The sequence below is a fragment of the Malania oleifera genome, chromosome 5 (assembly GCF_029873635.1).
Source record: "Malania oleifera isolate guangnan ecotype guangnan chromosome 5, ASM2987363v1, whole genome shotgun sequence".
Taxonomy (NCBI): Eukaryota; Viridiplantae; Streptophyta; class Magnoliopsida; order Santalales; family Ximeniaceae; genus Malania; species Malania oleifera.
Genome location: NC_080421.1, coordinates 88,206,964 through 88,279,052, shown reverse-complemented (window position 1 = coordinate 88,279,052; position 72,089 = coordinate 88,206,964). Strand labels below are relative to the sequence as shown.

The following is a 72,089-nucleotide window of genomic DNA, read 5'->3' as shown; positions in this document are numbered from 1 at the left end:
GTTAGCAAGTCCATTGACATGACTCACGAGGAAGAACATGAGGTATAATTGGACTGATGAGTGCGAGTAGAGTTTTCAGGAGCTGAAATGGCAACTGGTTACTGCTCCAGTTCTAACCATTCCATCTAAGGATGGCGGATTTGTTATCTACAGTGACGCCTCTAAGAAGGGTCTTAACTGTGTTCTAATGTAGTAGGGCATAGTGGTTGCTTACACTTCTCGTCAACTCAAAGAGTACGAGAAGAATTACCCGACACATGATATAGAATTGGCAGTTGTAGTGTTTGCATTGAAAATTTAGAGGCACTACCTGTATAGTGAAAGATGCGAGATTTTTATTGATCATAAAAGTCTTAAGTACATTTTCACCCAGAAAGAGCTGAACATAAGACAGCGTAGGTGGCTTGAATTAATAAAAGATTATGACTCTACTATTAGCTATCACCCAGGAAAGGCGAATGTTGTAGCTAATGCTCTGAGTCAGAAGTTAGTTGATGCATCTATCTCTATAGTGGGAGTTCAACATCAAATTTGTATAGACTTAGAAAGGATAGACTTGGAGGTAGTGGAAGGAAACCATCAGGTTGTTCTTACCAGGGTGGTGGTACAGTCAACCTTACAGGAGAGGATTAGAGCAATGCAGAAAGAGGATCCAGAGCTATTTGAGGTTATGGAAGGAGTCTAGAGTGGGTTAAAGCTGGATTTCAGTATCTCTGGCGAAGGGATATTGAGATTTCACAGCAAGGTTTGAGTACCGAATGATGCCAAGATTAAACAAGTCATTCTGGAGAAGGCACACTGTTCACTTTACACCGTACATCCTGACAATACGAAGATGTACTAGAATCTAAGGGAATCTTTCTGGTGGTCAAACATGAAAAAAGAGATTGCTCGTTTTGTAGAGCAGTGCCTGACATGTCAGTGGGTCAAGGTAGAGCACCAGAGGCCACCGGGACTACTTTAGCCACTTGACATCCCCAAGTGAAAGTGGGAGCATATCTTGATGGATTTTTTGACAGGATTACCTGCGGCGATGCATGGGCAAAATGCTATATGGGTTGTAATTGATCGGCTGACAGAGACTGCACATTTCATTCCAATTAGAGTCAGCTATTCTCTAAATAGGCTAACAGAGTTATATGTGCAGAAGATTGTATGACTCCATGGTGTTCCTATTTCTATCGTTTCAGATTGAGATCCATATTTTACGTCTCGTTTCTAAAAGAGTCTGCAGGATACCTTAGGATCGCAACTCACATTTAGTATGTCTTTCCACCCATAGACAGATGGGTACTCTGAGAGGACTATACAGACACTAGAGGATATGTTGCAGGTTTGTGTACTGGATTTGGGTGACAGCTGGATACGGTATCTACCGCTTCTCAAGTTCCTGTATAACAATAGTTACCAGGACAGCATAGAGATGGCACGTTATGAAGCATTATATGCTCACTGGTGTCGATCTCTATTGTACTAGGATCAGGTAGGTGAATGGCAGATATTGGGCCCGAAACTGATTCAGCAGGCCTCTACAAAGGTCGAGTTGATCAGGGAGAGAAACAAGGCAGCTTAGAGTCGGTAGAAGAGTTATACTGATACTCGTTGATGGGAGCTGAAATTTAAGGTAAAAGATATGGTGTTTCTGAGGATCACTTCGATGAAAGGGGTGATGAGGTTCGGAAAGAAGGGGAAGCTAAGTCTTTGGTATATTGGGTCTTTCGAGATCCTAGAAATGATAGGTTCGGTTACTTATTGAGTGGCTTTACCCCCAGCACTAGCCAGAGTCTATAACGTGTTCCACGTGTCAGTGCTGAGTTACAAACCTCTAGAGATTGGTGATGCTTTATCATATGAGGAGGTACTCGTACGGGTATTAGATTGAAAAGTTCAACAGTTACAGACTAAGGAAATACCGCTAGTGAAGGTATTATGGCATAACCATGCAGTGGAGGAAGTTTCATGGGAACTAGAGTCAGAAATATGATAGAAGTACCCGCAGTTATTTTATGGTACGTAAGTAGGTATAGTAGTATAGGTGGTTTAGATTAAATAGTATGGTCTTCGGGAGAGTTTTGTATGTGTATGTAATCTTCCGAAATATCATATTGTAACCACGGTATTCCTCTGCCATATGTGAGGGTACGTAATAAACTTGGGTCGAATTCGCTATGTGGGTGGTTTCCAAATCTTTAGTAGAACGAAGTTATAGGATAAGATTATGCTTAGAAACGGTTAATAAATTTCGAGGACAAAATTTTTTTAAGGATGGGAGATTGTAGAGACTTGAACCCGTAAAATAAATAAGAAAACGGTAAAAAGAAAATTTCAGCAGGGTTCATCGACGAAGGCAGTATGTTCGTTGACGAAGTCCCTTCAGTTCTTCGTCACAGAGATTCGAAGCGTCGTCAATGAAGAAATACTGAGCAAACCAAAGAAAATATCCAGATGGGGTTCATCGACGAAGGTATAGCTTCGTCCACGAACTAAATGGCTGGTTCGATGACGAAGAAGCCGCTTCATCGACGAATTTGACCCAGTAAAAGGCTTTATAAATATCAATTTTGGTTGCTTAAGGGTTAAGAAAACCCAAAAGCTCTCTCTCTTTAGAACCAGTGAGTTCTCTCTCTCTCTCTCTCTCTCCCTCTAAGATCATTTGTCGTTCGTCGTCTTTTTCTACGATCGAAAGTTTCTGCATGGATCAGGGGAGGAAAATCTACAGTTATAGCGAATTAGATCATGATTTTGAAGATTTTAAGGATTTTCCTTAAAATCGAGGTAAGGATCTAATTTTGTTTCTAATTTGGCAGTTATATAGTAGTCGAGATTATAGTAAAGTATCGTTCTTCGGTTTTTAGGTTTCAAGGATCCCATGTCGTTGTTTTGGACAGATCCATTCATGTTTCTATTTTCGGGAATTAGGTAAGGGGATTTATTTACATTAGTCATTTTTTTAGAAAACTAAACCGCTAAAAAGTTAGCTTATGTTTATATGTATGATATGACTACTTATTTGCGCAGTTTCACCACATAAAAATGTCGATTTTATGGTTTTGGTAAAAATAAGGGTTTTGGCGTATGATCTTCAAACTTTTCAAAACTTCTTTATTTGGATTAATCCTAACGTAGGAGATGCTTGAGTCCCTTGTTTTTCATTTAAATTCTATTTATCGAGTTATATACTATATAGCGGATTTTGATCAAATGGGTGTGACATATGATATGAAATGGAATATGTAAATTTATTTAAATACACATACGAACTATGGGAACTGGAGTTCCATTTTATTATTTGAAAAATATGGAAAATAGGTGTCGGTTATATGTCGAGCTATATACGTAAAAAGGGTTAAACCGAGAGGGTGTGTGCCGGTTTATACCACAGTATGATTAAATGAGTTTGTGAAAATATTGGAACTATACAGGTGATTAGTGAATGCAAAACAAGTGAATTCGTTTTACTATAAATTGTATATATGATATTTGAAAATTGCAACTTGTTACTATTAGAGCCTTAAAAAGCTCACCGTTATATTAGAGCCTTAAAAAGCTCAACGTTATGCGCAGTTCCATTGCTTTATATATATATTGGATATAGTGCAACCACACACATGATTTTTAGTGTGGGTATCAAGATAGTTGGGTGGATATTAGAGTGGCCACTAGTGGATTAATGAACCAGGTGGTACCAATCGGACTATAGTAAATTGCATAACCTGTAGGCCATGGGGTAATGTGTTGGTAGTTGTTATTATTGTATCTAAGCCGGACAGTGTTTTAAATATGCATATTTATGATTTGAAAACTAAAATGGGCAAAGTCACAGGTTTGAGTACCAGGCGGAGAGATCGTACAGTGTATAGGCCTATATCCTACTTTAACCTCGGGAACTCTCACTTGTTATAATGCTAAAACATCTATCATAGGATTTATGTCTATATATCTCCCATATTACAGTATTGAGAATATTCCTTATATGTATTTGGTTTCAATTGAAATAAATGCATGTGGTCACACACTGATGTAATATCTTCCACCTTACTGAGAAGTGTCTCACCCCAATATACAACCTTTGTTTCAAGTCCTACAGGATGTCGGTCCTAGTTGCTAAAGGAACCTAAAAGGGTTGTTTTGTCTTTAGCTTACGTAAGTTATTTTGTATATGCTACAGACTAGTTCGGAACATTTTTGGGATTGTAAGAACTAATTATGTTTTAAGTATGGATGTATGTATTTGAGGATACAGTTAGAAAACTTAGGTATGTCTTTTAGATTTCTATATGGATATTTATGTTTTCCACTATGCATGAAATTGCAGATCAGTATGAAATACCCGTATGTCCCTATTCAAGGTGGGTCGTATATGTATGTTATCAGGGACAGGTGTATTAAACAGGTGTAGTAGCACTCTGGGGCTGTATAACAGGTTGGGTCATTACATACCAGTTTTCCAAAGCCTTGTATGGATTGAAGCAAACTCTTAGAGTTTGGTATGTGAGGCTTAGTGGGTTTTTACTAGAAAATGGGTTTACCCGTGGCAAGATTGACACTACACTTTTCATCAAATCCAAAAATGATGATATGCTTATCGTTCAAATTTATGTTGATACTATCATTTTGGAGCCACTAATGATGAGTTGTGTAATGAGTTTTCCAAATGCATGCAATGTGAATTTGAAATGAGCATGATGGGTGAACTTAGTTTCTTTTTAGGGCTACAAATTAAACAAGCTAAATATGAAACTTTCATATGTCAATCTAAATATGTGACGGACTTGCTAAAGAAACTTAATATGGAAGATAGTAAAATTCTTGGTACTCCTATGAGTTCTTCCATCAAACTTGATAAAGATGAGTAAGGAATCCCTGTTGATGTGAAACTGTATCGTGGCATGATTGGGAGTCTTCTATATCTTACAACTAGTAGACCTGATATTATGTTTAGTGTGTGCATGTGTGCTAGGTTTCAGGTCGCTCCTAAGGAATCTCATCTATTAGCAGTTGAACAAATCCTTAGGTATCTAGTTGGAACCATAGAGTTAGGCTTATGGTATCCTGAGCATACTACTTTTGAGATTGTGAGTTATACTGATGCTGACTTTGTCGGTTGTAAGGTTGATAGGAAGAATACTAGTGGCACTTGTCACTATTTAGGACAATCTCTTGTTTCTTGGTTCTCCAAGAAATAAAACTCAGTTGCCCTATCTATAACCGAAGCAGAATATATCGCGGTTGGAAGTTGTTGTGCTCAAACTCTTTATATAAAACGACAACTGATGGATTTTGGGTTGCACTACGATACAGTACCAATTAAATGTGATAATACTAGTGCAATCAATATTTCAAAAAATCCTATCTCACATTCACAAACTAAACACATTGAGATTAGACATCAGTTCTTTTGTGATCATGTGCAGAAAGCGTGTGGCACTTGAGTTTGTATGCACAAATGAACAATGGGCTGACATTTTCATTAAACCACTTCCAGAAGATAGGTTCATACAAATTAGACGTGAACTAGGTTTCATGCATAGTAAAGATGCTTCCTAGATATTTCTTAGTTTGCATAAACTTAGGGGGAGCTTTCTAATAATTTCAAAGTCTAACAATTAATCTAATAATTGGTATTTTTCATTAGCTTGGACTTTATGAAATTGGTTATGTTTTGCAATGCACAATTCTCATATCTACTGCATGATGATGATTGTATTTATGTTTTATGTATTGATCATACTGAAACTGTTTGAGTTGAGTAGTTGTGGATAAACTGTTAGATTTTAATAACTCAAAACAGGTCATTTTATATAGGATTTTTTTGGGAAATGTCCTATTTTCAAACGGCATGCTGCCGAAATTTTTAGAATTCACAAACTTATCTTGTATACTAATGATTTATATCCATTGCCTAAGGCTATTAATTTCATAGCCCTTTTTGCTGTTGCCAAAAGGGGGAGATGCATAAGAGAGGGCAAAAATTGGGTTGAATTGAAATTGAACTTAATTGGGTTGAATTGAACTTAAGTGAAAAACTATTTGCATTGATAAATTTTTTACATTATGCACATTGTTAGGGGGAGCCTTCTAAGGCTATACCCATTTTTTGCACAATGTGTTTGTCATAATCAAAACGGGGAAGAATGTTGACCTTATAAGTCACACCCGGTTTTGATAACGACATATACTCAGTGTTAGCTTTACCGTGATCCCAAGAGGGGGGGTGAATTGGTATTTTTAAATTTCTATCCCCTCGATGTTCCTCCTAATAGCAGTATGTTCACAACCCTATAGTCAATCTAGTGCAAGTAACATCAGAAGTTAATTAAAATAGTTTAATCAATTACACATGCACCAAAAAGCAATAGTGAATAGGGTAACACACAGATATGTTATCGAGATTCGGCCAACTGCCTATGTCCCCGCCTTGGATAACCAGCACAAGGATTATCACAATAACTTGCTCACTTAAACAGGTGGAGCGGCACCTATACAAACCAGGTCAAATTAACACGGGGCTAACCTTAACCTTAACCTTAACCAGGTCAATTAGCACAGGGCTGACCTCAACCTTTACACCAATCCTTATTGGGCTGGATTACCGCCCCCTTAGGCTACACCTGAAATCTCTCAGATATACAATCAAAAGGTACAGTATAAGGGTGTTTTCACATAAAGCAAATTTGTACAAAAAATGCGCACAATCACAAACACCACAGATGATTTAAAATATAAGCTCAGTGTGGTCTAAATGGTTCAACTCTTAAAAATATTTTCTATCAGTGTAATGAGTACGTGAGAGTATCAACAACAATCTATGTATTTCAAAATGTTTCAATCAAATGTGTTCACACAGAATATCAAGCAAGCCTCAAGAATATCAATCAATAGAATATCTCAATTACATGAATATGTATATGCTTGGATTGCAAAATAGATAATCTTTGTATTCAGAAAATGATATATATACTTGAATAAATATTGCCACAAAGATTGATGTAACAAACACAAATATCTTTTCACAAATAGTTCAATAAAGATTCCATAAGATATTTGAGTAAGTTTGAAAATGTTTTTGCAAACAAAAAACAAATACAAACTTCCAAAGATATTGCAATGAGAATGCAATACTCGGAAGTTCACCACAAGCCTTCTTAGGGTAGGCTTATAAGAAAAGCCTCCTAAGAATGCTTAGGTTATGCTCTCGTCAGAAAAAATCGATTCAAAACACTTCAAACAATGAGAGCAAAACCCTTTCTGAATATACACTCAAAAGCACTTACAAATGATTTTGAACTTGAGAAGGAAAGTTAGAGTGTTTGTAGGGAAAGTATGAGCAGTAGGAATCAAAAAAGAGTATTTTTGCTTGAGAGTGAAATTTTTAATCCTTTTGCTAATCGATCCTTAATTCTCCCAAATGAAGGAGTATATATAGACATACTGAAAATTTTGACCGTTGAGGACCTATTAGAGATTATAAGAAAAGTTTAATGATATTTAAGACATTTTAACCCTGTTTAAAAATATTAATTGCGTTAAAAAATTCAGGGCAACCCGAGAGGTCTGGTCGACCAGAACAAGTTCGGTCGACCAAGTCTCATATGGTTCGATCGACCAGGGGAATTTTGAACTAAGGGTTCAGTCGACCAGCAGAGGGTGATTTTTCAATTTTTCGAGGTTCGATCGACCAGGCCATTTTGAACTGGCTGGTTCGATCGACCAGACCGCTAGGAATTTTCCCAAGGACCCTCGGTCAACTAGGTAGTTGGAGTACAAAAAGGGTCGGTCGACCATATGGTCAAACTTTTGACCTAGGGAGGTTTCGGTCGACCAGGGCATTTTAAACTACCTGGTACGGTCAACTAGGTGGTCAAAATGTTGACCATTGAGGGTTTCGGTCGACCGAGGCTTTTTGAACTATTTTGGTTTGGTCGACCAAGGCCTTGGTCAATCAGTTGACCCAGGGAGGTTTTGGTCAACCAAGCCAAAATGAACTGACTATGCTGGTCGACCGAAAGTGCACCATGTGTGCATTTTGGTCCAATCTTGAAGCATACAAACCCTAATGAAGTGCCTATCAAACATATGTGTAAATGTGTGTATCCTAGGGTCACTTGAGGTCCAATTTGAAGACACCAAAAAAGTCTGGTGTCGGTCAACCAAAACCCTAAGGTTACTCTAAGGTCATTTTGCATTATGATTGGTTTGAGCTCACAAATAAACCATACATGTGATGTGTGTGCTTATTACAAACCAAATACCCTAATTACTATTACAGACAAATTTCACTACAAAAATATTACAATCAAGAGTATGAATTTGTCTTCAAACTTTGAGTTTTCACGTGCCATTAATGATATGCTAATATGGACCTGCACATGAACTAGATATTTATTAAATACAAGAGTATTTGTCATTATCAAAATCAGGCGCGACCTATAAGGTCAACACTCAGGTATTTGATGGCTTTCAAGTGTATGTGTAGGTTCATTTCAGAAGATCAAGTAATGGCACATGAAAGCAAAGCATGAAGACCTTGAAGATTAGTTTTATGTTGTAATTCATTTTATGTAATATGAGTTTGTAATAGTAATTAGGATATAAGGTCTATAATAATTACCTGTATGTCATGCATATAGGATATACTATAAGCTCAATAAGACCCTAATGAGACTTTAGGTCCCAACACAAATGCACAATCACTCCCCATAATAACTTGCTCAATCAGGGGATCAAATTGAAATGGATTGAACATAATAGGCATAAAATAAGAGAGGTCGGGCGACCGAACCCCGGGTCTTCATATCACCTCGGGTGCCCGAATCATTAGGATGTCAACGGTTTGACCAAGCTTTGGGCGACCAAACCTAAAATGACCCTATCTTCCCCCCTTAGAAAGTGACTTTTTCACCAACTCAGGCTACCAAACTTTTCAGTTCAAAACAGGCCTCAGGCGACTAAATCCCTCAGTTTGATTAACCGAACGTATTGTCGAGCACCTGAAGTTTAATTTCGGGCACCTGAAACATTTAAAAAGCCTTTTTCAGTTAAGTCTATTTGGGTGACCGAACTTTAGTTCAGCTACCCGAATCTTCTCGGGTCATTTAATTATATACAGAGGTTAAAAGAGTTAAACTGGATTAAAAGTTCTAAAGTGTTTTAAACCTTTCCTAATAATACCCTACATGTCCTAAACAGTCATAATTTGACCTTGGTATATATATATATGGGTTCATTTGTTTAGATTAGCAATTAATTAAGAAAATCATTACCAAAAAATTCTCTTTATTTTCAAAATCCTACCTTACCCAAATACTCTCAAATCCTCATTCCTTTTATACATCTTAGTAGTGTGAGAGCTTATTGATTGTGCTTGTGATTACTAGATATTTCTAATACTCCCATAGTATTGATTGATTATTTGATATTGATTTTGGGGAGTTTGTCTAAGGTTTATCTTACAGATTTGAATTTTATAAGTCTTGTGTTGGGATAAACTAGCAAACTTAAGGATCTTTGCATTGTCATTGCAAGATTCCTTTAGCTTTGTTTTTTTTGTGCAAAAATATTTTCTACAAGCTATAATATTTTTCAAACTACTATTGTTCTCATTGTACTGAAGGAAAATCTTTTGAACTAGTTTGATTATCTGATTAGCATCTTTGAAACCCTAATTTATTATTGATATTTGATATAACTTGTTTCAAAGATATAACTTGATTTGAACACTCTTAAACATTTTGGTGATCATATCTTGTTGAGTGTTATTTGCACAAATATTCACATCACTGAACTTACATATTTTATATTGTTGATGTGCTTGTGATTGATTACATTTGGTATATATCTGCTTTACTGAGAAGTATAATCACTGTACCTTGTCATATTGTGAAAATACTATTGTATTTCGGGCGTGGTCTGAGAGGGCGGTAATCCAGTCTAAAAGGATTATTTTGGTTGAGGTCAGCCCCGCTAATTGACCTAGTTTATTAGTTACCGCTCCACCCGTTTAAGTAAGTCTTATAGTAGTAATCATTGTACTTGTTAGCCAAGGTAAGGACATAGGCAGTTTGCCGAACCTCGGTAACATTTCTAGGCGTCATCTCTTATTTACCACTTTCTGGTACATGCCTGGTTAATTTCATTGTACAATTTAATTTCCCCTGCATATTTAAATTGATTTAATTTATCCACATTAGATTGACCATAAGGTTGTGTAATACTGCTGTTAGGAGATTTACCTAGGACATTAATTTTTGAAAATACCAATTCACCCCCCCCCCCCACCTCTTGGTTTCATGGTAAAGCTAACAACTTGGTTTCGGGCGACCGAACCATTACTCTAGCTTTTTTCCACCAATTTGGCAGCCTAAACTTATACGTTCAAAAAAGTCTCAAGTGACCGAACACATGCATTCGACAAACCAAACTCAGGACTAGACACCCGAACCGCGATCTTTTGAAATCGCCTAACCAAGCCTATATTCAGGCACCCAAACTTCAAAAAGAACTTTTTTAAGTGTGTCTGTTCGGGCGACCGAACTATGGATCGGGCACCCAAAACTCTCGGGTTGGTCCAATTTTTAACCAAGGTAAATAGGGTTAAACAAGGTTAATTTTTCTAATCACTTTTAAAACAAATTTAATAATTACTCTTTTGTCCCTAATGGTCATAATTTTCCCCTTTCCTATATATATCTCTTCACTTGTTCAATTAAGGGGTGATTAACAAAAAGGATTAAACCAAAACTCTCTCAAATTTCCAAATCCTATTTTGCTCATACTACTTCCATACACTCTAAAACTTCGATTTTATTGATTAACCAAGTGTAGTGAGAGTGCTTAGAGTGCTTGTGCATCATTCCATATTCTTATAACTCTCATAGTGATTGTTTATTGATTTTGTTATTGACAGTTAAGCATAAAGTTCTCCACCGATTTAACTTAATAAATCTGGTGTGTGGAGAACTTTGAGGCTTGTGGGTCTTTGCATTGATATTGCAAGATTCCTTAGCCAATATTTTTGGTGTGCAAAATATTTTTATAAGCTTGCATTCAAACATCTCTTGTGCTAAGTACATGGAGAAAATATTTTTGAGCTTATTTGAATCATCTTGCTAGCATCTTTGAAACCCTAAATTAATATTGAGATTATTTCATACATTGTTTCAAAGAAAAGGTTATTGATAAACTCTTGTGCTTGACTAAGTATATTCTTTAGATTTAGTATTTTGCACACATATTGCATTGAGCGTATAGTTCCTATCTGTTTGAGGTGCATTAATTAGTGCTTGTGCTGAATCAGTACATAGTCTTCTTAGTTAAGAAACATTTATTTGTACGCCAAATTTTTATATATGTTGTATTCCAGGTGTGGGCCTAAAGAGGGAGACTAGCCCTGTTGAATAGTCTCAGATTGGCTTAAACCCGATTAGGGAAGTTAGGTGCACAATCCTGGTAAAGTGAGGTTGTAGGTTAAGGTCAGTCCCGTTAATTGACCTAGTTGTAAATGGTGTCGCTCCACCCGTTAAGTGAGCATTAGTGGAATCCTTGTGCTGGTGAGCCAAGGCGGGGGCGTAGGCAGTATTGGTCGAACCCTAATAACATATCGTGTGTGCATTTTATTTTTTCATAATTTATTTACCGCACGTGTATATTATATTGTGAATGTTGCGCATGATTTAATTTCCCCACATTTTATTTATTTGCGCATTTGGAACTGTATAGACAAACTCTATGTTGTGGATATACTGCTGCTAGTTAGTTTAACTTAGTAAGAAAGTTTAAAATTCAAATTCACCCCCCCTCTTGGGAATACACCATTTCCAACACTCCTTTTCTCTCATCCTTTCTATATGCCTACTCTCTTCAAGCATTTTTTTTGTGTATCCAAATGTGTGTGTGTGTGTGTGTGAGAGAGAGAGAGAGAGAGAGAGCGAGAGAGAGAGGATACTACATTATTTATGATGGTGGAAGATGAAGGGGTGACAGTCATTTATATTTTTCATAACATAAATAAAATAAAAGTCAAATAGATTTTTTCTTAACTAGGAGGATAGATTGTTTATTATATAAGGATTGTAAAGTTATCCCAGATAAAAGCTTAACTAAACAACATAAGGTTTTGTGTTAGATATATGTATTAAAAAATGGAAGAGAATGGATAATGTAAATCAGTGTAAGATAAGTAAGTGGTGGAACCTAAAGCAAAAAATATAATAATATTTAAATATAAAATCATGAAGGATAATAATTAGACAATAGAGGATGGTGTAGACCCAAGTAGGGGTGAGCATTCATTAATTAACTAAATTAATTGAAAATTTTTGGTTAAAAAATCTCATTAACTGAACCGAATCAAAATCCCATATTAACCGAACTCAAAATCAACCAAACCAAATTTTGGTTAAATCAGTTAACCAATTTAATATTTTAATATATATAAAATATAAATAATATAATATATATATAAAATTTTAATATATATAATATATTAAATTTTAGTATATATTTAATACATAAAATATTTGAATATATAATACATATAATTATTTATCATTAATTTATACTATTTGGTTAATTCAATTAATCAAATTAACCGAACTCAAAAACTGAAAATCAAAATTCAATGAAAATAAAAATCGAACTGAACCAAATAAATTTTTAACTTAACTGAACCGATTGAATTTACTGGGTTAATTCGATTTTAACCGAATTATGTTCACCCCTGGACACAAGCACTATTTGGAGTAGGATAACTAGATCTAAAAAAACCTAAAAGAGATTTTAGGTGAATTAAGAATAAAATTTTCAAATAGTAAAGAAAGTTGGTTGTTCAAAAAAATTATAAAGATAAAAAGAATATAAAAATGACAAAAATATAGAAATATAAAAACTTTGAAAAACATTAAAAGGCAAGAAAAGATGCTAAAAAAAAGGTCGTTAGCACATAATGATTTTTATGTTAGATTATACACAAAACAAGCGAAAAGAAACATATTTGAAACTTTTGTTAGAATTTGAGAAAGAAAAAGTAAAGATTTAGTTAATGTGAAATGAATAAAAACTAAGAATGATATTATCTTGATTAAGGAAGAAGACACAAAAGAAAGGCGACAATATTAGTATGCTAGTTAATAAAAATTAAGTAGAAGGCCTAAGCTTAAAATTGATAAATGGTAAAAGTCTAAAAATATGAGATTTATTTGTGAAATTAGAGTTAATAAAATTAAGTTTACATTAAAAAAGATGAAAAATAAAAATGTTTAAGGATTGTATACCATCCCAATTGAAGTCTGAAATTGCCTAGATGACAATGGAATTATATGATTGACTAATTATTTAATACAATTATAAAAAAAAAATACCAGATAAATAGAGGAAAAGAACTTCATAATACTTACATTAAAAAAATGAAGAGGATATTAAAAATTGTAATAACCATCGTGAAATCAAACTTGTGAAACATTCAATAAAACTACAAAAAAAAAAAAAAAAAATAGTTGAACAAAGATTAAGGTTATAAACAAAAGTCTCACAAAATCAATTTTGTTTTATACCTAAGAGATTTACTACATAAGTTATATATCTTTAAAAAAAATTAATGAAAATTTGAGGAAAAAGAATATGAGCTTGCATATGTTTTTTTATTGATTTCAACAAAAGTTTTATGGTGGGTTTAGAGTTGAAAAAAAAAAAAGGATGTATGTAATACTTGCTAGCATTAGAACTACAAGTGGAGAGGTTAAAAAATTTCCAGCAATAGGTTTTGTCAAGGATCTGCTTTGAGCTCTCTAGTGATGGATGCACTTGTTACAATTGATCAAAATGAGGTTTCATAGTGTATAATGTTGTAGATGATAATGTCTTGATTGATGAAAGTATGGGTGGAATAGAATCAAAATTAGAGCAAATGGATGTGGCGAGAACTCATCGAGTAGATTTGGATAGGCGACGACAGATGTGGCAACTAGTAACGACAGCTGTGGTTAATGTAGGACAACAAGGTGCAAATATATGTAGAGAGGAAGCTTCAGTGGGCGAGGGGGAGAGCGAGCTTCGAGGCAATGGTCTGGCGTTGGAGGAGAACAAAAGGTGGGGATTGGCGAGTCGATGACTACGCCGATCAGCGCAATGGCCGAGGAGACCAAGCTTCGGAGGGTGGTGTTGTGGCAGCTGGTAGGCGACGAAGTCTGTGGCTAGAGGCTGGAGCAGCTTGCTGGCTTGCTGTCTTGCTGCGGCGCTGGGTGCTTGACTGCTCAAGTCAAGTGCTCGCTGCTCATCGCTCGCTGGAGGCATCACGGTTGAGATCTACCCAAAGCTAAGAGGAATTGTGGATTGTGTTGCGTGGTTGTGCCCTAGTTTTAGGGTTTGTTCATTTTATTTTATGATTTATTTTCCTTTTGTTTTGAGTTCTTATTTGGAGTAGATAGCCACGAGCATTTTGTTCAGCGAGGTACTAAATTAATGTTTAATTTTAAAACATTATATAATTATATAAATATAGTTAACTATTTATATAATAATCTTATAAATATATATAATACGCATTTGGTTCAGGATCAACGCAAACCAAAATCGAATTGATATCCAAAAATTGAAAAATATATGAATGAAAATCAAACTGAACAAATCGTTTAACCAAATTTTTGGTTTGGTTCGATTTTGTTTTTTGGATTGGTTTGATTTTTAAATACTTTTAAACAGCCCCAGATAAAATGCGTAAATGCTTCGAGCGTGTTTTGTAATCATAAAATATACTAAGACCAATTATTCTATGGGGATCAAAATATTGGGCAACTAAGATAGATGAGTAATATAACATTAAAAGATAAATTAAGGACTTGACATATTTGTGGTCAGCCAGCCTGTTAACTCCTCAAATGATAAGATAAGGGAAGAATGACTCAAATGGTTTGAGTATTTAAGGCCGCTTAGTGTGCCACTAAGGAGGAAACTAGTTTTGCAAAGAGCAATAGAAAGGGTAGGGACCTAAAATAAATTAGAATGAATTAAAGAATAAGGATTTAATAGTCTTAAAATTGTCCTAAAAGATTTCCAATGATTATATAAATTAACAGAAAATGATTCATATAACCAACTTCACCTAATAGGATTTAAGTTATGGTTTGTTATTATTGTTATTGTTATATTATTTCTTCATCTCATATAAATGTTGAAAAATTAAGTGGCGTGGTACATGGGTACCTCTATAATTATTTTTAAAACAAAATAAAAATTATTTTAATTGAGCTTTTTTTTTTTTTTTTTTTACTTTTATATGTTTAGTTATCAAGGAAAATAAAATATATAGTAAATTAAGGAACAAATATTTAATATTTTACATCATTAATATTTAAGTTTCTGCTTTAAAATTATTTTTCAATTTTTGGATATCAATTCAGTTGTTTTTCTGATTTATTTTCAATTTTCTCAAATGTCAAAAGAATTTGCAGTTCGCACATAATTTTCTTTGTTGTCACTTAAACAAATATTTGGAAATCCTGCTACCATTTCTCAGCAAATGTAATCTAATTATTTGCAACTTTCAAATTTGCAAATAATTCTTCATGCTATCATTTCTCAATGATAAAATACCTAATTTATATTCATATTACACAATTTTGAAATGAGAAAATAATCAAGACACTTGCCTCACGGATAAAATGTCATGTCAAAATAACAATTACATGATCAGTCAAGGAATTCAAAATTCCAATTTCCAAATGTGTAGAGTTCTAATTGAAACCTAACTTAATAAAATACACTGATAACCCACTAACATTCCTTCCAAAAACAGAAATTTAAAACATAATGATAAAACTTGAACACACATACACAAAAGTATATCTTCTGAAGTAGTTTCGTCTTGAGAAGCTTTGTCAGTCACTACCTTCATCTACTTAATTCATAAATTGTAGCCTGCAAAACAAACAAGAAAAGCTAATTCTGTGAATCTATTTTGTCATCACAATTCAAAAGAAAGAGGGCTGTAAATACAACACAACAATACCTATAAACGGATAATATGATATGGAGTTCAACCAAACACCCAACCGAAGAATAACACAATTAATGAGCCTTCAATGCAACCTACACCTCCAAAGAGAGAGATACAATTGTCCACTGTATATACACAGTATTTCATTAAGAATGCAGCAACTAAAATTGGATTATTTAACCATGGTTTTATGCTTCTAGATTTACAATGTCAAGTCTTACATAAATTCAGAGCAAGCATGGTACGTTGTTCCCTTTGTGAATACTCAGCTGAAGCCCACAGTCCTATACTGTGAATCCCTTGCTGAAATTTGCCTAGTCCCCACTGCTGCCAAATGAGACGAAACCTCCCCAAAAACTTCTCCCCAAACCTTAGTTCCAAGAATAATGGAAAGAACACTGGAAATTGTATATTGTATATTAAATTATTAATTAAACATAATAGAATCTCCAACTTGAAAAAGAAGAATGTACTTTGAACATTGCAAGAATTTTCACCGCTGATAGTCTACAACTCTAGCTAAAAATTTGACAAGAGAAACCTTTGACTTCCCCAAGCAGAGATTGAAAAATCAAAAGTTAGTGCACAAAGGGTAAGAACATATACCGGGGAGAACACAATCCCCTCCAAAAGGCAAAAGACAAAGGGGGAGAAAAAATATCATACCATCATTTTGGGATAACCTAATTAGTCTAACCCACCCATCCTCGAGCATCTGAATATGAATAAAAAATTTGTTGAAGCTGAATATGCAAACAAACAGCAATTTAGACCAAGAAATCATTTAGATCAATTCCCATCAAGCATAATGCAGGTGCATGATTAAGACAGAATCTAGATTCATTGAATTCTTTGAAAGTCGAAAGATATTGTTTAATAGAAGTGAAGCAGTAGAGAAGAGGTGTACAGCTAGATGAAAACCAGAAATTCCCAAATCACGAGGAAAAGAAAAAGCAGCTCCTCTTGCATGAGGTTAGCTTCTGAACAACTTCAAATTCTGCACCAATCATTGAAAGTTGTCTAATAACAATGTCAATATACTTTTGCAGAGGTTTACAAGAGAACCACTTAAAAAATGCAACAAGTCCTTGCTATTTTCATGAAGTTCAATATCAAATATAAGCCACAGTTCATAAAAGCAGTGTGTGTCTCACCTATAAGCATGCACCAAACTGAATAGAATCAAATCTTTGCTTGTCACTGCTCCTATAAAACAAACCCAATATGATAAAACTGAATTTAAACTCTAACGTGATTACCCTCTAATTGTTATGGTCATTTGAAATCCAAATATGCCCTTGTAATTACTTTCTATTTTTAACAACAAAATTCCCCTCTAACCCATCCCATCAAACTAAACTACCATTTTCATTCGCAATTTCTATTTCTTGTTTCACCCCTGCTCCTAGTAGCTCTTGAAAGAGCCAAATAAAACAGTTTTCTTTAGTCAGAATTATATGATATATAAATTTACATATGAATGGTGTTATTGTGGCAGAGAACCAAACTTGAGCTCCGCCATTGGTATCAGAGGATTTAGCAATGATGTAAGATTTTTAAAGACATACCATGATTTACATAAAAAGAGAAGCAGTGAATGTAATTTACATATGGGAACAGAATTGATATTTGACATGAACTGTTCAGAGCACTAGTTCAATAGAACATAAATCCATTTCAGGGTTAGTGCACGTGGGAAACCATTTCTATGCTTGATTTTTCCAGTATAATCCCCATAGATGTTGAGATTCCTCCCTCACTTTTGGTGCAAAATCTTGTGTTAGCAAATACAGTACTTGCACCAAGAATTGCATGCTTTAGCCACTAATTTTTATTTTTTTTGTTTTGGTTTATAGGTAAAATAAACCATTCAAATGGCCCATACAGGAACCAACACAAGTACACAAGGGCATCAAGGCACACCCAAAAGCCACCAGAGAGATAAGCTGAAAAAGAATCTCTCCACAAAATCCAAAAAAGATGGACAGATACCAACCCTTTGTTCAATCATTCAACCTAACCTGTTTATTTTCTAGCATAAACCCATTATTAAGAAGGGCTCCTTACACGGTTGATACCAATCCTTTGCCATTGCAACTGATTTGCATTACATCAAATAAAGGTGCATAAGAATGCTCATAATTAACAGCCTGATTGACGCATAATTTTATAGTGCCAAACACTGAACATCATATGAGCCAAACTTCCCTCTAACAAACAAAATCTACATTCTGTTCATTGTGTCAAGGAAACAATCCATTTTCTGGTCCATCAATGAAATTCGCAGCATAAACATGATCTTTTTTACATGGATTACAATTCAAAAATATAAAATTTTATTTACAAATAAGCTAACCCAGTCTATGACCCTAATGTACAATATTTCCAGCCGGAAGAGAAGTATAAAAGCCACAAACATTGTTGGAAACGTTATTACATATAAATAACAAATAATTTGTGGACAAATTGATGCAAGTAAAATTTTTATAGAGCAAGAAACTTACTGGTGCGGAACAATTTTGGTGATATACTCCAGAAAATGTTGGTACACTCTAAAATACTGAAATACTGCTCAAGTAAGATTTGCAGCAAGTAGTTCAAAGATCATAGAAATAAAGAACAAATGATTAATGCTTCAATATAAGAGATTAAAGACTCAATATCGGCATGCAATTTTTCAAACAAACTACCCAACTTACCAGGAGAATGCAAATCTCTGACATCCAATCACAATACCAAGAAAACCGAAGAATGATTGAAGGTCAAACAAAAAACTCAAATCAAACCTGAAGCTCAATAAATCAAAGAATTGCAGTAATTCTGAAGATATATCCCTCCCTCAAATCAAACTCATAAAGCAGATATGAGGCTCCCGGAAGAAGCAGCCTATCAAATCTGGCTTGCTATCACTGTATCAGCTATCTCACAGTGATCTCACAACAACCTAAAATCAGAAGATCAAATCAGCCCATGGCCAAGAGAGGGAAGGAGGAATGCAATCAAAGCCTTTGACACTGACTGGAGACTGGACAGTTCATTGGGAAGAGCAAGGGAAAAAAAAAAAAAGGTGGTTCAGCTTAAAAAGCAAAAGTAGTTACATCTGAAGCACTTACTTCGAAGTAGAAATTCAGATTTTTAACTTTTACTTATTGTCTTAATTAAGTGGAAAAATAAATAAACACATGATATAAGTACTTATTTAATACAATCCAGACAACACATATTTTCACAACTTCTTATTAAAGTGAAAATGATTATAAGAACTTCTGTTTAAGTGTTCCCAAACAAGCTTTAACAATAACACTTTCCAGATAAGCTTCAAAAATACATGGATTAGCATTAAAGGGTACAAAATCGATGAACAGTACTGGAAGAGCATCTGTATTTGCAGCAAACTCTCATAAAATAGACACATTGAACATATAAAATTCAAGCACCCTGCCTCATCTTATTCGAAAATTGTACAATTATTAACTAATATGCATGACACAATGCATGTCTCTAATCTCTACCACCTCAATCACACACATACACCCACACACACCCCAACTAAAACACTCAAAACAACTCTTTCTTTAAATGCTTAACAAATTCACATGGAAGATTAACTAACAAATGAATATACCGTTGCAATGAATTTGAAAGAGAATTCCACATAAAGTAAATTCCCATTAGAATATAATCTTATAAGTTCTTCTTATCTACAAATCTCAAAATTGTTGTAGTTCAAACTTCACCTAGTTTCATATAGAGCACAAGCACAATTAAATAATTAATTTCAATTAAGTTGTTGAAGGACTTAATTAATTGGATAATATCACCATAGCAAACCAACCATAGTAAAAAGAAGAGGATTGGGTGCAAGTCTCCTAGTCATTCCTATTTCCATTTTTCTGCCAACCAGACATCATAGTTTCAAGTTATAACTATCAATTGGCATAATATAGGTTATAGGATATGGATCATAATCAAGACATATCTTTGCATTCTTAAAATTAATATAACAGGATAAAGTTTATTAAAATGAATGCACAACACAAATTGTTCAAAGTTAAAATTATTTTAAATGTAAATTTCTAATAAAAGAAAATAATTTTTGACCTCAAGATGTTTCAATGTCGCTGTACACATTGTGAATCTCTCCAATATCCATCTCAGTGTTGTTTTTAAGTGAACTGTCCTCTAAACCTCCCATGGTCTCTTCCTGCTCAAGTTCCATGCAAATATTTTCATTCTCAGAATCACTGTCAAACAAATCAGTATCCTCTGTGTCTGGAAAGTCATTAAAGGTTTCAATTTTCTTCTTTCGCCCTCTATAGCCAGTAAGACTCTGGACCTTTTCCTTCCAAATGACCGATGGGCATTTCTCAATTAGCTCAGAACCTTCATAAGCTTCAGTCAAGAACACACTAAACCTCCTACCCCTCTCAGAGACATAGAAAATACCGAAATGCTTCAGAAGAAGTCTCATAAGCTTTTGGGGCATCACAAGCTCCCGTCGGAAGTGTGTGAGGTGATCAGTAACGAGCCTTTTCTCAATAGTAAAGCTAAGCAACTCGTGCATAACAGCAACTGCCCTCTTATCAAATTCTTGAGAGCCAGCTTCTAGGGCTGATGCATCAGCATATGGAGACAAGTACGACCGCTTCTGAAAATGATCAATCTTTCCTCCGTATCTATACACCTTCTTGTAATCAGGGGGGTACTTCATGGGGAAAGGGAGCGAAAGCAACCCTGGGGTAGGAGTAGATGCATTTACCTTGTCCACCTTCTTCTCTAGCTCAGTCACAGCCCAATCAGGATTCCAAGACACAAGCTCCAAATACTCAACATCATCCTCAGACTTCATAACCCTAAAATGTTGTGGGTACTCATGCACCCAAGTGGTTCTGAAATCAAGTGGGAGAGCAAAATCTCTCCTGAAATGGGCAATCTTGTCCAATGGTAGTCGTTTATCAATTGACATCATTAAAAACCTGGTAACGTGTTCAGCAGCTTTATCAGAATTCTCTTCAAGGATCTTCTTTTCTTCTTGTACCAAATCCTCAGCTTCCTTGGTCAACCCACACCACAAGACTCCTTTGTGATCCTTATACAATTCAAACAGCTTAGGCGATTTCCTGAGGAAATCAGAGATCTTATGAGGTTTTGGAAGATTAATCTGTCTCCTGCACTGATCCAATGACCTTACAGGGATTATCTGCTCAGGTTCCCCCTTCAGAACCTCCATAAGGAACAATATCTTGGAGGTAATTTTCCACTTCTCAGTTGCAATTTCAAGATCATGCACCCTCTTCTTCTTGCTCCGGTCTTGAACTCGCTTACTAGTAGTCATCCATCGACTCTGCAATCCCAGACAAGGTTCTCTACAACAATTAATTGCCATTCTTGAAGTAAGATGTGCAAAATGGTCAATGTCAACAAGGAACAAGTAAAGCTGATAAGAACTCTTGATCTTGGTATTTAACACTGCATGCCTGGTGAGTTGGGTTCCCATCTTTGGAACAAAACTTCAAATAACAGTTGATAAACTCAAACTATAATCAGCAATGATCAAACTTCTACTAAACTGTACATGTAAACTAGCACAAGCTTAGTGGGTAATAAGCATTCAAAGGGCAAAAATAGCCAGGAGTGTCACAAATCGACCAGGTGCTTCAGGAACGCTTCAAATAATCAATAAAACTCATCTGCCTGAAAGACAAGTCCAAAAAAAAAAAAAACAATAGTCAATCAAATAGACTATAGGATACGCACAATTGCATTCAATACACTTGTACATGTTTGCATTGTTAATTTATTAGATATATAATATTTATTTTTATATTTTATTGTTAAAGATTTAATCATTGGAACCAATCTAGAGCCTCGTTTATTTACTAGAAAAGCGTTGTCTACCTTACATATTGGAAAAGATAAAACAAATACAAATAGTTGGGAAAAAAGCATTGATGTTTGAACAAAGGTTATACGCTACTCAAGAAAAGGTTCTTTCCTCCAACTGGTTGACAGTGGAAACAATCATGTTAAGTTATTTAGGAAGGAGTCACTTAAAATCCTTCACATTCCAAGTACAAATTAATGTTCCACAAATTACTGCTCATATAGCAATGAAAATTTTCATGCATTTTATATCATTATTTTCAACAATGTTTGGGTATAAGTGCTTCAAAGAAATGCCAGTTTTGCTACAAATATAAAGGTACAAGGAAAGGTATAATAATAGTTTATGCTTAAGTTGATAGGGTAGTTAGACTCAATTGGATGTTGTATCATCACATCTCTAGAATCATGTTACATTCTTGATGGATTGGAAAGACAAGGCCTCTACTCATATCAAAGGCACTCTCTGTAAATAAGATGTTAGAAAAGCACTGTAAGAGTTGCTTTAAAATCACCAAATCGATGTGGGACATGGATACAGCACAATACTGGCATGGCGATATGGAAATTGTGTAAAAACCAAAATACAACATGGGGAGATACGCCAGTTAATTAATATAAAAATATATATATCTTAGGCATGTTTTTCCTTTTAAATGAAAAATATCAAGGATATTTTAATTTAAAATGAAATAGGCATCATCCTGCTCAATTAGGAATTGCATAATCATTAACACTCATATTATAGAACTCGAGGAACATTCATCACTTATGTCAAGCACATGTACAAACAAATATATCAATATATCATAATTCAGTGTTTTAAAAGGCGTTTTTGATGCGCGCCATGCGTTTTACTAAGGCGTTAGTTGAAATGCTAAGTCCTAAAAGACGAACCCCTCAGGGGAGAAGGCGTACGCCTCAGGTGAAAAATCTCACCTTTTTACGCCTCAAATTCCAAGCGTACGCCTTTCGGGATTCTTGATTTATAACATAAATTAAACAGGGCAGAACCCAGAACGCATCGAAAGCCCTATCCTACCTCTCTCGCATGAAGCTTCCTCTGTTCTGCTCCCTGACGAAGCCTCCAGCGAGTCTTCTGCTTGACGATAACCTCTGCTCTCTCTCCGACGATTCTAGCACCTCCTCTCTCTCCGACGACTCAACGGCTGCTTCCAACGATTCCTCCAAGCTTTCTCGTCTCTCTCCGACGAGTCGACGTTCCCTTCCAAAGTCTGATCTGCCTCCGACGACTCCTTTTTACGTAGTTTTTCCCTTCGACGAACCCTTCGGAGCTGTGGTCTCTCTGCAGCGACACTCTGCAGTCTCTCGCCTAGAGTTTTTTCCTGTTTTAATATTTTTAAAAAAAAAACATTAAATAATAGAAATATTTCTCAAAATGACTCTGACGTAATCTCCCTACTCTAAGTAGAGAGATTTGTCACGTGGCACTTCAAAAAATTTTTTCCTAAAAAATTATTATTTAATATATTTTTTAAAAAAATGATAAACGTGAAAACACTCTAGGCCTCAATAGAAAATAAAAAATTATTTCGTCTCTAAAGCCCTAAAAAAAACCTAAAATAAAAAAGTTACATCCTATAGGCCTAGACCTGCAAAACCTCCCCTCCAAGCCCCCATCCTTTCTTGTCACTCTTAGCTCGTCTTTCTTGTCAATTGCAGTGCATGTCTAATCACTCTCTGTCTTCCCCATTCCTCCATTATGCTCCCCCCCTCCTCTCATCTTATCCTATTTTTATTCTTGAGGCACATGTTTTTTCCTCAATGCATTCTTTATTTTTTAATAAGACTTTTATATTTTGAAAAATATGAAAATTTATTACAAGAAATTGTGAGAGAATCTAGTTTTTATATGTTCCTTGAGTTAATAAAAAATATAAATTTTATTTAAGTATTTTTCACATTTCAAAATAATATTTAGTTATTTTTCACAATTTATAAGCTTAACTAAATTATGTTCCTAATCAGCTTAAGCTTAAGGTTGAACAATGCAGATGGCCAGAATGATTGGAGTAATGGGCTCCTCACACTGATCACCACATAGGTAAGAGAAATTGGAGTTGAGGTGAGCTCTTCGTGTAATAAGAGATATATAAGTCAAGAGATTATACTGAGGACCTATCATTTACTACGAATGATATATTGGGCAAAATTAAAAAAATTAAAGCTCATTAATTATAAAATATCACATTAAGACTAAAACCCGTATAAGTGATAAATATGATTAAGAATGTTACCTAAATCGATGTCAGTTTCACAACCCTCTAATGAGTTTAAATATTAATAATATAGCATCTTATGAGTAGTGAGCGTTAAATTTTATATAGAAGAACTATTTCTTACAAGTTTTTTTTTAGTACAAATTATAATTAAATACATATTTCTTGGGCTATCTCGATGGATCAAAAGACAATTCTCAATCGTACAAAATATATATTAAAATGAAAAATATTATCCTATGCAGCTTGATATTTTTTGGTTTTAACTGAACATCAATTTAATTGTATGTAAAATTACTTTTAAAATTTAAATAAACAAAAAAGGTGTTTTTTTTACAAATTCAAAAAATACTATAATTAAAACACTTCTAACATACATATATATAATATAAAATTTACATTTTTTTAACAAAAAAGTAAATTGCATAAATATTTTTCTTTGACATATTAACCCAAAATCCATTCATATGTAGTTAAAATACCAAATTTGAATCAATAAACACAGCTTTAATTTTCTTTGAATCTTAGTTCCGAAAGAAAATGCCTTGCGCGTTTAAAAGGAAACAGAAATGACAAATTTGTGGCAAATGGTCACGTGATATTTCAATTCTAAAATATTGATGGAGGGGGAGTGTTAGGGGGGGGGGGGGGCATAATGAAGGAATGGGGAAGATAGAGAGTGATTAGACATGTACTGCAATTGACAAGAAAGACAAGAGCTAAGAGTGGCAGGAAAGGATGGGAGCTTGGAGGGGAGGTTTTGCAGGTCTAGGCCTATAGGTTGTAGCTTTTTTATTTTGGGTTTTTTTTAGGGCTTTAGAGACGAAATAATTTTTTTTCCCTATTGAGACCTAGAGTATTTTCACGTTTATCATTTTTAAAAATATATATATTAAATAATAATTTTTTAGAAAAATAATTTTTGAAGTAACACATGGCAAATCTCGCTACTTGGAGTAGCGAGATTACGTCAGAGTCATTTTGGGAAATACTTCCCAGAATGAGGTATTATTGAATATTTTTTTAAAAAAAAAAAAGTTAAAACGGGAAAAAACTCCCCTCGCCTCTCTCCGCGACCCTCTCGTACTCTGTGCCACTATGTTGGCTGCAGCTAGCTTTGAAATTAGAATCTTCGAGACATTTTTAATTTGGCTTGGCTCATGCTTATTTTTTTAATATATTGAGACATTTTAAATTTGGCCATGCTTATTCTTTTAATATATATTATTTACGTTTGTTAGTTAACACCTAATGGCCTATATGATATTTAAAATTATGTTTTTATAGTTTTTTATTATTTTAAATTTTTTATATTTTTTTATTATATATAAATTGATTTCATTCATTAATTATTTAAAAATATATAATCTTAAAAGGCTTACGCCTCGCCTTACGCTTTCGCCTTTTAAAACACTGTATCATATTAAATTATTAATATCAATATATCATATTAAACTATCGATATTATTGTTAAAGTTTGATATATATTGTTGGCTCACAACCTAATAACTTAAACTTTTTAGGTAAAGTGGTAACCTAACATGGTATACTACCAGGAGGTCTTGGGTTCTAGTCTTGTTATCCATGTTTATTGTATGGTATTTAAAAAATTATTATATTCCTTATAATGGGTGATATTATTGTGTCTTTATCTCTCCAACAAGGGAGTGTTAAAGTTTGATATACATTGTTGACCCATAACCTAACAACTTAAACTTTTTTAGGTAAAGTGGTAATCTAACAGTCATATTAAGTTACTAATATCATTTATCAATTTTGTTGATGTTAGGTTTAAGACAAACTTGCGAACAAACTCTCTCACAGACTCTCTCAAAAACACTTTCACAGACTCACAAACAGACGATTTCACATACTCATGTACAGGCCGTACAACAGACTTTTTCATAAACACATTTACAGATGTGTAATTTTCTCGTCAAGATCAGTGTGCAAGTTCGGTCAATTTGTTGAGCTAAAATGTTTTAAATTATTTCCTATTTCATCGATTGATATCTAGATAGATTGCTAATCCTCCATGTCAAAACTTTAACGTTCAAATTTCAAATTGGAGAATCACGAAAGATCAATCAAACGGCTAGGAGTTTCTTTTTTCGGTCATCACAACAATGCTCATTTCATGTGCGATGATTCTCCAACTTGATTATGCTTTTATGCACAACTACAAAACCAAGGAAAAGCAAGTTGAAACTTAACCAATCCTCTGTAAATACTAGTCAAAGCAGATCGAAGAAAAGAGGCACCACACAAGATTTTTGAGTTCATGCACTTGAGTTTCACATAGCTATTTGTTCAATATGGTTATATTATTGTTGTAACTCTTCATACTTATTTATTTATTCTACCTAATAGATTGAGTCCTTCACGAAGGCTCTTTAAACTCATTCTGAATAGTCAGACTACGTGTGTGAGTTAGAAGACCTCTAAGGTTTATTGTTTTCTTGTTATTCTTTTGGGTGTAATCCAAGTTAGGATTTGTATCCTATGTTTGACATTGCGTGCCATCTAGGTTGGGAGGCACTACGATTGGCAAAGGGTCGTGTTGCGGTTGTGTTGACCCCATAGGACTTTGTTGTCCCTAGTTGTTGGCCTAACAAGGCCTAATCTCGTTTTCATGATAACAAATCAAGGTTACTTAATATGTCTATGAGAGTTTGAGTTTTAGGACTTAAGTAATCTTATGATTTCAAGTGGACATACTTGAAGAATCTGAATGGAAAATTACACTTAAGGCAATGAGACATTATAAACATGAAGGTTTAAGCCATATAAGATATGAAGCTCGTTGAAGCAGTGCATAAAGTTCAGAAGACATATTAGAAGCTTCACAACATGAGGACTTATACACTAAAATAGGATAATCATATAAAAGTCTCATGTAAGTACTTCAAAACACAATACTGATTGATTGAAGCTCCTAGGAAATGTCATTGGACTTAGATACCTGATTTTATTCATGGAAAATATGTTTTCAAAGTTCAAAATGAGTCTTCAAATATATGAATTAAATTTGGAACCAAAAATTATTGAAAAACAAGTTTGCTGAAAGGACAAGCGGCACAGGCGACTGACCTATCGGGCACAGTCGACATACCTCACTCCAACTTTCACTATACACTTATTTAAAAGGAGCACAGGCGACTGACCCTTCGGGGACAGACGACTGATGCGAGTGTTAAAACGGTAAACATCGCTAATCTTTTTACCAAATCTTGCGTGAATGATTTCCAAATTAAGAGAAAATTCAAGGGAAAGTTTTTGAAACCCTAGCGCTCTATTTAAACATATTATTCTCGCACATTAGAGTAATGAACACGAATTGAAAAGCAACGGCACACACAACTCTCTTATATTCTCTTTGCTGAGAGGCTACTGTTGTGTTCTTAATCCTTTCACTTGGAAAAGATTGATTTGATCTTCAAAACTCACATCTTTCAATTAGTTCTGGTGATATACTTCAAGCTTCAACTTTCATATTATTTTTAAAGTATTATTTTTGAATTTAACGTGTACTAATATGCTCGTTTAAGGAGCTTTTTCTTGTACAAGCAAGTATTTGTTGTTTCTTTTATTTTTTACGGTTCAAGGAATTGAATTGTTGCCTAACGGGAGGGGATTCTTGTTAGAGAGGCAAACTCCACATTTGAGGGAGAGAGGGTGTAACTTCACCTAGTAACGAAGTTGGTAAAGGAAATCCTCGCAGCGTGTTGCTGGAGGCAAGGACGTAGGCTGCGGCCAAACATTGTAAAAACAACAGTGTTCAGCTTCCTCTTCCCTACTCCTTTTATTTTCTGCAAGTTATAAACTGCGTGCATGATTTTATTTTTATAAGAACTTGCTGAATATTATCTCGTGCTCAATATTAAATCTTGTTGAATATTTGAGGTTAAGCTAAATATTTGAAAATTTGTTGAAAAGAGGAATCTTGTTAAACATAGTGAACTTGCTGAACATATTTTGTTTGAGATCAAATATATATCAGTTGTATGAGTGAAACATTGATTTGACCATTCAAAAAAGTTTACAACTTTGAGTTTGAAGATACATAGTCTGAGGATTAACTTGTTTGTGAATATTTTCTGAATAAAGTATATGTGCTGAAGCTAAACAAGCATTTTATAAAAATCTGTTTTGAAAGAAAATACATGTGCTAAAAGTTAGATCTTAATATTGATTTTTATTAAGGCATAAATCAATCACTGAATTATTCTTGAGTACATTATTGTGGATTTTCTTAAATAAAGCTAAAAGTGCTCAATTGAATGTGTTATCTCATATTGTAAATTCAGTTTGTATATCCATATTCATATCTAAAGGTTTGTAATTAACATAGTTCTGATTGTTGTATATCTACATATATACATACATACATATATATATATATATATTGGAAGGTTGAATAGTTAAGGGTTGAAGTAATTAAAATTCCGTGGATAATTATTAAATAACCCAATTCACCCCCCCCCCCCCACCCTTGGGAATACATCCTAATTTCAATTGGTATCAAAGTGTAGGTTGTAGTATATCCTAACAAGTAGCTACATAAAGATCCCTATGACAAAGTTAGGAGTATCCTCATTTGGCGAAGGCCAATCTTCATCTAGACCTCCCATCTTCTGTAGTGAAAACTACACCTTCTAGAAGCAATAAATGAAAATATTTTTGCTAACCATGGATTACAAGTATGGAAAGTAGTCACACATGGTGACTTGATTCCCACAAATCTGTAGACAACAATGAAGTCCTTAAAGAAGAAAAAGAATGGAATGATATAAACATGAAACAAATTCAAATTAACTCTAGTGCAATGAATGCGTTGTATTGTACTTTAGATGCAAATGAATTCAATAGAGTTATGAGTTGTAAATCAGCTAAAGAAATTTGGGACGAGTTAGAGGTTACCTATGAGGGAACCGTAGATGTTAGGGACAGTAGGATTGGCATGCCTACCAATGAGTATGAAGCCTTTAAGATGAACCCAGAAGAATCCATCACCATCATGCACACTAGGTTCACTCATATAATTAATTCCCTTAATGCACTAGGAAAGAGTCATTCTACCTATGAGATGATTAGGAAAGTGTTTAAAGGACTTCCTCCTATTTGGGAACCTAAGGCCACTGCCATAACTGAAGGCAGGAATCTAAAAACCACTTCCTTAAATGAATTAATAGGTTTGCTTCTCACATATAAGATGACAATGAATGGAATAGCTGTTGAGGGTAATAAAAAAAAGAAACCAATAGCCCTAAAAGCTTCAAAGGAAAGTTCCAGTGAGGAAGAGGATGAAGAGGGAGATGACGATGATCTAGCCTTGTTCACTAGAAGCTTAGGTAAATTCTTTAATAAGAACAAGAGATTCGCTAGAAAATTCAAATGATCAAAAACAGATAAGGGTGAGACTAATAAGAAAGAAACAAAGAATGAACCTTCTACCTGTTATAATTGTAAGAAAGTAGGACATATAAAACCTAATTGTCCACAGCTCAAGAGAGATGCAAAGAAGAAGAAAAAGAGAGCAATGAAAGCAACTTGGGATGACTCAAGTTCAAGTGACTCAGAAAATGAATCAAGCGGATCATGAGATGGCTAACCTGTACTTCAATGCAAGAGAAAACGAGGTAAATTTCTATTCAACCTCATCTTATGAAACTAGTGATGAATCTTGTAATGAATCATCTAAAAGTTTACCTTCTTATAGAGAAATTCAGTATGAATTGTTTTCATTACATAACAGATTCATAAAATTGTCCAAAAGGAATATAGCTCTAAGAAAACAAAATGAAACACTTGTGATTCAACTAGAATCCTCTAGATTAATTGAAAAAGAAAAGGACTCAACTATTGATGAACTCATGGATAAAATAAATAAGATGTCCCTGGAACTAGTTAAGCTACAAGTAAGTGGTAAAAGTGCAAAAGACATAGAAATTTGTAGTCTTAAAAGTAAAGTTGAAGATCAAGCTAAAATCATATATAACTTTACTAGAGGAAAAGAGAACTTTGACAAACTTGTTGGAGTTCAATGAATGTCATTGGACAAGGAAGGAATAGACTTTAATGGAATTAAGAACACTAAGAGAAGAAACCTTTATATGGGGTACTTTGTAAAAGCCTCCAACAATTATGCTGATATATCTTCAACCAATACATATGAACACACTACGTGTTTCCTATATAAGGAGAACGGGCACATAAAATTTGAATGTCCATACAAAAGAAAGTGTCAAAATTAAGAAAGTATGGAGAGCAAAAACTAAAAATAAATTAAATTCAAAAAGACCTAAGAAGGTATGGTTCAAAATAAAGCATTTGCATTCAAACACATGGAAGTAATATATATTTGGTTTTCTTCCTTTCCAGAGTTCATATGGAGTCTTTTCTAAGTTGGTTTTAAGTGAGACTCTATTCATTACATAACATGCGATGTTTACCGCTTCAACCCAAAAATATTTAGGCAGGTTATGATTGTTTAGCATGGTCCTAGCCATCTCCTAAAGTGACCTATTTTTCCTCTCAACAACTCCATTTTGTTGAGGTGTATGGGGAGCTGAGAAGTTGTGTGATATTCCATGTTCAGTACAATAATCCTCAACATCTCTATTTTTAAATTCTCTCCCTCGATCACTCCTAATATTTTGAATACCATATCCTTTTTTCATTTTGAAGCTTCTTGCATAAATTGATCAACATCTTACAAGTTTCATCTTTGGATGATAGGAAAAGCACTCAGGTAGACCTAGAGTAGTCATCAACTATGACGAATGCATATTGCTTTCCTCCTACGTTTTAAGTTTCGGTGGGACCAAAAAGATCTAGATGAATAAACTCTAGTGGTTTACCAGTAAAGATATGCTTTTTCTTCTTAAAGTTTGTCTTGGTTTGCTTACCAAGTTGACATGTTTCACACACTTTGTCCTTAACAAACTTAGTACTACGATAGCCTCTTACTAAGTTTTTTCATTGCTAATTTTGACAACATATCTATACTTGCGTGTCCTATTCTCCTATGCCACAGCCAACTATTCTCATTGAACTTCTTGAGATATCAGGTTCTTTCATTTATGCAATAAACATTATCAACCTGATTTGCAATAAACAACATTTTATGATTTTTACTATTTTCAACTGCGCATTTGTCTTGTTTAAAGGTTACTTGAAAGCCTTTGTCACTTAGTTGACTAATGCTAAGAAGATTATGTTTTAACCCTTCAACTAACAACACATCATCAATTTCCAAGGAAAGTTTTTTTCCAACTTTACCGATGCCGATAATTTTGCCTTTAGCATTGTCTCCAAAGATGACATATCCACCACCATCCTTTAATGTTAATGAGCTGAACTTGGACCTTTCTCCGGTCATATGCCTTGAGCACCCTCTATCCAAGTACCATTTATCTTTTGTTGGTGTGGACCAAAATCCTACCTATAAGAAGAGAGTCAATGTGTTACTTTTGGAATGACAAAGATGACCTAGGAAAGTTTGATACTAAATCAGATGAAGGTATCTTCCTAGGATATGCTGAAAATAGCAAAGCCTTTAAGAGTCTACAATAAAAGATCTCTTTCAATTGTAGAATCCATTCATGTTACATTTGATGAGGCTAATCCATTTTCTTCTAAACCCACTGAAGTTGATGAAATTGAATTAAGAAAGAGTTTAGAAGATCTAGCAATTCAAGAAGTAAAAGATGAGAGTTACGAAATAAGTACACCTTTAAACGACAACTCTCAAAGTCAAGCTGAATTGCCTGAGGAGTGGAAGTTCGCAAGGAATCACTCCAAAGATCAAATTATTGGTGAACCTTCACGAGGAGTATCCACCAGATCAACCTTAAAGAACCTTCGCAATCATTGTGCGTTTCTATCTCAAGAGGAACCAAAGAACATAAATGAGGAAATTAATGATTAATCGTAGATAGCTGGCATGTAGGAAGAGTTGAATCAATTTGAAAGGAATAAGATTTGGGAGTTAGTCCTTGGACCTAAAAATCACTCTATAATTGGCACTAAATGGGTATTCATGAATAAAAAGGATGAGAATGGAATTGTGGTCCGTGACAAAGTTAGACTAGAAACTCAAGGTTACAATCAGGAAGAAGAAATAGATTATGATGAGATTTTTGCTCCAGTAGCTAGAATAGAAGCAATAAGAATGTTGCTAACCTATGCATCCCCCAAAAATTTCAAACTTTATCAAATGGATGTAAATAGTGCATTTTTAAACAGATTCATAAATGAAGAAGTTTGTGTTGCACAACTCCTAGGGTTTGAAGACTTTCATTTCCAAGATCATGTATTTAGACTAACAAGAGCCTTATATGGATTGAAACAAGCTCCTAGAGCCTAGTATGAAAGACTAAATGACTTTCTATTAGAAAATGATTTTTCTAGAAAGAAAATGGAAAGCACCTTATTCATTAAGTCTAAAGATAATGATATATTTATCATTCAAATTTATGTTGATGACATTATCTTTGGTGCTGCAAATGAGGATTTACGCAAAGAATTCGTCAAATGCATGCAAGACGAGTTTGAAATGAGCATGATGGGTGAGTTAACATACTTCCTTGGTTTTCTGATCAAGCAAGCTAAGAATGGCACGTTCATAAACCAATCCAAATATATTAGAGACTTGCTTAAGAAATTTGACATAGAAGGTGGAAAACCATTGGGAACCCCAATGAGCACTTCTATGAGTTTTGATAGAGATGAGAAAGGAAAGTCAGTAGATGTGAAATACTACTGAGGCATGATAGGAAGTTTGCTCTATTTGACAGCTATTAGACTTGACATTATGTTTAGTGTATGCATATGTGCTCGCTTTCAGGCAGATCCTAAAGAATCTCACCAAATCGTTGTAAAAAGGATATTAAGGTATTTGGTAGATACTATTGACTTAGGTCCTTGGTATCCTAAAGACAGGACATTTGAAATGATCAGCTATTCGGATGCAGATTATGCCGGGTGTAAGATAGACATAAAAAGTACAAGTGGTACTTGTCACTTTTTAGGACGTTTTTGCTGTCTTGGTTCTCCAAGAAACAGAATTCTGTGGAATTATCTACTCTTGAGGCTGAATACGTTGTAGCAGGCAATTGTTGTGCACAAACTCTATACATGAAACAACAACTTCAGGATTTCAATTTGGAATATTCGATGGTACCAATTAAATGTGATAACACGAGTGCCATAAATATATCAAAGAATCCTATCTCTCACTTCAAGACTAAGCATATTGATATTCCTCATCATTTCCTGAGAGATCATGTGCAAAAAGGAGACATAATTCTTGAATTCGTAAATACGAATGAACAATGGGCTGACATTCTCACAAAACCTCTTCAAAGGATAGATTTATCTCAATATGACAAGAATTAGGTCTATTACATTGTAGAGAGGTGAATTAAGAAGGAGACACTAAAGTGGATGAGTGGGTGAGCTAAAAGGATATATATATATATATATATATATATATATATATATATATATATATATATATGTCACTTGCCTGAAGGGCAGGCGACTGACTCAATGAAGCATAGTCAACTGACTCGCAACTGACTTGTGAAATTCAAAGGAACACACATGTCAAACGACTAATTGTTCGAGCACAGTCGACTGACTCGCGACGGTATATATACTTACTGTGTGTAAAAACCTTAACTTTTCACATTCTAGTCAACTAACCACATATACCCCCACTCTCCCGAACTCCTTGTTGTTAGTCTAGAAACTCAAGGTTACAATCAGGAAGAAGAAATAGATTATGATGAGACTTTTGCTCCAGTAGCTAGAATAGAAGCAATAAGAATGTTGCTAACCTATGCATCCCCCAAAAATTTCAAACCTTATCAAATGGATGTAAATAGTGCATTTTTAAACAGATTCATAAATGAAGAAGTTTGTGTTGCACAACTCCTAGGGTTTGAAGACTTTCATTTCCAAGATCATGTATTTAGACTAACAAGAGCCTTATATGGATTGAAACAAGCTCCTAGAGCCTGGTATGAAAGACTAAGTGACTTCCTATTAGAAAATGATTTTTCTAGAAAGAAAATGGAAAGCACCTTATTCATTAAGTCTAAAGATAATGATATGTTTATCATTCAAATTTATGTTGATGACATTATCTTTGGTGCTACAAATGAGGATTTATGCAAAGAATTCGTCAAATGCATGCAAGACGAGTTTGAGATGAGCATGATGGATGAGTTAACATACTTCCTTGGTCTTCAGATCAAGCAAGCTAAGAATGGCACATTCATAAACCAATCCAAATATATTAGAGACTTGCCTAAGAAATTTGACATAGAAGGTGGAAAACCATTGGAAACCCTAATGAGCACTTCTATGAGTTTTGATAGAGATGAGAAAGGAAAGTCAGTAGATGTGAAATACTACTAAGGCATGATCGGAAGTTTGCTCTATTTGACAGCTATTAGACCTGACATTATGTTTAGGGTATGCATATGTGCCCGCTTTCAGGCAGATCCTAAAGAATCTCACCAAATCGTTATAAAGAGGATATTAAGGTATTTGGTAGATACTATTGACTTAGGTCCTTGGTATCCTAAAGACAGGACATTTGAAATGATCAGCTATTCGGATGCAGATTATGCCGAGTGTAAGATAGACATAAAAAGTACAAGTGGTACTTGTCACTTTTTAGGACGTTCTTTGCTATCTTGGTTCTCCAAGAAACAGAATTCTATGGAATTATCTACTCTTGAGGCTGAATACATTGTAGCAGGCAATTGTTGTGCACAAACTCTATACATGAAACAACAACTTCAGGATTTCAATTTGGAATATTCGATGGTACCAATTATATGTGATAACACGAGTACCATAAATATATCAAAGAATCCTATCTCTCACTTCAAGACTAAGCATATTGATATTCCTCATCATTTCCTGAGAGATCATGTGTAAAAAGGAGACATAATTCTTGAATTTGTAAATACGGATGAACAATGGGCTGACATTCTCACAAAACCTCTTTCAAAGGATAGATTTATCTCAATACAACAAGAATTAGGTCTATTACATTGTAGAGAGGTGAATTAAGAAGGAGACACTAAAGTGGATGAGTGAGTGAGCTAAAAGGATATATATATATATATATATATATATATGTCACTTGCCTGAAGGGCAGGCGACTGACTCAATGAAGTGTAGTCAACTGACTTGTGAAATTCAAAGGAACACACATGTCAAACGACTGATTGTTCGAGCACAGTCGACTGACTCGCGACGGTATATATACTTACTGTGTGTAAAAACCTTAACTTTTCACATTCTAGTCAACTGACCATATATACCCCCACTCTCCCAAACTCCTTGTTGTTAGTCTAGAAACTCAAGGTTACAATCAGGAAGAAGAAATAGATTATGATGAGACTTTTGCTCCAATAACTAGAAAAGAAGCAATAAGAATGTTGCTAACCTATGCATCCCCCAAAAATTTCAAACTTTATCAAATGGATGTAAATAGTGCATTTTTAAACAGATTCATAAATGAAGAAGTTTGTGTTGCACAACTCCTAGGGTTTGAAGACTTTCATTTCCAAGATCATGTATTTAGACTAACAAGAGCCTTATATGGATTGAAACAAGCTCCTAGAGCCTAGTATGAAAGACTAAGTGACTTCCTATTAGAAAATGATTTTTCTAGAAAGAAAATGGAAAGCACCTTATTCATTAAGTCTAAAGATAATGATATGCTTATCATTCAAATTTATGTTGATGAGATTATCTTTGGTGCTGCAAATGAGGATTTATGCAAAGAATTCGTCAAATGCATGCAAGACGAGTTTGAGATGCGCATGATGGGTGAGTTAACATACTTCCTTGGTCTTCAGATCAAGCAAGCTAAGAATGGCACGTTCATAAACCAATCCAAATATATAAGAGACTTGCTTAAGAAATTTGACATAGAAGGTGGAAAACCATTGGAAACCCTAATGAACACTTCTATGAGTTTTGATAGAGATGAGAAAGGAAAGTCAGTAGATGTGAAATACTACTGAGGCATGATAGGAAGTTTGCTCTATTTGACAGCTATTAGACCTGACATTATGTTTAGTGTATGCATATGTGCTCGCTTTCAGGTAGATCCTAAAGAATCTCACCAAATCGTTGTAAAGAGAATATTGAGGTATTTGGTAGATACTATTGACTTAGGTCCTTGGTATCCTAAAGACAGGACATTTGAAATGATCAGCTATTCGGATGCAAATTATGCCGGATGTAAGATAGACATAAAAAGTACAAGTGGTACTTGTCACTTTTTAGGACGTTCTTTGCTATCTTGGTTCTCCAAGAAACAGAATTCTGTGGAATTATCTACTCTTGAGGCTGAATACGTTGTAGCAGGCAATTGTTGTGCACAAACTTTATACATGAAACAACAACTTCAGGATTTCAATTAGAATATTCGATGGTACCAATTAAATGTGACAACACGAGTGCCATAAATATATCAAAGAATCCTATCTCTCACTTCAAGACTAAGCATATTGATATTCCTCATCATTTCCTGAGAGATCATGTGCAAAAAGGAGACATAATTCTTGAATTCGTAAATACGCATGAACAATGGGCTGACATTCTCACAAAACCTCCTTCAAAGGATAGATTTATCTCAATACGACAAGAATTAGGTCTATTACATTGTAGAGAGGTGAATTAAGAAGGAGACACTAAAGTGGATGAGTGGGTGAGCTAAAAGGATATATATATGTCACTTGCCTGAAGGGCAGGCGACTGACTCAATGAAGCGTAGTCAACTGACTCGCAACTGACTTGTGAAATTCAAAGGAACACACATGTCAGGCGACTGATTATTTAAGCACAGTCGACTGACTCGCGACGGTATATATACTTACTGTGTGTAAAAACCTTAACTTTTCACATTCTAATCAACTGACCACATATACCCCCACTCTCCCGAACTCCTTGTTGTTAGTCTTGAAGTCAGATTTCATGAAGATTCAACCGATTAAACTTCAATATTTCCTTCAATCTTTCATTTCCACCTCATTCTCAAGGATTTCGCTAGTTAGTTCTTCAGAAAAATGCCTAGAACCAAGCATGTGGCTAACAAAGGTTCTTCTGGAAAAGAGGATGCAAATGTCATCAAGAAATGGTTGGTGGCTTCTCAAGCAAAGCAAATCTATCGGAAACGTCTTCAATCCACCGAACCTATTTTACGTAAGGTTCTGGACCTTGAGTTCTTTCGAGATGAATTTCCTAATATTTTACCAATGTTTAATGCCTTGGGATGGGAAACATCCATAACCTATCAAGCTAGAGGCATGTATCTGAATCTGGTTAAGATCTTTTATGCAAATCTAGTGAAAGGAGAAAATGTAATTTCTACTCAGGTCATGGGTATTGTTATAGCTTTCACTCCACAGATTTTAGCTACTAGTTTTGGAATTCAAAATGGAGAATTTAAATGTCCTTTGATTGGTACATCTTGGATAATGGAGTAAGGTTTTACACCTGAGGAATTTCTGCCATTGATTATGAAAGAAGCTCCTGTTTATTTTGGTAATCCTCCATTGTATCATCGACTAAATCTTCAAGCACAAATCCTACAGAAACTCATCACATACAATATTTTGCCTAAAGTAGGATCACATGATCACATTTCCTACCTTGACTATTTTGTGATGTGGTGTCTGCTCGAGGAGAAGAAACTTGATCTTTCTAGTCTTATTTTAAAATGGATGATCACGAGAGAAGAGGCTAAACAAGTTATTCGTATGGAGGAGCATTGAATAAAATCTTAAAATCATTTAGGTGTTACCACTTCATCTACCCTATTCGTAGCTCGTTCTCGCTATGATATGTTTTCATCTACTACGATTAAGAAAATGGGGTATGAAAAGCATGATCAAGGGTGGTTTCTAAAAGATAGACGTACACGTAGACAAGTTCCAGAACCTCAACAGGCTCCTAAACAACAGCACGATGCTCCACCAACTGAGGATGCTCCATCCTGGTTTATAGCTAATCAAAAGTGTTGGCTTTTTAAGTTCGATCTTTATTTTAATGTTGACAAATAGAAGTGTCTCATATGCGTGTCTAGTATTTTGAACAGGTTCATTATTTGAAATGCACACACAAAAGAGGAATATGGAAGCCAGAAAGGACTTAAATTTCACATCATCCTAGATGTTCCATGCAAACCTAAAGAGCAGAAGAAGAAGACATAACAGTTCTATTTGTATTGCATTTAATTTTTATCTTTGATCTGTAATAATACATGCATCTGTATGATATGAATTTATTACTCAAACGACCTTAAATTGACCATAGGGACCAACACTTTTCATAGAAGAACTTTTTCTTAAATAACTAATTGGTTAGGGTCAAATATTAGAACTAAAATGAAGTTTGCAAAAACTTTGGTCGACCTTGACCGATGCCAGATTTTTTGGCTTGATTAAAAAGCCTAGGTCATAGTCTGACCTTAGGTTCCCAAACATTTCATGAAAAATCCGTTAAACTAAAATGTCATACCTATATGAACAAGGGAAACTTTTAATCAAAATTTGGACCTAAATTTACTTTAAAAAAGCTTAGGGCGACCGAACCTAGGAGATTATAAATGTCTCAGTCGACCGAACTAGAAGAAGTCAACAAGTTGACTAAGGTTTGGGCGACCAAACCATATTTGAACTAACCGTCCACGGTCGACCAAACCTTAAAGTTAACTTTTCCCACTATCCCCGAGCGACCGAACTTATAGTTCAAAATAGGCCCAAGCAACCGAATAGTGAAGATCGGCAACCCGAACCATGGACCAGGTGCCCGAAGTCATGAACAAATAGAAAATAGCCTTAAGTTCAGCCACCCGAACTTGCATTCAGTCACTTGAACCCAAGAACAGACTTGTGTCTGTTCGGGTGACCGGCCCTAAGGACCGAGCGACCCAACTTCTCAGGTTAACTTGTTTTAACCGCAATAATTAGGGTAAAAACTTAATTAAACAATTTCAAATATCCCTAATATATCCCTAACGATCATAATTCTTAGAAAATCTATAAATAACTCATCATAACCTCAAATTAGCAACTTTAATTAATTTCAAATTCTCTTTAAACCCTTTGTTAATCAAAGTTCCCCCAAACCATTTTTATTACAAAAAAATTTTCTTTAGAGCAAATCTTTTCATACTCTCCAAACTCTCTTTGATTCTTTCGTTGAAAACATTTTTTTTAAGAGAGTATTTTTATTGGGCATTTATTTTTAAAATGTGTTTATTCCAAAAGTGTTTTGAGTATAAATCTTATCTTCTCCAAACAATATTATTACAAATCTTTATTGGAAAAAATATTTGTTTTACATTTGATCTTTGAAACTTTTATTGCATGTTTCATATAACATCAAAGATCTTATATATTAGTTTTTTGCAAAAAATGTTTTTAGAGCAAACCCTAGGTTCTCCGGTATATTTGAAAAATATTTTTAGAAGAATATTTTATCAGGGTTCAAATCTTTGAAACATTTTATCATGTATATCTTTCTTCAAAGAGTAAAATATTTATTTTGAAAAACATCCTTACTCTACTGAGCATTATTGCATATCATATTAGAGTGCATGTATTTAGAGCTTAAACATGTACATTTCTTCTTGTTTGTTTCATAAGTATTTTTATGTACAAAAATATTTTTATGTATCAGTTGGGTTCAACCCGGAATTTAATTGGGGAGTCTCAGTCACGTAAGTAAGACCGGTTCGGTTCAGCCTGGGAATTGAACTAGAGAGTCTCAATCATGTAAGTGAAACAACTTGGGCCCAGCCTTATAATTGAACTAGGATTTACCTCGCCCCATAAGGAGAGGTTGTAACGGCTTCTACTCCACCCGTTTAAGTGAGCAATAAAAGTGAAATCCTTTGAGGGTATGCCCAAGGTGGGGACGTAGGCTAGTTTGGCCGAACCTCAATAACAAATATTGTGTGTCTCTTTTTCCTTATCTCATTTAATTTATGCGCTTTAAATTCAACAGGTGTATGCTTGTGCATTCGTGGTTTTACCTAATTGCATGCACACATTTATTTTAATTGAGATACACGTGTATGTTTGCACATATTGCTTATTCAGTTTTACATACACGACCATAATTAAAATGAGATATGATATGTGGTGAATCGGCGTAAATGTTTAATTTTGCCAAAATGTTTTTAAAATCCAATTCACCCCCTCCCTCTTGGGAATACACCAATTCCAACAAACAACGGCAAAATGTTTTCAAAGGTGAAGAGCGAGCAAATTTTAGTTCACTTCAGTCATGTTATAATTCCCTGGATCAACGTATTGGATGCATAGAACAGTATATGGGAAGTTCTTCTTCATCACGTGGCAAAACTCTAATAGAAACAAATTTTGGAGATGAAGATGAAGATGCTAAAGAAGGCATCGACTCAGATGAAGGCAATGAGGATTAGTTTATTTTTCTTCTGAACAAACAACTTAGGTTGTAATATTTAAGCTGTTCTCAACTCCTTCCACTTTATTTTGTTTGGACATGACATATCTTGGTACTTGTTTGTGCTTTACTTGAATATTTTTTTTTTTTTTTTGCATGGTGCATGAGTATCTTTTTGGTCATTGCACATTGGATTGCATTTACTCTTTTTGTTGATGTCAAAAGGGGGAGAAATATGTGCAAAATGAGATTAAATGAGATATATTGATATGTTGACATGTTGGAGAAATATGTGCAAAATGAGATTAAATGAGATATATTGATATGCTGACATGTTGAAGAAATATGTGCAAAATGAGATATATTGATATGAATGTATGAGAAATACTGAAATGTTTATGAATATATGATTGATATGTATCATAGAGAAATAGATGTTTAAAATTTTATGATTGAGTTCATTGGAACATATATTCAGGGGGAGTTACTATACATGAGTTATTGAAAAGCATGATATATATTGAAAATTCTGAATGCTTGATTGACATGAATTATTGGAAAGCATGATATACATTGCAAATTCTAAATGCTTGAAATTACTCTGATATAAATGTTGAAAACATGATATTCTGAACATATGTATGAATGACTTGTCAAGAGTGCTTATTGTAAGGGAGAGCCTTTTAAGGCTTTCTCATTTTTGCTCCTTATTTGTCATCATCAAAAAGGAGGAGATTGTTGGCCTAATAAGACATAATATCGTTACGATGATAACAAACCAATGTTACTTAACATCTGTATGCAAGTTTAAGTTTCAGGACTTAAGTGATCTTATGATTTCAAGTGGACATACTTGAAGAATCTGAACGGAAAATTACACTTAAGGCAATGAGACATGATAAACATGAAGGTTCAAGTCATATGAAACATGAAGCTCGTTGAAGCAGTGCATAAAGCTCAAAAAACATATTGGGGGGTTCACAACATGAAGACTTAAGACACTAAGATAGGAAAATCATATGAGAGTCTCATGTAAGTACTTCAAAACTCAATACTGATTGATTGAAGCTCCTAGGAAATGTCATTGGACTTAGATACCTAATTTTATTCATGGAAAATATTTTCTCAAAGTCCAAAATGAGTTTTCAAAATATGAATTAAGTTTGGAACCAAAAATCATTGAAAAACAAGTTTGCTGAAAGGACAGGCGACTGATGATAAATCATTAGGCGACTGTGGTGCTTTTATGTTTGAAAATATTCAAACAAAATAGGCACAGGCAACTAACCTATCGAGCATAGTCGACTGACCTCATTATGACTTTTAGAATACGCTAATTTAAAAGAAGCATAGGTGACTGACCCTTCGGGGACAGGCGACTGATGTGAGTGTTTAAATGTTAAACAACGCTGATCTTATTTCCAAATCTTGCATGAATGGTTTCCAAATTAAGAGAAAATTCAAGGGAAAGTTTTTGAAACCCTAGTGCTCTATTTAAACATATTACTCTCGCACATTAAGGTAATGAACACGAATTGAAAAGCAACGGCACACACAACTCTCTTGTAATCTCTTTGCTGAAAGGCTACTGTTGTGTTCTTGATTCTTTCACTTGGAAAAGACTAATTTGATCTTCAAAACTCACGTCTTTCAATCAGTTCTGGCGATATACTTCGAGCTTCAACTTTCATATTATTTTTGAAGTATTATTTTTGAATCTAACGTGTACTAATCTGCTCGTTTGAGGAGCTTTTTCTTGTACAAGCAAGTATTTATTGTTTCTTTTATTTTTTATGGTTCAGGGATTGAATCATTGCCTAGCAGGAGGGGATTCTCGTCAGAGAGGCGAACTCCACCTTTGAGGGAGAAAGGGTGTAACTTCACCTGGTAACGAAATTAGTAAAGGAAATCCTTACAGCATGTTGCTTGAGGCAAGGACGTAGGCTGCGATCGAACCTTGTAAAAACAATGGTTTTCAGCTTCCTCTTCCCTACTCCTTTTATTTTCTGCAAGTTATAAGCTACGTGCATGATTTTTTTTTTATAAGAACTTGCTGAATATTATCTCGTGCTCAATATTAAATCTTGTTGAATATTTGAGGTTGAGCTAAATATTTGAAAATCTATTGAAAAGAGGAATCTTGTTAAACATAGTGAACTTGCTGAACATATTTTGTTTGAGATCAAATATATATCAGTTGTATAAGTGAAGCATTGATTTGACCATTCAGAAAAGTTTACAACTTTGAGTTTGAAAATAAATAGTCTAAGGATTAATTTGTTTGTGAACATATTTTCTGAATAAAGTATATGTGCTGAAGCTAAACAAGCATTTTACAAAATCTATTTTGAAAGAAAATACTTGTGCTGAAAGTTAGATCTTAATGTTGATTTTTATTGGGGCATAAATCAATCACTGAATTATTCTTAGAGTACATTATTATGGATCTTCTTGAATTAAGCTGAAAGTTATAATATGGACAAGTGCTCAACTGAATGTGTTATCTCATATAGTAAATTCAGTTTGTATATCCATATTCATATCTAAATGCTTCTAATTAACATAGTTCTGATGGCTATATATCTACATATATATATTGGAAGGTTGAATAGCTAAGGGTTGAAGTAATTAAAATTTTGCAAATAATTATTAAATAACCCAATTCACACCCCCCCCCCCCCCCTTCTCTGTGAGGAATACATCCTAATTTCATTGGTGTTATGGCACAAGTTGTTGACAGGTGTTCAACAACATAGGGGTGGTTGTCCAAGAATTGTAATACCACAAGTATTAGTGTGAAGTGGATGTAGGTCAAGAAACTATGAAATATGTTTGACTCTCATTCTTATAAACTTTATATTTTGATTATGCACTTCATATTGAACATCCTTGGTCAATCAACTTAATGATTCGATTGTGATTGTGAATTGCATATTAAACATCCTTGCTTAATCAACTTAATGATTCGATTGTAGTTGTGAATCGCATATTAAGCATCCTTGCTTAATCAACTTAATGATTGGATTGTGGTTGTAATCTTCATACTCAACATTCTTGTTAACCATCTTATTCATTAAGTAGTTTACACTTTGGCATATTTATATTAATAAGTCTTAACCAACTATCTTAATTGGGTAAATAATATTGTGATCATATTAAGTTCTCTTTGATCAACCAACTCAGTGTTTTGAAAAAATTGAATCTTCCATTGAATACCTTATTTTAATTAATTTATCAAGAAATCAAGTTGAGTTTTGAACATAATTTGTTTAAAAGGATAAAAGTTTAATATCACCCAATTCCCCTCCCATTCCCCTCCCAACCTTTTTCAGTCCCTACTTGGACCAACAATTTTTTCTAAAAAAAATATTCAAAAAAAAAAGGCAATGGGCTTGTGGCCAATAGCCAGCGGTCAAGCAGTATGGTAAAAGCACATATGTAATTGACAAAACCAACCCATGTCCTTGAAATTCCTGGTCCAAAGAAGCATTTTTCCCCTCCTATATCAAGAAAATATACAACTCACGAAGAGCATGTCTCACGGAGAGCATGTCTAAATGAAGGGAACCAATATTTTTTTTTTTCTTTTTTTTTTTTTTTCCAAGGAAGCAAATTGAAAATTTGAAATAGAGGGAGGGAGGGAGGGAGTGATCGACTCACACGAGCAAAGAAGAGGCTTCAATGGCAAGGATGATTTGAGCCTTCTAAAGAAGCCAAGATCGAGCAAAGGCTAGCAAGTTGGGATGTCCTGTGAACTAGCGAAGAATGTAGGGAGACTGGAAGAGAGGATTTACAGCAAGGATCAAGAAGGACAAGGTTGCAAGTTGCCCTAGGGCTTCGACAGAGCTCCTGCTTCACTCATATATCAGCCTGTGTTATTTTTTTCACTAAATGTAGGCATTTCAAGGCACGTGTTGGGCCCATGCTTCTTGCGCAAGTTACAAATTGCGAGTTTTTTTCCAGAAATAATATTGGTTTATTCAAATTTTTTTAAAAATCTTCTGGTCTCAACTTTTTTGCCCAAAATGATGCACACCCAAAACTCACAGGACCATCTTGCAAATTTTGCATGGGAGGCTTGTTGACATTGAATGGTCAAAACTTGCAAGACCATCCTACAAGTTTAAAACAGCCAAAACAAACCTCATTTGATGATCCTGCAAGTTTTGGTTGGGTTTCTTTCACCTTCCTCCTCCCCAAATCTGCAGACACAAGTCTTAAGCCATAGGTGACCATTGAGAGCTCTCCCCCTCCCTCGGACCCCCTAGGCGAAGTTGTAACCCTACTGCTTTTGTGTACTTCTGCCAGGGGCATCGCTAGTGACTATTGAGCATCGTTGTAGCTGCAGCAAGAGCACTTAAGAACATCATGAAATATTTTTGTTCCACTCTTATTCTCCTCCAAACTCTCAATACTTGGTGAATTATTTATAACTATTGTTTTTGGGATGTTCAATATATAAATTTGGTTTTTTATTTGGTGATTTGAAGCCTATTTGGTGATATGAGGCCGCATAAATTATAAACCATAGGAACCCTAATTTCATATTTGGGTTTTTATTGAATTTAATGTATGTTTCAACTATAATTAATGAATTATTTTGTGTAATTCCATCTTAGGATTTTGATTGAATTCAATATGTACATTGGTTTTCTATTTGAATGCTCTCTTGGGTTTTGATAGGTTTAAAAATAAGAAACTTAGTTAAGAGATTGATGACTACCAAGCCCTATGTTATAATCCAAAAATTTTATATGCTCAAATAAAATAAATTATATATAATCATATATCTGAAGTTGATTGTGTCCTTTCCATCCCTATGTTAATGAGTACCAAACCCTATTTTCAAATGCCCCAAATACAGTTAATGGAAGGAAATATGACAATTGAAAAGGAAAACCACAAACACAGCTTTCGAACTGTTGGGATTTGCCTTTCCGTGGGTTTCCAAGATCATTTTAAATGATTTGGAAACATCACATACTAGGGTTATAGTTTCAAAAACCTAAACCTAGGCCCATTTGATTACAATTTTGTTGGTTAATAGTCCATACGGAAGAAAAAAGGGTTCTATAGAGGGAAGAACTTCACTAATTCACAGCCAATGAGAAAGTCAACAATTACTCCAGCAAATTCCATGCCCCTTGACAATTTTTTAGCTCCTTCTAATGGAATAGCTAGTTTGAACTTTGAACCCTTTCATGACGACCTTGAGACTTGCCAATTGTTGGGATTTGCCCGAAGTTAATGAGTACCAAACCCAATACTTTCAAATGCCCCAAAAACAATTAGTGGAAGGAAACATGACAACCAAAAAGAATATGAAAGAAGAAAACAAAATACCAAAAACAAAAACAAAAACAAATGGCAATCAAAGATAAATTAATTCTCCTTTTATAATATCATAGCAGTTATTTATTTATGTTATGATATTTTGACTATATGAATGATTTTATATTTGACTATTATTAGTTGGCTACTCTAATAATGTTATTAGATTGATCTTGCACTTACTAAGTATTTAATATTGTTGAAAAAAAAAATGCCATCAAAATTTAGATTTACCATAATTCGGCATTAGGGAGCACGAAATTTGGACTTTGAATGACTATAATATTATACTATTTTTTTTCTCATTTAATATAAATTATTTTCTCTAGGCTTTAACTCCATGCTTCCAAACAGTAAAAAGGGTTTTACCATTAGTGGCTTTGTTGACTTGGTGGCTAGCCTGATATCCTATTGACTTAATTGTTATTGATACAATGGCACTTTAATGCTAAAACCAGCTCTAACGAAGTCATGCACCTCATCTCTTCAAGAGGCAAGCCCTTACAGTTTAGGATAGTGTATCAAAATCATTTTAGCTTCAGCTCAGTGTTTGTGCATACGTAGGAAGTTAATATCCATATATTCTGAGCTTTGTGGTCTATGTTAGTGTTAGGAATAGCTAGATGGTGCCCTCGTGTTATCGGATAGGTGTGTGTTTATGTTGGGGAATGCACCTCTTTGCTGTTGTATTGCTCAGTTTAGTATTAAAATGATTTCCTCTTTCTGATAAAAAAAAAATGAAATCATGAACACCCAAGAAGGAGACCGCCCACATATGAGCACTAAGAAAACAACATGAAAGTTTAAACATTAAGTGATTTTACATTTTTCAGTGCATAAATCATATCATAAATACTTCAGCATCATCAGTTCATAAAACTTTCATCTTTGATAAAGGATTGCTATTCCGTTTGGGTGGGAGCCCCAGCTACACAGCTTGTATGCCTTTTGTAACATTAGTCATAAGGTGTTCCAAACCATATACTCCTTTACGGATAATAATACGTAAGAATATAATCAATTATAGAAATACAAAAGAAACAATGTGAAGTCTAGATATTAACTATTAGAATAGCACCTGTGAGATAAACTAGGATCATTTGCACATATTGAGTTCTTTTCTTTAAAAGAACTCAACGTTTCATACATACTGAGTTACGCTGCCCATCTTGCATACCCAATTTTCTACACTCATGTACTTTCTCTAGATTGTCCAGAAAATGTGCATTGGCATTCTAAAAGCATCCACCGAGAATAAGAATGAGTAGAGGAAACTAGCAATGTCAGGCTAGTTCCATCTACAATCTTGAAGAAATTAAGGACAAGAAGGATGTCATAATTGGTTATTGCAGCAAGCAAGAGTGGAGCACCTGTCAAATCAGGACCCAGGAGTCAGGACCCTCACCTCCCTTTTATTGGAGTGAGGAGAGGGACATTAAATAATCTCTAGTCTTTGGGGGTCATTGTCCACCCTCAAACTACCAAGAGAAGAACCAGACCTGTAGTTTTTAGGTCTCTCATTGTACTTTTGCCCCAGCATTTAATATATTGATTTATCTTCTTCTTTTCATAGTATTAATGACTATTGAAAATCAATGAGCATAAATGTGCAACTTTCTTATTCATTTAGTAGGTACTTAATCATGTCCACATTACACTTCCTAATGGTAGGAAGCTCGAGTAGCAGTCAATTACAGTTTGTTGTATGGAAGGGGAAATCATCATTGGGGTGAACAGGGTAAATTATGGTACACAGCCAGCAAGAGGAATTCGAATTGGAAGGAGGGCTAGGTTTAGGCAACTATATGATAATATATACAAATATCTGCATATTGATGGAAGTCCATAGGCCACTTCGAGATATCCTGTTATGGGACAGAAAGGGACAGTTACTTTTAAAGCTTTTCTTGTCCATGATGATTCCAATCTTCACATTGCCTTGGACCCACAAAGTTCATGCCCTACTGGGTGTCAAACTTTTTGTACAACGAATTCCTTGAATTGTTGAATAATCCAAAAAGACCAAAAGGTCTGTTTGTCGTGAAATTCAAGGACACCATCTTCTAAGTAAAGGAGAGATGTCGAAAAAGGTCATGGTCCAGAAGTTATACATTAAAATGTGTTTAAACTAAAACTTGTTATAAAAAAATTTACATTTTTCGTGGTTCTAAGAACCCGAAATGACCAAACATGGTCTATTCGACATGAAATTCGAGAGATACCATCTTCTAGATGGAGGGGACATGCTGGAAAAAATCGGACTCAAAAATGAATCATGGTCTGGGAGTTATACACAAAAAAACAAAAACAAAAAACAAAAAAAAAACATGCTTAAACTGGAACTTGTTATAAAAATCTTACATTTTGTGTTCTAAGAACCCAAACGGACCAAATATGGTCCATTCAATGTGAAATTCAAGGGACACAGTCCTCTAGGTGGAGAGGACGCATTAGAAAAGACTGCACTCAAAAAATGAGTCATAGTACAGAAGTTATACACAAAAATATGATTTGGACCAATAATCTGCCAAATCATCCACAAATTATCCAATCCAATCCAATCACCACTGTGCAAAGTCGAGAATTTAGAGAATCTGGGAACAAATATGGATTGGTACAGTAAAATATTAAGAACCAAAACCAAACTAATTAAGCACCCAACATCTGATCTCAAATTTTGTTTGTTACGTTTTCTTGTCACCCTCTTATTACTATTTTGTTAGTACTTTGTCTTCTCTTGCTTTTCCAAGATCTATTTCTGAAGCCCTATCCCATTCTAGGTGGAGGACAGCAATGGTTGAAGAGATGCGTCCACCACATGATAATGATGCTTGGGATTTGATACCTCTTCCTCCTGATAAATCTGTGGTTGGTTGTCATTAGGTGTACAATGTGAAAGTCAATAATGATGGTTTTGTGGCTCGTTTGAAGGCCTACCTTGTTGCTAAGGGATATACTCAGGTGTATGGTTTTGGATTATTCAGACACATTATCCCCAGTTGCTAAACTTGTCTTAGTATGTTTATTCATTTCTTTAGCCACCACTTGTCATTGGCCTCTACATCAGTCAGATGTGAAGAATGTTTTCCCACATGGTGATCTTCATGGGGAGGTATATATGGAGCAACCCCTTGGGTTTGTTGCTTTAGGGGAGTCAAGCTTAGTATGTCGGCTCAAGAAGTCATTGTATGGATTAAAACAACCTCCAAAAGCATGGTTTGGCCATTTTAGTGTTGTAGTACTTGAGTTTGGCCTTCATTGGTGTGCAGTAGATCATTCAGTATTTTATCGCCATACTCCATCGGGCAGTATTTTGCTTATTGTATATGTGAATGACTTTGTGATCACTGGTTTTGTGGCTCGTTTAAAGGCCTACCTTGTTGCTAAGGGATATACTCGGGTGTATGGTTTGGATTATTCAGACACATTATCCCCAGTTGCTAAACTTGTCTTAGTATGTTTATTCATTTCTTTAGCCACCACTTGTCATTGGCCTCTACATCAGTCAGATGTGAAGAATGTTTTCCCACATGGTGATCTTCATGGGGAGGTATATATGGAGCAACCCCTTGGGTTTGTTGCTTTAGGGGAGTCAAGCTTAGTATGTCGGCTCAAGAAGTCATTGTATGGATTAAAACAACCTCCAAAAGCATGGTTTGGCCATTTTAGTGTTGTAGTACTTGAGTTTGGCCTTCATTGGTGTGCAGTAGATCATTCAGTATTTTATCGCCATACTCCATCGGGCAGTATTTTGCTTATTGTATATGTGAATGACTTTGTGATCACTGGTTTTGTGGCTCGTTTAAAGGCCTACCTTGTTGCTAAGGGATATACTCGGGTGTATGGTTTGGATTATTCAGACACATTATCCCCAGTTGCTAAACTTGTCTTAGTATGTTTATTCATTTCTTTAGCCACCACTTGTCATTGGCCTCTACATCAGTCAGATGTGAAGAATGTTTTCCCACATGGTGATCTTCATGGGGAGGTATATATGGAGCAACCCCTTGGGTTTGTTGCTTTAGGGGAGTCAAGCTTAGTATGTCGGCTCAAGAAGTCATTGTATGGATTAAAACAACCTCCAAAAGCATGGTTTGGCCATTTTAGTGTTGTAGTACTTGAGTTTGGCCTTCATTGGTGTGCAGTAGATCATTCAGTATTTTATCGCCATACTCCATCGGGCAGTATTTTGCTTATTGTATATGTGAATGACTTTGTGATCACTGGTTTTGTGGCTCGTTTAAAGGCCTACCTTGTTGCTAAGGGATATACTCAGGTGTATGGTTTGGATTATTCAGACACATTATCCCCAGTTGCTAAACTTGTCTTAGTATGTTTATTCATTTCTTTAGCCACTACTTGTCATTGGCCTCTACATCAGTCAGATGTGAAGAATGTTTTCCCACATGGTGATCTTCATGGGGAGGTATATATGGAGCAACCCCTTGGGTTTGTTGCTTTAGGGGAGTCAAGCTTAGTATGTCGGCTCAAGAAGTCATTGTATGGATTAAAACAACCTCCAAAAGCATGGTTTGGCCATTTTAGTGTTGTAGTACTTGAGTTTGGCCTTCATTGGTGTGCAGTAGATCATTCAGTATTTTATCGCCATACTCCATCGGGCAGTATTTTGCTTATTGTATATGTGAATGACATTGTGATCACTAGTGATGATGATCATGACATCTAGGACCTAATTTCTACATAATAAGTTTCAGACCAAAGACTTAGAACCATTGAAGTACTTCTTGGGTATACAAGTATCGAGATCTCATACGGGAACTATCTTGTCAAAAATGAAGTATGTTCTTAATCTTTTAGATAAGACAAAGTTGTTGGGATCCAAACCTATTGATATACTCATGGATACCAATAGTAAATTAATTCCATATATAGGAGATTTGTTACCTAACCCAAGTCGGTGCCAAAGACTTGTTGGAAAGTTGAATTACCTCATAGTCACTCAACCAGATATATCTTTCGCAACAAGTATTGTGAGTCAATTTCTCGATTCCCAAAAACAAATCACTAGGATGCAATAATTTGCATTTTGAGATATCTCAAAGGTGCACCAAAGAGAGATCTCATATATGAAGATTGTGGTCACACTCATACTCAAGGATATACAGATGCAAATTGGGCCAGATCACCTTCTGATCAAAGATCCACAACCGGGTATTGTATCTTTTTCGGTGATAATTTGGTTTCTTGGAAAAGTAAGAAACAAACTGTGGTTGCCAAGTTGAGTGCTAAGTCAGAGTATAGGGCTATGACGCACAGTACATGTGAACTTGTTTGGTTGAAGAACATGTTGAAAGAACTAGATTTTCCATATTCTCAGCCTATGGAGTTGATGTGTAATAATCGAGTTGCTACTCATATTGCCTAACACCTTGTCTTCCATGAGCGGAAAAAGCACATTGAAGTTGACTAACATTTTATTCAAGAGAAATTTGTACAGAAGCTCATTACAATTACTCATGTGAATTCTGAGTTTCAGCTTGTTGATTAGTTCACTAAAGCCTTAGGAGCATATGATATGCATGCTTCAGCTTGAGGGGGAGTGTTAATGGTTATTTAGTCCTTTAACATTATTATTATGTGTTAAGAGTTTTGTTTAGAATAAGTGTGAGTTAGTAAGGATATTATGGTTATTCCTATTGTACCTACATATGTTATAAATAGAGGGAGAGACCTATCATTGAGTTTAGGTCTTCCGTTTTACCCAATTACTCAACATCACTAATCAAAAATCACTGTATTAATGCTTCAAAATCAGTGTTTTGATTGATAAAAATCAGCATTTTAATTCTTTACAGATCAGTACTGTAATCAGTATTATTATTATTGTAAAGAATCATTCACAAAGACACAAACAAGCGTTAATCTTCAAAAGAAATTCACAAATTCGAAAAAATATGACTTGAAATCAATTTTAAAGGCCGACAGGGACACACCTCTTTGGCGGAATAACTGGTGCGGCGGCTGCGTACTTGCGGTCTGCCAAATATGTCCTGTGGTGGTAGATGGAGGCCTGCCGTGCCTTAGACCAAGATCGACGAAGACGCGAAGTTGCCAACAGCCGGAGTGAAGCTCTCTTTGGTGGTTAATGGTGACGTCTCAGACCTCAAAACCGTCAAGGCGAAGGCGAACTGGAGTATGGAGTTTGGTGCAGCACTGAAGGCGAAGCCTCATCCCTCTCTCAATCTGTACGGCGAGCGCGAATGTGAAGCTCTCTTCAGGGTTTCTTTTCTTTCTTCCTAATCTGGTTTGAGTGGATTTTGAGGTTTTTTTTTTTTTACCCCCAAAGAACAATTCCCAACTCTCATCACGATGTCACGGTCAGCCTATGGCTCTAGGTAGGGGTGGCAGAATAGGTTCGCAAGCCGGATCCGGACAAATCGTAAATGGATCAAATCATAAAAGAGTCGGGTCATAAACGAATTGGTATTAAACAGATCACAACTATGCAAACCTTAATTTGCTCATTTATTGATTACCTATTTAAAAAATATATTTTATTTATTTTATAATTTTTTAAATATTTCATATGAAATGATATTAAAAAAAAAAAACAAAACAAAACACCCGTCCTGTTACCCAGATGGCCATAAAAGGAAGAACTGAAAAAGACGTCTTCTGCAGTTCTGCATCAATGTTGGAGACGTAGAGTAGGAGATCGATCGGTCGGACAGAGGCTAGGGCTCCCCCACCGCGTTCTCGCTAGCTCCATAAAGGGAAAGCACAAGATTCTGGACTTTAAGATTTAAATCGTGGGCGACGTGGAGCAATATCCAACCGAATCGGCCCGTTGGAAACTCTGGCTTTCAAAAGCGTTGCTTTGCTAGTACCTGAGATTTTCACAGTTTAGGGTGGTTTTAGGGAAAGGTGGGGGAGATCCAGGATTTGGGGGATTCCGGGCATGGCAGAGGTGTCAGGTCAAGGAAGATAAAAACACGCCACCGGATCTCATGGTAAGATTGCTGTCCGACAGTATCAACCTGTGAGGGTTTAGGGATTAGGATTTACAGAAACCAAATAAATCCGATCCAAATCCAAGTTGACTCATTTGTAAATGGGCGAATCATAGGTTAATCCGTTTATAAATGGATTGTCTTACATAAATCCTTGCCTGTCTTAAATGGATGAATCACGGGTCGACCCGTTTTGCCACCCTAGCTCGGGAAAGCTCCTGCTCCCGTCTCTTCTATCTGCCCCCGCTTTTTTCCCCCCTTCACAAACCGCATGCAAGGCACGTGCGGGTCCGTGCTTCTCGCGCAAGTTACATATTGCAATCCCCTCGAAGGTTCGAAGCGCCATTAAATATCATTTGATCTCAATTCAAAAGCAGAATCGTGCAGAAGAAGCATTGAGGAGCAATCAAGCTTGCTTACATCCGAAGGTAGACGAAGAAGAGCCTCGCTTGGGAAGCAGGATGGCACAATCGGCAAGAGCGAGCTCGCTGAAATCAGCCGCGGTGGTGTTCGGAGCCCTAGCTTTCGGGTGGCTGGCAATAGAGTTGGCGTTCAAACCCTTTCTCGACAAGGCTCGAACTGCCATGGACAAGTCCGACCCCAACCGCGACCCCGACGACGTCGACGGCGGCAGCGACGCTGCTCCAAAGTCGCCAGATGGCGGCGATCTTCCGATTGATGATGTATAATTAATTTGGGGATTTGTTTAAAAAATCAATGAATTTAGATATTTTGAAAGTTTAAATTTAGAGTTATTTTGTGTAATATTAGTATTTTGAAGTTATTTTATAAGTACTTGTTTTAGTTGAAATTTCAGAACTCTATTTACTATCAGCTGTTTCTGATTTCCCTTCCATCCCTCCGTCCATTTGATCCTTTGAGAGCAAATTATGATCATCACGCTAAAGATTGTCCACAGCCTGTAACTTTTTGAAGTCACATTCTAATTTTTCTGCATTATTTCATGACGTTTGATGCAATCAATGTATTAATTCTTTTCTTGGATAGTCTGTCTTAAGTCTGAATAAAGAATGAGAGTTATTGAGATATTTTTTATTAGCGATGTGTTGCATTTTTATGCAACGAAAAGTTGGTGAGGATGGATTAAGTCATGCCCCAAATGACATTTCATGTTGTTGTTGAGTACGTGTGAAGTATGCAAGAATTTTCTCATCATTTTGGATTTGTACAAGTAAAGAAAGTTTAAGAGTACAATTATATTAGTATCTTAGAATATAGAGACACTTACGAGTAAAAATATAAAAATTATAGATACAATGATTAGAAGAAAAATCAATATCTGTTTTCAAAAATCTAAGTGAGTGGGAGAGAGAAGAATTTGATAAATTAGGATTTAAAATTTGGTATATTGAAAAATAAAAATATAAGAATGAAATAAAAATTATTATAGATAAAAACTTAAAAGGTTCCTTGTAAGTCTTAGTAGAAAATCTTAAGAGTCTATTTAGTTCGTGACTAGATTTGGTATCGAAATAAGAATTGGAATGTGCTAAAATTGGAATGAGAATAACAAATTTTAATTTCATATTTGGTTTGATAGAGAATCAAAATCAAAATCAAATGTTTTCATTTCGAATACCCAAATACAAGAATCGAAATCAACCCTTTTTTTTTTCCCTATTTTACCCCTATTTGAAAAAAAGAACGTTCTTTCACCAATAATTTTCATATATTATTATTTCTTTAATTTTTATTAAAATTTGGAAGGAAAAAAAAAACAATCATAAAGAAATCACAATATCATTGTCTCTTAAATAAATAGTTGCATAAAAAAGGTTACTCGCACACAATAAAATAAAATTTAAAATATTAAATGTTATGTTAATATTATAATTTTCAATAGAAAGTATGAAAAGTTAGAAATTAAATATATATCATATACATCATTGAAAGTCATATGTTGTATGACATTACTGCCATGGTCCTCTTTAACTATTAATTGAATAAATCTATCTATTTGCGATCACCGTATATATGCAAACATGCAATAGAAAATTAATTTAAAACAAAAAAATTTATTTACTTAAATAATGAAATTTAATAATTTCACAAACAAAGTGATAAAACCACAATAAATAAAAATATAAAATACAAAATAGCATAAGCAACATCATCATCTCCAGAAATCCAAACATAAGGGGCCCAAAAGACTACAACTGTAATGGTCTTTTTAATGCATAACTCTATAAAAACAATAAAAATATTTAAAATAAGAAGTCCATCATAAATTACCCAAGTTCATATAATCCATATATAGTCCTAATGACTAGCACTAGTTTTACTAATATTATGATATATCAACCCAACAATATACTGTCACTTAAGATGACTAGGAAGGGAGGCATTGAAGCTCTATTTGATTCATAAGCAAATATGTCAATTGTCTAAATGATTTATGTTCCAGTTAATCCTAAGTTAAAAAATTCTTTTACCACCTTTTTGCTTCTATAAATCATTTCATTTTCTTGATCATTTCTTTAGTCATAGACTCATAGTAACAAAATGTGGTACCATGTCTTTAACAAAGAATCCAAAAATGTTCATATTCTCAAATTGTTTTAGCAATGGGTCACTAGAAAATTCTAAACTCTTTCCATTTATGCCTATTTCCATCATCCTTTTCCCACTTTTGTGAGTTACTAGATGATATCCTAAATGAATGGTGAGTGTTGGGGATGTGGCTCATATTTTGAGCGGTAGCGCATGCACCGAGGAAAGCTACGTGAAGTGAGGAGTAAGAGCACGAGAGGAGTCTGTAGGCAAAGGGATAACCGTCGACAATTTGGGTTCTAACCATTGATGGTTTCAGGAAAAATGCAAAGGTGTTTCTTTTTGCTCCAAACCGTCAACGGTTTCAGTCGGTGCAAGTTACGTATTTTCAAATTCGAGATCAGTAGATTGGGCTAATTGGAGGAGTTTCCTCTAGGGGATCGCTACAGAAGTGTTTTAGATCAACTATAGGTCTTTTGTACACATTAGATAATTATATATTGATTATTATGTACTAGATGTGATTAAGCTTGATGTAAGTTTCATTGTTGATAGTGAAAACAGCCGCTGCTCCCGTGGACATAGGCAAATTGCCGAACCACGTAAATTTCTTGTGTTTTGATTATTGCTTTCATTGATTCTCATTGTTTAGTGATTACTAAGTTCGTATAGTTCATCATCGAGTGTTTGCTTACTTGTTTCATTGATTGTTCATGAGAGTTTGTGTGAGATCTTCAGTTGCACACCCTCGGCACCGATAATTGGTTTTAGAGGGATATTTGTTGAGTATAATAATTGGTATCTGACCAGGGTGATTGTTGGTGCGTAATTTGCACAACAATGAGATTGGGTACTTGACTCACCTTCACCATGAATCGCTACATCATCATCATCAATGTTAAGATTTGTTGCATCTCCTTCTTCAATATTATGCACAACATCCACAAATGTTTCAACAAAATCACATTTGCCCAATCTTTTCCATATACCTCCCCAAGAGACTCAAAATATGGGAAAGAAACTCCATATAATCCTCTAACTTCTTTGTGTCCCTATTATTTAAAAATATCACTTACAAAATAAATATTGAACAATTTAAATTATTTAGTAGTTTTGAAAAGTACCATTTAATAACTTACCTTGCACCATTCATCATAAGCTTGTTTCTCACACGAAATCATTTTTTTTTTTTTGTGTCATCCTATGTGAAACTACTCTTGCCCAACATTTTTAAGATATTGCTGATATTTTGCTTTAAAATCTTCACCCTTGACTCTATATGAGAACTGACCTTCAAGCCACAGTTAGGGATTTTTCATGCAAGCATCTCCTCCATATGTGTGAGATATCCATTCCTAAATCCAATGTTTACTTTCCACTAAGGATTTATGGTTAGTTCTAACAAACAATCAACCAAAACTTCATCCTAAGAGTGTGTCTATTACTTTCATCGATGTCCATCCTATTGCATTCAAATGTTATCATGATTTTTAAATTAATCATTATAAGCAATTTAAAATAACAAACAAAATATTGGCATGCAATTCAAAGTAAACAATTTATGAATATATGATGGGTAAAATAATTAAAGAACATATAATATGAAGTTCAAGTAAATAGCTGACAAAAATAAATTAACATAGTGCAAATATAGTTAAAAATATCACTGTCTACATCTACCTTTCAAAAATTTTCATCCTCTTCAGTGCCATCTCTGCAACATCACATATGGGTTCTATAATCTCCCAAGGCATTTTTCTTCTCATTAGATTATTAATAGAGCACATGTCATTATAATGTGGTGTTTAGTTTTAATTAGAAATTATGAAGGGCTTTTAAGAATACTCCATCGATCTTTAAGCATCCTGAAGCATCTTTCAATCACATTTCTTGCTTGGGAGTGTTTTATGTTGAAATATTCTTTTACACTTTGAGATTAGTGCCCAATCCCCCACTCATTGAGATGATAACATTGCCCTCTATATGGGGCAAGGAATCCTTCTCCATTAGTATATTTAGCATCAAACAAGTAATAAAACCTTAAATAAGAAAAAAAAACAATATATTAAATGAGTAAATGGTGATTCACTAAGTTGTCGTTTTATTTAAATAAGTACATTTTACCTTGTGGTAACCTCAAGCCATTTGGCCTAGATATAGCTTCACTAAAAACACGACCATCATGTGCAGACCCTTCCTAACTAGGAAATATATATATATATATATATATATATATATATATATATATATATATATTTGGTGAACATACACCTAAAATATTGGTTGCGATGTCTACCTTTCTAGTTTGATACCTTGATTTTACTTCAGTAGGGGCACTAACTCTGATATAAGTTCCATCAATGGGTTTTAAACAATTTTAAAAAATCAAATAATTTTATTAGATACATTTCATAAGTATAAGTGAAAAGAAACATTTTTTTTTTTATGTACGTAATACACACTCATGCACACATAAGCACACATATACTTGAAAGCATTTCCACCTATCATCTGTGCAGTCTTCCTTTATAGCTTGTGGTGTTCTTAGTAGTACCCTATGCAACTTAAATGTTGCATAAAGACGCAAATTGAAATGTCTACTCAAAGTTTCTCCACTTATAATAAAATTACACCTAATTGCCTTGTTTTTGTAGTGGTGAGTCTGGACAAATATAGTCATTATCTCAGTGTGTGATCAAGGCTAATAAGGATCATCTAGGTCTATGATGGATCTGTATAGGATCAAGACATGAGAGGTAGGATTGATTCGGAGGCACGTGAAATGCAATCTGAGGCACGTAAGGAGCTAGTGGTAAGGCCCAATTGAGCAATTGTTGGGGATCTGAATTGGGGTTACTCCCATAAAGGAGATGGTTTCCGTTTAAGGGGGAACAGTTGAAACTCACAAGTGAGAGGGAGATTGTTGAGAATTCCACTTATGAGTTTGTCCTACATTGGAAAATTTGAGTAGATGATGGGCGATATATACATGGTTGGACTCAAGACCCAATAAGTTTAAACTTTTGGGTCAAGTTGGTGTTCACCCATGTGTATCAAGCCCACCGATGGACTCCTTTGATGCTAACATAAAAAATATGAGTTACATGCATATTTCTTCTCTTTCTCAAAGATACAACAAGACGTGTCATCTTCTATGCACATCTTAAAGTAAATTGAATATATGCATAAAAAAATCTTATACAACAACAACAACAACAACAACAAATTTTTGTAAAATTAGGAAAATTGAAAGTAATATGATCTCTACATTTATTATTTTCCTTAATTAATGAGTGACATTATTTAAGGTTATTTTATGCAAAAAAAAATTATATGCATTTTTAAAATAGTTCATTTTACAAACGTCTATGTATATCACCACTTCATAATAATGTAGAATTATGAATAATAATATGAAAGAAGTGTTTTTTTTTTAAATTGCAGTTTTATCTTTGATAGCAATATACTTTTCCAATTGAAACTATGACACATCACTTAAAATTGACTTAACTGTAGCAGCTAAAAACTGATATGGTCGAAAATTGCCACAAAGTATTAATATAATATTCTAATAATTTACAACATAAAATTTTAAATTTAATCCTTAAATAATTTTAAAATGTGCTTTTATTAAAATAATGTAATTATATAGTTGTATTAGCTTTACCATGATCCCAAGAGAGGGGTGAATTGGTATTTTAAAATTGATGCCCTAGATCAATATCTTAACAGCAGTATTTTCACAATCCTAAAGTCAATCTAGTACAAGTAAAATAAATCAATTGTAATATGTAATAGAAATTAAATGACACAATTTAATCAACCAAGCATGCACCAGAAAGCAGTAAATGTAAGTGACACACAGAAGTGTTATTGAGGTTCGGAAAATTGCATATGTCCCCGCCGTGGCTAACAAGCACAAGAATTACCACTATAATGCTCACTTAAATGGGTGGAATGGCACCTAAACAAATAGGTCAATTAGCGCAAGATTGACTTTAACCTTTACACACAATCTTTATCGGGCTGGATTACTGCCCCCTCAGGCCACGCTTGGAATACAACAGTATTTTTCTCAATCAAACTAGTACAGTGATTATACTTTCTCATAAAGCAGATATGTACCCAATATGCACAATCACATACACATCAACAATATGAATATAGTGTAAGTTTAGTGATGCAAATAGTTATGCTAACAACACTCAATATGGTATTATCAATGTAATGCTCAAGAGTGTTCAATACAAGCAATATCTTGGAATTTAAGCAAAACACATTTCAATATCAAATCAAGATTCCAAAGATATCAATCAGATAGTTCAAGAAGATTTTCTTCAATGAAATAAACACATTACTAGTTTGAAAAATATTTTTGCTTGTTGAAAAAAATATTTTTGTACAATAAAAATCAAAACTATGGAAGTCTTGCAACAATTATGCAAAGACCCCAAAGCTTGCTAGTCAATCCCAACAATGATTTATAATGTGAAATCAATGGGATAAAACTAAGTCAAACTCCCCAAAAAGAATATCAATAATCACATAAGCAAATGAAAGTTTTAGCAAAATCTAGCAATCACAAGCACACTATATACGCTCTCATAATCTCAAAATGTATCAAGAGAATGAAAATTTGAGAGTATTTGGACAAAAAGAGTGTTTTCAAAAGAGATGATTTTTGGCTAATGAAATTTCTAATTAATTGCTTTAAATTTTGTATTAAACCTATTTAATTTTTATTAAACCCAATTCACCCCCTCTTAGGTTGCTTTTGGGTCAACAATTAGTATTAGAATTAGTGCTTAATTGTCTTAGAGGGAATCCATTGCAACACATGCTTTTTCATTCGGATTCGAGGGATATACCACCATTAAACCATCATTTTTTTATGGAAATGATTATATTTTTTTGGAAAATAAAGATGAGTATATTCTTTAAACTCACGATTTTGGAATATGAGATATTATGTAAAATGGATATACTTTTCTGACAATGGTGGAAAATAGTGTGACAAAGTCTAAACCTAGAAGTATGTGGGATGAAAATAAAAGTTTTTTACATACAATGAATACCAAAGGCAATAAGCACCTTATTTTGTGTCTTAGACCGTAATGAATTTGATAAAATATCTACTTATAATATGGTTGGAAAGATTTGATGTTCTATTGAAATGTTGCATGATGATAAAATGCTAACTTGTTTGTTTATAAATGTGATATGTTTTAAATTGAGATAATGATTAAAAATGAAACGAAGGACAAGGAAGAAGTTGAAATGTTAACTCAATGTCTCATAGCCATTGAAGATAAAGAAATGACAAAGGAGAAAGAGGAGGTAAATTTCTTTCAAAATGAGCATCCTATGAGGACTGGGAAAATTTTGTTCAAATTTCTCTGATACCACTTGTAATAACTTGAATATTTCATATTATAATAATCACTGATAAAGACAGCAAAAATCCTCAAATACTAATTACCAGAGTACTAATTATCTCAATATAACAATATCATTTCCAATGTCACAATTTACACCCCTAAAATTCTAAATATATCAAAATGCATAACTTGATAAAAATCTATTCTAAATAAAACCTTCTATCTCACCAACGCTTCCACTGTGCTACTCTAATTACTGTTATGCTCCACATTACATCTGTAAAATATTGGATAATCATGCGGTAAAACACCTTTTAGTAAGATGAAATAGATTATCATCAGTATGTGGCAACATGAGTTTTAGTGTGTAGTGGCACTGACTGATTTGACTATCCATTCACCAACACTTTATCTGAGTAGTGTGGTGGCACTGACTGATTTGACTAGCTACGGTACTATGCTCTGAATATAATTGGTCCATCATGGTTCTAATACCATATAATATTGTTCATATATAACAAAACTGTAACTTGATCTCATTTTCATAAATCTGTATAAAATCTGGTATGTCATATTTCTGTATAAAACTGTCATTTCATAATTCAACATATAGCTGTCTGAACTGTTATTTCATACTAAACTTGGCATAAAGCCAACTAAACTGTCATTTCATACTGAACTCGGCATAAAGCCGGCTAAACTGTCATCTCATAATTTCATAATATTCATAACTTTTTCAGAAATCATTATAAAATCATACTTTGTTCTGTATTTTCATAAAATATTCTGACCTGCTTTTTTATAGTGTAAATATAACCTTACTCATGTCACACAATTTAAGTGATAATTCATAATACAATAACTGCTTGGGAAAAATATATTTTGCTAAAAACATGGGTATTATTAATTTCACCTATTTGATTTAATTCCATTATATTCCAAGAAAACCCAATATACTCAAATCCTTGCAGTTGGATTTAATTCCATTGTATTCCAAGAAAACCTGATATACTCAAATCCCTACAATTTAATTTAATTCCAAAATATTCCCAAAAATATGATTTAATCAAATCCCTGCAACTTAATTTAATTTATGCATATTTTTAAAATAAAATCTAAACATAGATATAATTAATTTCACATACTCAATTTAAATAGGGCATATTTTAATTAACATAAATCTAATTAAATTCACAAACTCAAATTTAATCAGGAAATATTTTTAAAATAAACCTGATATAATCTATTCCCCTTACCTTAACCCTGGAGTGGTGCCTACGACGTCCAAACAACGAATCCACTCCAATTAAAGTGTTCAGGAGCAAAGCTAGGACCCAAGTATGATGTCCATTTTTCGATTTGGCTTACAAATGGAGAGAAATTGAATAGAGAGAGAGAGAGAGAGAGAGAGAGAGAGAGAGAGAGAGAGAGAGAGAGAGAGAGAGATGAGAGTGTACGACCTATTGGGGGGGGGGGGGGCTTTGAAATTCAATCTTTCAATTGAAATAGGAGGTTTCTCAAAGCATCCAGATTCTTTATATATATATATATATATATATATATATATATATATATTAATATACTAATATATTATATTATTGCCTTTGGTGTAATCCCAAGAGGGGGGTGAATTGGAGATTTAAAAATTCTAGGTCAAATATTTCTCAATCGGTATATCATAACCTAGAGTTTGTTTATAACAAGTATTGAATTTACAGTTAGATGAAGAAGCAGTTGATTTGCACAAGTGTATGCTTCCAGTATTTTTAAACAATCACAAATAAATATTTAACAGTTTAATACAATAAATTCAGCACATAAATCTCACCAAGAAAATGCCCAAAAGTAAATCAGATAAAGTAAGAGATAACACCAGATATGTTATTAGGGTTCAACAACCGTGCCTACGTCCCCATCTCAAGCTATACCAACTATGAGGATTCCATTAAACCTTGCCCACTTACGGGTGGAACGGCACCGATTACACTATCCTCTCCTTACTGGGTGAGGAAATACCCCAGGTCACATGTTGGCCTTATAAGGCTTAAAATCTTGTTTTGATGCTAACAAACAAGTGAAACTTAATATATTTGTTGAGTAATGATATTTCAGGACTCACAAGGATCAAGCATGAAAATGAAGCTTAAAGCATGGACTTCAAGATGACATTTTAAAGCTTGAAGTATATGAAAGAGAGCTTGAAAGTATATCAAAGCTTGAATAAAAGCAAGAGAGGCAAAAGAAAAGTAAAGCAAGAGATCTCAAAAAAAAGACAAAGCATGAAGACTCAAGTACCTAGAATGTGAAAAGTCTTAGAAGTCTTTATGTAAGTACTTTAATATTTAAATATCGTTTGAAATATTTTGAAGCTCTTTTAAGGGTAATACATGGACTTAGAGACCTATTTTAAAACTCCGAAAAATGTTTTATAAAGGAGTAAAGAAAGAGAGTAAAACAGATTTTGGAAACTAAAAATAAAAAAAAACTAAAAAATGAACTGTTCAGAAGACCAAAGTCACTGCCCAGAAGATTGAAGAGTCAAACTTCAAAAGACTAAAGTTTATGCTTAGTTGTCTGAAGAATTACTTCAGAAGACCGAAGATTTAGTTTAGTCATTTGAAGATTTATTGGTGAAACACAGAAATAGGCAGAAGCACATCAGAATACTGAACCCTGACTTCAGTCGTCTGAACCTAGGACTTTAGAAGTCTGAACCCCAAGATCAAATGTTTGACCCTTTGTCCAGTTCAATATTTTCAAAGCATTAAAGAACTTCAGTTGTCTGAACTCGATACTTTAGAAGTATGAACATTGTTAATGGTCGAAAATTTTAAATGTTTTAAAATTTAAATATCAATTTATTGTGCTCCAAATTTTCTTAAAACTTGGGAAACACTCCAAGTAATCTTGGGTAGCACGAAACTAACTTTATTGGCCTATAAATACATGGTTTTATAAATTGAACCAAGAACCAAGAATTGAAAAATCTGATTGATAAGTTGAAAGCACTTTTGTTTTTACAAAGTTCTCTTGCTCACTCATTGCAAAACTCTTTTGTTAAGATATTTTGAAGCGTGATCCTTACTACTCTAAGTTTCTACTACCAATCTTCATCTAAGAAAGAATTTAGTGAATTCTACACTTGAGTTTCATTCTATTTCATATTGATATTTTTACATTGAAGTATATAGTGCTGAACTTGTACTAACTTGCTCTTTTTAGAGAGTGTTTCTTGTACACAGAAATTATTTTTGATTTTCTTATAGATTGATGACTCCAAGGATTGTTTGAATCGTTGGCTAAGCGTGGGGTATCGCTTAGAGAGGTATAGCTTTAGCCTATTAAAGGAATAATCGAGTGAGGAGAGGTGGGCTCTAGCCTACTAAAGGAGTGTGTAAACGGTGTTGTTTCACCTGGTAAAGGAACTGGTTTAATGAATCCTTTGGTGGTTTGCCAAAGGCGAGGACGTAGGCCGAGGATAAGTCAAACCTCGTAAAAACTTGGTCTCACTCTCTCCTTCCCTTACTCTCTTTACATTCAGCACATATAAACTGTGTGGATGATTTAATTTTCTTAATTATACAAACTACGTAATTTGGAAGTTAAATAAACTTAAAGATAATTTTGATTTGGGATTGCGAAAATCGAAAGGGAGTACGTTGGTTGATCAAAACTTTGCGAAAACCTCAAAAGAAAGTACATTGGTTGGTTAACACCCCAAAACAAATTAACTAAAGAGTTTATTTAAATTTTGAGTTGTTTGAGATTTGAGTTGTGGTTTGCATTGAAGGAACAATTTCATATATACATGGCTTGGTTCAAATTCACATTCTCTACAGGGCTTGAATATAAATCATATACTCAGGGCTACATACAACAAAGTTGAATCTATCAAATGTGTTACATCTTGATTGTTTGAATACATTTTGTTTGATTGAGTTTTGTTTAATTGTTTACTTGAATTGTGTGGTTGTGGATTGAAGTCTTTAAAAAATTAAAAGAGGTTAAGAATTCATTTAAGGAAGTAAAAGGAAATTTTTAAAACCCAATTCACCCCCTCTCTTGGGACTACACCTTTGTTTTCATCACATTTACAGGGTTGACCCCAACCTGTACAACCTCTCCTTAAAGGGGCAAAGAATACCCACCTTTAGGCCATGCCTGAATACACATATTATAAAAATAAATTTTCTTATACAATATTAGTGCTTCTCCAATAAGCAAGTATGTACCAATACGCACAACATAATCAATTGCACTTCCATATGATAGGATTTATAAGGTCAACAAGGTTTATATGACAACTCTCAATATAATGCAAATATAGAAATCATTATATGAGAGTGTTTGTGTAAGGATCTTTGAATCAAAATAAATATATCAATCACAAAACATAATCTCAAAGATCTTAAGAACATAAGCAAATATCTCAAAATAATTTTCAAGTATCAAGCATAAGAGATATTTGGATTTTTAGCTTGTCAAAAATATTTTACTAAAAGCACAATACAAGCTTTGAATCTTGCAACAAAGATGCAAAGATTCACAAGACCAAGAGAGTCTTCCCAAAGCAAACTTATGAATTAAATCACAAGGAAAAACTTTAGCTTACTCTCAAAAAATAAATATCAAATATAAATATGCAATGAGAGTGTAAGCTTCCAAACTCAGTATAAAAATCCTAAAAAATAAAAGATAAATCAATATACAAATTGCAATATCTTTGTAAGGTAGAAAGATGAACTCAAAGCACTCTTACTGAAGTGATTATGCAAGAAGGAATGAGTAAGAGTAAAAATATATGCTTGTATGAATGACAGTATGAAAAAATATCTCAAAGAATTTTAGAAGATTTTTGCTAATCAAATATGCTATTTACTCACTACTCTTAGTAAATGAAGGGGTATATATATATATATATATATATATATTTTACTCAAAATATAGCCGTTGGGGATATATAAGGAATTTTAGAAAAAGTTTCATGATATTTAATTAAAATTAACCTCATTTAACTGCGTTAAAATTTGGCCAGCTCTAAAGGTTCAGTTGCTCGGTGCCTACGGTCAATCGCTCGAACACTCACAAAAGCTTACAATCATTTTCTCAGTTCGGTTGACCGTGGCCAATGGTTAATCGGTCGAGACAGGCGATTTCCCGAGCCTTCGTAGGTTCGATCACTCGATTTTTAACGTTCGGTTGCCCGAAGCCCTTTTGAACTAATGGTTCGGTCGGGTGGGTACAGTGGGCAAGTCAAAATTATATGGTCGGTCGACCGTGCAAGATACATTCAATTGATGGTTGGTCGCCCGAGGCTTAGTCAGCTTTTTGACTTCAGGCCCGGTTGATTAGCCAAGGCATTTATAATGCCAAGAGGTCGGTCGCCCGAGTTTTTTCAAAAATGATTATTTATGTCCTGTTTAGCCCCTGTGCTTTTTTAACCCTGTGTGAACAAGCTTATGGCAATTTAGTTTGAGGGTATTTGTTTCTATGGTCATTCTATGGCCTTTTGAGCTTATACATCCCATCATGCATGCAATGCAATTATTACAGACCAACAAATTTAAATTGCAATTATAAGAATGAAAATTGGTCTTCATTTCCTTTTGCTTCTCCAAAAGTCATCTTGTGGTGTGAGCATTAAGTTCTCTATGACTTCCACCGTATCCTTACCCTTGCGTGCTAAGAATGGTCTTGTTAACAAACTCAAGGCACATGTAAGATATAAAATGATTTGTCATAATCAAAATGAGATATGACCTATAAGGTCAACATATATTATTAAATTAATAATTCTTATTATTTAATTAACTAATTAATTATTTAGTTTAATTTAATTTATTTTAATTTTAATTTTAATTAATTAATTATTTATTTTTTACACTTTCATGCATATAATTTTTGGGGTCATTACATCCCTCCTATGATGAATTATGCTTTAATTGAAGTAAATGATAATCTTGAAAACATTAGTTTTAAATACAAAGAGCTCAAGAAGAAAGTAAATTTTTTGGCAAATGAAAATGAGTTCTTAAAAAGGAGAATGAAAATTTGTAAGCTAAGATTATGTCTAGTTCTCTTGCAAATGATTTGATATTGGAAAATGAAAATTTGAAAAATAGAATTATAGATCTCAATCATCTTGTTTTGAAATTCATTCAAGTGAAGGAGAAATTTGAGAAAAAAATAGCTAATCGAAACGTCATTCTTGATAAGTCTGAAAGGAAGCATTACCCATACAAAAGAAAACACTGTGTTAAGAAAATATGAGTACCAAAAGGATCTAGGTTAATATCATATGATATTTCCCTTAAATTTGGAATTTGATTGAAAATAATTTTCCTTGAAAATGAAACTTGGGCTTTTAAAAATCTTTTGTCATTTTTGAAAAAAATTATTTTTGCCCAAAATTTCATCTAAACTGAGGGATTAAATTTGTTTTTAAATTTATGTTACCCTTAAAATGTTTGGTTATATTTTTTGCAATTTTCTTGTTTGCTATTTTTAATATATAATGAAAAGTTTATAAAATGTAGATTTTCTATTTTTAATATACAATTGTTTTCTTGAGCATGTTAATGAAATTTGAAATTCTCATATGATTGATATGTTTATTGTGAAAACCATGCTAAATCTTGAGTGTGTATGCATTAGTATAGAGTTAGCATGCATAGTTGAATATTAAGTTGGGAATGTTGTGCTAGATTTACTACCATATTTTGATTTTGTAAATTAATGATCATGTTTTGCAAAATTGAATATTGTTATCAGGATATTGAATATATTTGAACGATGATTTCTTGAGCATATTGAATATTGTTTGTGAATATTGAGTTTAAATTGAATATCATGTCTTTGAATATTTGATGATCTTGAGCATATTAGATATTGAGTTAAGGATATTGATTTTTATGGATATTGATCTTGGTATGAAATTGATCATATTAAATATCTTATCATGATTGAAATCGTTGAATATTTTGTTATGCGTTTTGAGCTTGTTATGAATTTGAGCATATTGTTGAGATTATTGAAATTATAGGATATTGAATATATTGTTATGAAAATTAAGTATATTATTGAACTTGATTGAATATTGATATACCCCAAAAGTATATCACTTCATAAGTCAAGAGGAGACTAAGGCCCAGCATTAATGAGGGCAGTTACTACCCAAGTCAATTGCTCAGCCAGAGCAATTGGCGCTATCGTTATGATGATCGGAGGGATTCACGCCAAGTGTCATAAACACGCTCATAAATGGCGAATCTCCTAAGGGTCAAACCTCGCCAATATAAAAGGGGAGCACTGTAGAGAGGTACAATATCACATCCTAACCCATCTTTACTATTCCTTACAACCTCTTTGGAGCAATCCCTTAGGCATCGAAGTGATCCCCTGGAGTACACCCAGGGTCCTTCAAGCCACTCTTCTTTCATTCTTTTTTAGGAGATCGATGTAACACCCCGGACTCGCCATGTGGGGCCCGAGATGTTATGAGACTGTTAGCTTTGGTGTATTCCTAAAAGGGGGGAGGGGGTGAATTGGAATTTTCAAATTTATCGCCTAGGTTAAATAAAATACCCGTATAAAACAACCTAGGGTCGGTCTATATAATTCCAAATGCGCAGATATATAAGATATGTGGAAATTTAAATCAAGCGCATCATTCACATAATAACATATGCGTGCGGTAAATATAAAGTGCGGAAATGTAAATAAACACACGATATGTTATTAGGGTTTGGCCAACTGTACCTACGTCCCCGCCTCTAGCTCGCAAGCTCGAGGATTCCACTCATAGCTCACTTAAGGGTGGAGCGACACCGATTACAACCAGGTTAATTAGCACAGGGCTGACCTCAACCTATACGCCTAAATAGGATGGTGCACCTAACTTTCCTAACTGGGTCTAAGCCAATCCGGGACTATTCCAGGGCTAGTCTCCCTCTTTAAGCCTGTGCCTAGAAATACAACAAATTTTGCAATCAAATGATATCGGTACAGTGATTGTGCTTTCTTATAAAGCAGATATGTACCCAAATACGCGCTATTACATATACCATAATATGATTTATTATGTAAGCTCAATATGGTCCAATATCTTAACTCTCAGATATATATATATATATATATATATATATTTACTATCAGTGTAATGAGTGCGTGAGAGTATCAATCAAGCAATCTTTGTATCACAAGATATTCAGCCAATAAGTTCACACAAAGATGTCAAGTCTCAAGTATTTCAATCAGCAGGATGTCTCAAGCATGTAAATATCAAATGATGTATATGCTTGGTTTGCAAAAGATGTGTAATCTTTGTATTCAGCAAATAATATATGAGTGAATGAATATTGCAACAGAGATCACTATCACATAAACAAATATCTTCTCAAAGTTATATCAAAATAAATACCATAAGATATTTGAAAATGTTTTGAAGAGATTTTGTAATCCACAAACAAATACAAACTTCTTAAGATATTGCAATGGATATGCAATACTCATAAGTCTAATACAAGTCTTCTTAGGTGAGACTTATTAACAAAGTCCCCTAAGAATACTTAGGTTTAGCTCTCAAGAAAATTATATCAAGCAACTAGAGCAAGGAGAGCAAACTTTTATGCACAACCACACTTAAGCACACTTACAAAGATATTTTAAAAGTAAGATCTGGTAAGAATAAGTGTTGGAGGCTCAAAGATGAGTATTATGGGTTTTGGGATTTTTAAAGAATTTCTCCCTAATCAAATCTGCTAATCTCGTGCTAATCTTAGCAAATGATGAGCTATATATAGACATTAAAAGAATTATAGTCGTTAGGACATGTAAGGTATTATTAATATTGTTTAAGATCATTTTAAACCTAATTAACCCTGTTTAAAAATGTTTAACTGCGGTAAAAATTAGGGCAACCTAAGAGGTCTGGTCGACTAGAACCATTTCGGTTGACCAGAGTTCATATGATTTGGTCGACCAGGATATTTTTGAACTGAGGACTCGGTCAACCAAAAGTGGGCGATTTTCCACTTTACCGAGGTTCGATCGACCAGGCCATTTTGAACTGAATGGTTCGGTCGACCAGACAGTTGGGATTTCTCTCGAGGACCCTCGGTCAACCAGGTAGTTAGTATTCATTTTTGGCTCGGTCGACCAGATGGTCAATTTGTTGACCATAGGGGATTTTGGTCGACCAGGAGTTTTGAACTACACTGGTTCGGTCGACCAGGACCTTGGTCAACTGTTGACCCAGACCTGTTTCAGTCGACCGAGGCAAAATGAACTGCCTTGGTTGGTCGACCGAAAGTACACAATGTGTACATTTTGGTCCTGTCTTGAAAGACACAAACACTATTCAAGTGCCTAACAATCAAAGGTGCAATGATGTGTGTCCTAGGGTCATTTTTGTCCAAAATAAAAGACACCCAAAAAGTCCGGTGTCGGTCGACCAAAGGGTAAACCCTAAGGTCATTCTAAGGTCACTTTTAGTTTATGGTCTGTTTGAGCTTACATATTATCATGCATGTGATGTGTGTGAGCTTATTACAAACCAAAGATCCTAATTAACTATTACAGACCAATTCTACAAATGAATATATTACAATTGAAAACAATAATTGGTCTTCAAGCTTTACTTTCTTTGTGCCCATCTTGATTTTAACAATTTTAGTTCCTACACAAAACCTCAAACACCTATTAGATACAATGAGTATTTGTCATAATCAAAATCGGGCGTGACCTATAAGGTCAACAGAGACCAAACATACGTCTTTGATACCATTCACACAGCAGAATTAATTAAATAACCTCAAACAAAATACTAGAGTGCTATACATATACATATGCAAATCCATAAAAGGTACAATCGAATCCTCCACATTACATAACTAGGATAATTTAACACAAACATGGCATAAACTTGTTCTTTTTATCCACACACCAACTAAACCTTGCCTAGAGCTTTCTAAGCTCGATCACCTAGAAGACTTGAAAAGATTAAATATTCGTCGGGGTGAGACACCTCTCATTAAGGAAGAAATAAGTTACAGCAGTGTGTGGCTGAAGTGTTTAATATACAATTTCAAAATATTCGTACAATTATATATTATATATCACCATCAATAGTAGCCAAGAAAACGCATTCATAATCACATCATTGTCGACTTCTCTGTCACCTAATCACATACACATATACATAATTATTTTTACTGATAATTCCCGAGAATAGGGAAGTCTACCTGCCCATACAAGTAGATTCCCTCTGCTCTAGTGCTAACACCAGGGCACTAACCTTTCTCAGTAAGCCTTCGGGTTATGTATCCAGGTAAAGTCTCCGAGAATAGGGAAGGTCACCCGCCCATACAAGTGACTTCCCTTTGCTTTGGTATCCACATATAATTACCAGAGCACTCGCCTTTCTCAGTAAGCCCTCAGGTGAAGTAATCTACTTTATCATAAATACTTATGCAATTAAAGTTAAATATAAACAATGCTAATCATTTCACCAGTTCCTCATGTACACATACCACACCCAATCCACACAGGATACACACATAATCTTCTTAACCACATAGGTTACAACACAAGCTTCTCAATCACACCCACAAAGGGTCCATAAAGTACCACAGTCCATGCAAAATTACTCACACAATCTTCATTCACTCCCACACACATACAACCCTGTTCAGGGTAAATAGGTAAAACAAACTCCTCATACCACTTCCAATGTTTTACCCCCCATATAAACGTCTACATAACGATCTCCTCATACCACTGCCAATGTTATATAGCTATTTATATCAGGTATGATATAACGACCTCCTCATACCACTGCCAACGTTATATCGCAATTTATATAAGGTATGATATAACGACCTTCTCATACCACTGCCAACTTTATATTGCAATTTTACACGAACCACAACATAATACTCATCTAGTACAGGTAAACACATCAACGCATTTCCATTCAAAGAATTAAATCATCCAAACAGCATCACAACCAAACCTCAATCAAAATCAAGCAACACCCGCAACCATTTAATTATCAAAGTTGTTTTCATGCTACATGATTTTTCCCAATATATTATATACTCAAAAACAATATTTTCAATGCCTGCACCATTTAGAAAATTATACCAATATATATATATATATATACATATATATAATTTTATACCCAAAATCTAACTAGTTTAAAATTAATAAAAAGCTGTTATAAAGTATTTCCCCTTACCTATTCCTCGAGATTTTACCTAAAATCGAACAAAAATGAGACCCTATTCCAAAAATTCCAACTTACTCAAATCTCAGAAAAACA

The 72,089-nt window shown here is 34.3% G+C and overlaps 2 protein-coding genes across 19 annotated transcripts; one reads left to right on the top strand and one right to left on the bottom strand.

Moving 5' to 3' along the window:
- Positions 1–15,612: 15,612 nt before the first annotated feature.
- Positions 15,613–52,241, bottom strand: LOC131155389 (protein WHAT'S THIS FACTOR 1 homolog, chloroplastic-like). 18 transcript variants are annotated; one of them, XR_009136800.1, is made up of 9 exons: positions 23,488–23,586; positions 22,917–23,220; positions 20,093–21,685; positions 18,496–18,935; positions 17,146–17,197; positions 16,913–16,988; positions 16,213–16,734; positions 16,004–16,083; positions 15,613–15,912 (listed from the first exon to the last, which is right to left on the bottom strand). XR_009136800.1 is itself a non-coding variant. In XM_058108477.1 (4 exons), exon 3 carries the CDS (start codon positions 21,486–21,488, stop codon positions 20,094–20,096), a length of 1,395 nt encoding a protein of 464 aa, XP_057964460.1. In that variant the 5' UTR covers positions 21,489–21,685; positions 22,917–23,220; positions 23,488–23,586; the 3' UTR covers positions 15,613–15,912; position 20,093. The 18 variants fall into 18 exon arrangements, 2 of the variants coding, with proteins under 2 accessions (XP_057964460.1, XP_057964461.1); XR_009136799.1 differs by lacking the exons at positions 17,146–17,197; positions 23,488–23,586 and adding an exon at positions 51,861–52,217 and having other exon boundaries at positions 16,899–16,988; XR_009136805.1 differs by having other exon boundaries at positions 16,213–16,389; positions 16,465–16,538; positions 16,658–18,935.
- Positions 52,242–53,044: 803 nt separating this feature from the next.
- Positions 53,045–53,711, top strand: LOC131156032 (uncharacterized). The gene has a single exon (XM_058109484.1). It carries the CDS (start codon positions 53,045–53,047, stop codon positions 53,564–53,566), a length of 522 nt encoding a protein of 173 aa, XP_057965467.1. The 3' UTR covers positions 53,567–53,711.
- The last annotated feature ends 18,378 nt before the right edge of the window (positions 53,712–72,089 follow it).

Excerpts from the sequence above, each read along its gene's own strand:
- LOC131155389 (XM_058108478.1), bottom strand. The coding sequence starts at position 21,488 with ATGGGAACCCAACTCACCAGGCATGCAGTGTTAAATACCAAGATCAAG.
- LOC131156032 (XM_058109484.1), top strand. The coding sequence starts at position 53,045 with ATGGATGAATCACGGGTCGACCCGTTTTGCCACCCTAGCTCGGGAAAG.